The following is a 71,353-nucleotide window of genomic DNA, read 5'->3' as shown; positions in this document are numbered from 1 at the left end:
CCGTATTGAAGGGAAGTACACAGATGCACATGCCGGATGAACCCCTAAAACATAAACAAAAACAAAAATCAAGGAAGTTGGAGAACATGCACATCCCACATTTATTTGTTTATTTCTATCCCCATTCACAGCTCTTTTAGTTTCAAACCAGCCATATACACAAACACACACACAGAGCTTTACAGTTCTCCTGCAAAACATACATTACACTGACAGGCAGACAAGGCAGACTTCAAACGCAAGAAATAAATAAATTAAACAGAAGTATGACAGGGATTAATTAGTAAAACGAGGGGATAGAAGGAGACGCAAAACAGGAAGGAAAGATGGAGTTTGGAGCTGAAAGAGAGGAAGCAGAGAGGGAGCCGCGGTGATCTTTGGAAGGAGGCTGGAGGTGCAGGCAGCGAGACACTTCTAGTTTTACTAAAGCTGATGTGGCACGCAGCAGAAACAGCCAAAAAGAAACTTCTCAGGTGTAAACGTGTGCAGGTTGCTCACTTTCGTGCAGGATGAGCGGGAGCGACATTCTTTTTTTTTTTTTTTTTTTAATACCCTTCCGAATTTCCTGCACCATCTTCTCTTCATTATTTGGGGAAGGGTGTGAGTGTGAACGCAAATATGCAAATGAAACGGTTATTATTGCATTGCTCATCAAGCAGCGCGAAGCAGACATTAATAGGCTGATGAATATGCATGTGAATTTGTTAATTAAGTTAATTATTCTGCTGAAAATGCATTCGTCTTCCAAGGACATCTTCCCCAGGATTCCAACCTGCTCTGCTCATTAGTCATGCGATATTTTACACTGGGCACCGGGACAAGAACGAGGGGAGGGAGGGGCACCGAGGGGCCACCGAGGTTAAGACGTGTGCGATATAAGGGCATTGTGGGTTTTTGAGTCCACTTAAGAACACGGATTTGAGGGCATCTGAGAGAGATACGGTGGCGCGGCGATGACGCCTAATCATTCATCCGCTCTTCAAAAGTGAAAGGTCAGCGGAAGAGACAGAGCACGGCAGTCAGCTACAGAGGGGCGTTCACGTCTCTTGTAGCCAGACGTTCGTTCCATTTCTGCTTTTTCCTCTTTTCCTCTCCAGTAATTCCCCCTCTTCGCTGCTTTTCCTCTAATTGCTTATTAAAACCCTCTTAAATGAACTTTTTGTGCCAACTTTCCAACACATTAATTAATTGTTGTAGCCAATTAAGTGTCGCTGTGCAAATGAGCTTCAGCACAAATGGTCCTGCAGGGCCCGCGCCCCCTCCCCCTCCCCCCTTCCTACACCCCTACCCTCTCTCTCACTGCTTTCCCAGCAGCCCCTCTGCCCTTAAAGAGGCAGCACCGGCATGTGCAGGCACCGAGGGGGAGACGAGGCAGTGATGCTGCCGTGCTGATCGAGCTTTTTGAACCGAATTGATAAGAAGAAGGTGAGACCTTGGGGGGAAAAAATGACTTTGGTTTGCAGAAGTGCAGCATCATGCAGAGAGGATGGTGTGAATTTGACTGAGGTGGCGATATCGCCAAGACAAAAGGTCACAGAATAGGTTTAAAGAAGCCAGCAGTGTCGTCTTTCCGGAGTTTTTCTTTGCATTACAGTCCCTCCGGTTAGCCTCACTGTTGTTGGAGTGTTCGTCTTCATGGTCTATGCTTGGTCATTTTTGCCATCTGTGTTTAGTACCACTTCTCCTACAGTTAAGTAGTGACAAATATGAAATAAAATGGACACCTGACTGAATTTAGTCTATCTCAGTGCTTCATGCATATCTTTATATTCTGTTTGAGTCAGATTTTTCCATGCATTAAGATTTCTTTTTATTCCCTACTATGTTTTTTTGAACTATTACGTCACAGTATTAGCTGTGGAAGTGCTAAACAAGGTCATGAACCAATTTTGCGAATCAGCCATTTTTACTTCCGCAGTGATTTTGTAGTTGAAGTTTAAGGATGTCAAAGATAAAAGTGGAGATTATGCTAAATTGACAACAAACTTTATTTTAGACACAAATGTACTGTGTGTTAATATGACATCTTGGCCAATGTGATCATAGCATTAGCATTGTGAATGCTAGCGCTGTGTGTGCTCACTTTTAGGGACATAACTATACTGCCTGCTTTTGAATAGTATAATTAAACAGTTTGTCATTGTTTTTGTCAGTTTTGTCTTGGGAAACACCATCCAGAGGGATTCAGTGGCTTTCTTAGTGCTAGCGTTAGCTAACTCGTTAACTATTGAGGCCTGGACGTCTATGTGAGGCTGGATGGTCTTCTGTTGATGACATCTTTTAATCAGTTTAGGAATGAAAAGTTTATGTGTTTTTATATAGACAACAATCATTTAAAAGGAAGGATTAAAAGCATCAGCTTCAAAGTTAACTTTTAGTTTTGGCAACATTTTGGAGTGGCCCAGCCAGAGTCCTGATTGAAATCTGATGTTTTCTTTAAATGTATGTTGAGTGTGATTAAAAGCTGCATTTGTATTTGTAAACTGTTTCCTGGGTGAGTTCAAGTTTTCTTTCTGCCTCTTTTCGGTATAAACGTCCTCAAAGTCTGCTTGCAAAGGGCCAGGCCGGACATAACAAGCATGTGTAACATGAAATTTCCTAGAAAAAACTATAAAATAAAGAGAAATGGGGGGGGGGGGTCGTATTATGGCGCCTATAAAACTTGCTGTTTCAGCAGTAAATCGTACATCACAGCTGGGAGGAAGTGGATCTGTTTTCGAAATATTGCATAAACGGAGACGTACTCATAAACAAAATGGCTGACATTAAATTTTATTTGATAGACAAAGAAGAGCTGATGAAGACAAGAATATTTACACGCAAGCTGTCTTAATAATTAAAACGACTTTGATTCACATTTTGTTCAACTAAAGGGGTGTAGGAATCTCAGTTCTACTTTACTTTTATTTTAATGTGTACGTTTGCCAATATTTGGAGTTCTGGGCTGGTATTTGTCTTTTTTGTTTAATTTGGCTTTGTGTGTCTTGGATGTGGAGCTGCGGAAGTCCCTGCCTCTCCTCGACGAGTTCACAAGCTGATCAAACAGCCTCAGTCATCAAACCGGCAAATTGCTCACAAAGACAAAATGCAGACGGCACTGCACACACTCATGTTTTCATTGCTGGGTTATGTTCTATAGAGGTAGTTAAGAACTTTTTAATCGATACCTTTTTATATGTTCAAATTAAGTTTTAAAATGAGAAATAAAAGAATTAGACGAATTAATTAAACATTTCGGAATGTTTAACGCTTTTGCTAGTTCAATTGTCATCTTCTAAAAATCCTGTTAAGCTTATCCAAGAGTTGCATTGATATGCATAACATCCTTTGTTTGGCACGGTGGTTTAAACGGAATCAAACTTCATTTGTTCCTCAGAAATTAAAAAATACAGGGAGTTCTGAGGTTGCTGCCAGATTACAATGTGGTGGTACAATTTAAGAAAATAAATACTCAACCATGTGGCATTTAAGAAACGGTCTGTAGCTTGTAGAAATCTCGAGAAAATGCTTCTATGTCTCTTTATAGTGAATTTTTGCTGTAAAATTGGCATTGTTCCATTCTGTTTCAATTCAGGGCTGCTCAAAGATCCTTTAAATATCACATGGCACCCAAACCAGGTGTTTAATATTGCTCACCACCAGATCTGAGAGGGACTCAGAAAATTCAATCAGTCTTTGAAATAAAAACCCAAACATTCATTAAATCAGGTTAGCACGAATAGACTGAAACAAACCCTCAGCAATTTCACCGTTTGTCTGGAAGTCTCCCAGAATCGCTGCAGCTGACTTAAGTGCCAGCATTCAAAGTGGAGGCTCCATTTTGATCGCCGCAGACTGTCCCCTGCCATGGCGACGGTGAGCTTCAGATTGGCACATTTCTGGGCATTCCCCATAAGGTGCTTCTTTCTGATTGATGGCGCCGCCTCGCTCGCCTCCCTCTCGTCTCTCCTCAGCCCTGATTTATTCGTCTCGTCTTTGTGACTTGGCGCTGGCATTGCCCACTACATCCTCCAGTGGAAAGTCCCCGCGGGCACATTCACTATTATTTGGAGTCCCGGCGGGCGGAGGCATCAGACAGAATGCAGCACCGTCTCATCTCATTCACACTGGGCCTGTGCTAGAGGGCAGGTGAGCCTCCCTCCGCCTCCTCTCTGAATGGATATCCCACCCAAAGGGCTCAGCTGCTCGCCGGGCCAGAGGGGTAAGCGGCTATGTAAGCGTGCCAAGTGAGGAGCTGGTCTCTGTGTGCGTGAAGCCAATCCAGCACACACGCACACACACACACACAATCTGCACCATCCTTGGAAGCCTCTGCGTTTGCCCATCTAAGGTTTATGATCCTTGGCTGCCTGTCGGGATCTTCATAGAGAGATCAAACCAAGTGGGGGAATAACTGATGTATAAATATGATTGATATAGAGGGAGAACCAATCATGGAGACGTCATGTCTCCATCTGACTGGGTTGGAATATAATCCATCCGACTTTAATTGGGTTGGAGACAATATTACAAGTCTGCTCACTTTAAAAAAATGTGTAATTTAGCTGCTTGCGCATTTTTGCTGGATAAGAAATACATCAGTCAGCTAAACAGCCTTGATCTGCTGATTGGAGAAAAATCTCACTTTTATTTAAGTCTATAAATGTAACAACACACAGAATGTTAAGATCTAATAAAGGTTGGGACTATTATATGATGCATAAATAAGGATATTGCTGTAACCCCTTTTCTACTGTAATCAAAACAGCCACTTCTCTCAGGAAGCCTGAAACAACGTATCAATTATTATTTTTAAATATATATAATGGAAACCATAAAAAGGTTGATGCTACAATATTATATGACAGTGGAAGCCTACCATGGTCATGTCCTCAACGTAAAGTATTGAACGAAAATCAAACAACAAAAAAATGTCAATGTCTCAATAATGTCCTGTGTCTTTGAGCATCAATTGCAGATGTTTCCTGCTGTTCATAAGTCGACTTATTGTCTGCTGAGGCATGGCGTCCCACTCTTCTTGAATGGTGGCCCTTCAGGTCACAGCTAACCCCCACCTACCCACACTCCAACACCACCACCATTTCTGGTGACGCATAGCGCTCTCCTTGATGTCTTTAACATCGTTGGCTGCCATAAATTCTTTTCAGAGTGAATCAACTTTGATCAGAGAAAATCTCTGAGGCTCTTTTGTCCAGTGCAAATGCTCCCTGACCCCTGCAAGACAACACCAATACCTGGTGTGCTGGTCGGGCACAGTGCCTTTAAAAGGTATTGATGAATGTTTTAACAATTTTATTGCTTTTAAAATCCCTCCAAAACAACTCTTTAATGACATTGCATAAATATTTGGCTCCTTTAAAGTGACTGACCTGATTCAACAGTTCTGGCTATCTTGTGTTTGTATTCTCAGTGAGTGGAATGGAGATCACCGGAGTGCAGTGAGTGTGTCACAAGTGACTGGAGTATGGAAGACATAAAGACACATAAAGAAACTTCAAGCAAATCAGAGAAAAGGTTATTGACAAGTATAAGTAAGGGGATGGATACAGAAAAATCTAAGGCATTAAACATACTCTGGAGTCCAGCTACATCCATCAAAAAATTATGGATTTATGCCTCTTTTTTGTGGAAGAGAGGCATAAAGAGACATGAAAACTAATAACGCTCATCTTGAGACTAATGGTCAAATGGACGAAAGTTCTTCAGTCTGATGAGACCAAAATGGAGCTTTTTGGTCATCAGATAAGACACAGTTTGATGGACACCAAACACTACACATCACCACAAAAACACAACATCCCCACTTTGAAGCATGGTGGTGGCAGTACGAGTGGACCAGTCAAAGCCCAGACTTTGATCCAAAAGAGAATTTGTAGCTGGAGTGGAAAAGGGATGTTCAAAGCTGACCCCCAAGCAACCTGACAGAGTTTGAACAGTTTTGCAAGGAAGAATGGAGTAAAGTTAACAAGTTCAGATGTGCAAGTCTGATTGAGACCAAAAGACGGTCTGTGCTGTGATTGCAGCCAAAGGTGCGTCTGTGTTAGACATTTTAGTAAAAGATTTTTTTTTACCAAGTTTTCACTTTCACATTAAAGAGTTTTTTGGTAAAATTCCTTCATCAAAAAAAGCCAAGCTTTTCCATCAGAAAACATCCTGTTGCATTTTTTCCCTTCCAGTGGTACTGAGGTGCTGTTGATCAATTGTTAGGCGTCGTCTTGATCAGATTATCTCCATCCAATCTCATTTGAGCTACGCTGCAAGGGACGAATCCCAAATCTACTTTTGTGGACTATATCACATAAAATGCCAAACTTTTACAAGTATGTGGTCTTAACAGGGGGAACGTGGAAATATAAAAACGGTGCATCAGTTTGGGACTATGTGTGCAAAACTGAAAAAGAGAGAACCATTTAAAAATGATGCTAATATCTGAGGTCAAATGAGATTTTCCAGGAATCTTTTACTGCACACCTGAGTGTCCTCTATTCAGTATTTTTGTGCATTTTTTCCTTCAGAGACAGCATGCTGACTCAAAATTAAACAACTCGTAGCACCGTAACCTGGCCAACACTGCAGTTCTCACCTTTTATGAGAAAAGCAAACAGTTGGGATTTGTGGAAATGTCTACCATCTAGTGGTCACTTCACACAGAAACGCTCAGAAATGGTATGTAGTCCATCTGGTGGAATAACCTTTAATAAGCGACCCACAGCCCCAAAAACACAATTACAATTATTTTTGTCGTTTCTTCTGTCTTTTATTTTACAGACATTACTTCTCCCTTTCTTCAAAGCAAAAAACGGAAGCAAAATGGCTGACCGTCACTTTTTAAAGCGTTTTTTTCACTTTATGTAGAAAATAATCTAATCAAAAATTAAGAAAGAAAATGAGGGGGGAGGGGGCTTGCTGCAACAGTTGTCAGAAAGGTGACGCGCTTACGGCCCAGATAAATCCATGTGCATTTATTCAACTTTACGTGAACTAGAGTAGCATGTGCAGAGCAGCAGCGTATAATGTTTTGATATAATCCGTTTATGGGTCAGAAACAGGAGAACTAGAGGCTTGTTAAAGAAATGATTGTTGCACGTCATAGGGTCACAGTTCAGGTAGGACAGTGTGTCCCAATCTGCTGAGGTTTGGGGTTTAAAACAAAAGAAATGCTCTGAAAAACGTACACAGTGGTCACTCAAAGCAGAACTGAAGCCCCACCATACCCGAGATCGCTCAGGAAAAGCTGAAACGTCAGACTGAAAACAGGAGGAGCTCGCCATTTAAAATAAACTGAAAAAAACACATTGTTCTCCGTAACAATGAAACACACTGAAAGGGGGCCACTGCAGTGGAACTGACAATCATTAAGCCTCAGTTGCATAGCACTCAGTTTAGCAGTCCGGCCTCGTCGATGTTTGGAAAAGAGCAAAGACTTGGAGGCGGCGAGTGTTGCAACCTGAACTAATCCTTGACAGCCTGACCCCATGTCCAAACACTCCCACCAAGGCAACAGAACAGCTTGCTCCATTAGGCAAATGCGTTCATTACCTGAAAAAAAAAAAACCTAAATCTCCTCCTTTTAGACATTCACTTTCAAAATCTTTGATTTGACTTTCACTACCTGCTCTTGGTCCAGTGAGTCACTTTCTGTGGCTGCATTCTCCATCTGCCTTTCCTTTCCCTTCAGGCCAGGACTGCTGGAGCTGTCTCATGATACCCAACATTAAGGTCACCGGTGGATTGGGGTTCAGCGGGCGGCTCCATGGGAAAATCGCAGATCCTGGTCCTTGGGGAACTGCGCCGAAGTGGTGGGAGCGGCGGTACCCAGCGCTGCTGGGGCCTCAGCTGGGGCTGAAGGTTTAACGGGAGAGTCCGCAACCCAGGGTGGGGTGGGCTCTTCACGGCCTGCGGCATCTACAGCCGGGGAGGGGTCTTTGCTTTGCTTGGAGGTCACAACCTCCAGGTCCTGCTGGGAGATGAGCTGAAGCAAGGCAGCAGCCACAGCAGGGCTGATGTCCTGGTTGCTAGGCCGAGTTTCTGACTCGGCTTGTTGGGAGTTCACCAGGAGAGGAGCTGCTGGAGGGGACCCGGGTGGAGACGGGGGTCGCTGTTCACCGCTTGGAGGAAACTGGTCAGGCAGAACTTGTTTCCTTTTTGACACGCCACCATCTAATGGACCCAAAGAACAGAAGGAATTAAAAATAGAGGAAAACTGATCAGAAATGTTAAGCTTTTCTTTTTTTTTAACCCCCAGTATGTTCTACACCTCACTTACATAAAAATGTTCCAAGTAAGTCCAACTTGAAAGTTAAGCAAGGCTAAAAATTCCCATATCGACCACAAGGGGGCGCACATGACTAACTACATATAAACATTTCTTTGCTCTCCGCTCACGTGGCCATAAATGCTGTGAAACGGTAAAATTTAGGCAACTTTCCAGGTTTAAAATTGTTAATGAACCCATTTTCATGACTAATCATTTTAATCATTAGTCATTAAACATAAAAAAGTTCAATTTACTGCATGTAAAATATTGGCACTCCTCCCATATAACCAGTTGTGTGTATTGAAAGAAAAAGATGAGATCCAAGCACCAGTGATATTTATAGAACAGTGCAACCAAAACAAGACTAAGATTGTTTCCAGTATAAGTAGTGATTCAGCTTAATATTTATACTAAATACTGAGTGAAAGTTAAAAAAAAAAAAAGTGACAAACCAAATTTAAAAGAAACACATGCAGGTGAGATCTAAAAAGATTCAAAATATTTATTTTCACTTGATAATTTATTAGATTTTCTTCATAAAAATCCTGACATTACAGACTGGTTTTTTTTCCTGCGAAGAAGCCACGACACCTCCTTGATGATGAAAATGAAGTGAAGAAGATAAAACATGTGAAAATGAAACGGACAGAAACAAAGACAGTGAGAAAGAAACAAGAGGGAGATTTCATGGGAACAACACAGCGTGAAACTTTTTTTTATTTTACGCAGCTGAACATCACTCGACTAGGTTTTGGTTTTTACTGAGCACTTCAACCGTGCACTGGTCATGTCCATGTGCACAAACTTTTACCTGTTTACCTGGGTCACACGACAGCCAAATGCACAAGAAATTTTCACAAGTTTCCTTTGCTTTTTTTTTAAAGACAGGTGCTGAAAGGAGATGAATATTTGTCAATAACAGATGGATTGATGTATGATTGGTCTAATAGCCGGATTCATTTGGATTATTGTTCATTTCATCAGGTCATCTAAAATCTAATTTGAGAAAAGTTTATAGGTCTTGTACAGATTTCCTCTGCTTTACACATTTTATGGATTTCCCTCCTGACTGGTTTCCTCTTTGTTCACTCTCTAAAGACTAAACCCAGACTTGCCCTTGGAATCAGTAGTAGAAGCGGACGAACCGCGTGTCAGCGCCTCCTCTGACTTAACGCCATTGCTTTCATCGCTTTGCTCCTCGGTTTGAGGTTTTATGATTTGGCCCAGAATGAGAGCCAGCAGGCTGGCCTGGTCTTCCTGGCTGAGCGGAGGTTCTCCAGATGTGGGTGAGGCCTCCTGGGGTTCCGGGGGCGGCTCGGGAGGCTGCGCTGCGGCAGGAGGCTGAGCCTGGTCCTCTGCAGCCCCCTGGTGGTCAGAGGCCTCACTGAGAGTTGATAGCAACTGGCTGACAGTGTCTGCGTCAGAGAGGTTAAGGAGCTGGGCCACTTGGGGCAGCTTGAGGTCAGTCTGTCCCTGGAGGAGATTAAGCAGCACGGCCAGCTCAGTTTGATTCAGTTGCTCTGCAGCCGCTCCAAGACCTGGAAATACACAGTAATTAGTAAAAACATGAACTGGAAACAGTAAAAAAAAAAAAAAAAAAAAAAGTCAAAAAAATACACCGATAAGAATCTGGCTGCATTGTGACTAAAGGACCACTCCTGACTATGAACAAGTAAATACTCACATTTTTGTACATGTATCATGTATAACAGCATTTTCATTTACTTAACATGTCAGTGGACCAAATTACATATTAAGAAAAAAGGAAATCTAACTGTATGCAAGCTTTTAAAGTTTAAGTGGCTTGACAGCGTCTCCACAAGCATAGCTACATTACAGGTTGATGTAGAAAAGGTCAGACTTTTAGCTGCTTCCATTCATTACCACTGTGTTAAATTAATCATTGCTGATGCTTATACGTAGAAGGGCAACAATGCCAGTCAGAACTGGAGCAGAAGTTACAAAGTCCACCTGAATTTGACTTGGTTTTATTTCACTTTTTCACGGGAAAGACTTTTTTTTCCCAAACCAAATACTTGGAGGTGATCTGTTACCTGACAGCTCACTGTCCAGTTTGGCTGTGGAGGGCGGCTTTCCTGGGGGAGGGGGCGGAGCTCCAGGTGGGCTGCTTTGGGGTCGGCTGTTCTCTCCACTGGAGGTCCCAGCCATATCTTTACGGGGCACTTTGGGCACAGGCACATCCTCAGGCAACCCACTCTGACGTGCACGTCTTTTCTTTTTAATCCACAGCTCGTGACAGTCCTGGTGATGAGGAAGACTGGACAAAGAAAGCGCAGACAGGTCAAAAATTTGAACAGATTTAAATCTTAAACTTAAAAGTCTTTCGACACTAACTCTGGTGGCGACATCCTGCCAGGATCGACATCAGTAAGGAAGTCACTGAGAAGAGCTTGCTCCGATGTGCAGCGACGTGAAGGGTCGAGGGTCAACATGCGGTCCAGCAGGTCCAGAGCAGGAGTAGGCAAACTGCAGAAAGGAACAGAAATATTTACCAAAGCTAACAGGAAACAACAGATTTGACATGAGCGCTTGGCAGGCGACATACAAGGCAAACTCCTCTCGTAGCCGCCGTCTGTACTGCTTCTTGGGTTTCATGGTGTTGAAGAGTGGAAGTTTGATGACATCAGGCCACGCCGCAGGGCAAGGACTTCCACACAGACGGCTGCAGGAAACGAAAGGGAGCTTTTAATCATGTGGTATGATTGAAGAAAACCGCAGTTTGAGATAGAAACAATCTATGAAACTCTCCAACATCTCAGAGGAAAAGCATAGACAATTCTTTTCCTTCTTTATTTCACTTCCTCTATAAAAGGCATGTAACTCTCAGGTAATCTAACGTTTTTTTTTGGAAGGTTGTTTTCCAAGAATGACAGCAAATAACCAACAAAGCAAAAGACACTATTGTACAGTAAACTGTTTTGTTAACTTTGAGTAAAGCTTTGCTGGACTTTGCTTTTATACCTTGGTTCAAGTCGTTCATAACTTTTCTGAGCACAAACACTGCACTAGCAACCTAGTTCTTAATCCAAAGTGAGGAACCTAAAGAAGTTCAAACTCACAAAACGAAACCCATCTGGATATGTCCAGATGTGTCCACATCTGTCGTTTGTGTCCAGATGTGTTTCTAAGCTACAGATGGACGTAGCTGCCACGTATCTATGGAAATACAGCCAGTCCCATGAGTTGCACATACAAGGCATTTTGTATTTGTCCTGAACCGATCATTCTCCTATTTTCTGTCCTAAGCTCCCCTCTAGGATTAGAAACGGTCATAAAAGTTCTAAATGAATTATCAAAACAAGTCATAATTTTCATCAAAAGTTATGTTTTTGTTTTCTGTAGATTGGTTCATCAGTAACTTTTTTTCTCTATTTTTTTTCCATATTGTTTCTGTAAATATTCATTAAAACTACAAGGAATCACTTATTTTTAGAGAGACGTTCTTAAGGACTCAATGGAAAAAAACCTAATTTGTATTTATTTTGACGAGTTATGACACTGACGTAAGTTGTAATGCTGATCCGATTTATTTGAGAGACTAGTCGAGTTCTGGTTTTTAAAGCGGCCGACGGTGGCTAAAACACGTTGGGGCTGTAGAAGTTTCTGTACCTGATGAGTTCCAGTTGTAGAAGTTCTTGGTTTGCCTGAAATATTGGTTTTTTAGTGAAGAGCTCCCCAAGAATACACCTAAACAAAGAAAACAAACACACAAACGAAGTTAGTACGCTCAATGAAAATACATTGTACATGAAGCCCAGCAGCCCCGCTTTATGCAACTTTCTGTGTAAATAGGGAAATAATTGGGTTTCATTTATTAAATGCCCAAAATGTACAAACAAAAGACATTTTTATTCTTAGAATGACATACATTTTCAAGAATACTTTAGAAAAATATATGTATTCTAATCACTCATTTGCCCATTCTTTGAACGTGATAATACATAATTGGTTCAGAAAAATAAGACATGAGATTTTTAACATTATTTGAGAAAAAAAAAAGAAAATACATTTTTGCTTTACAAATATAAATATAGACTTGACCTGTTCTGTGGAGTTCATAGGTAGCTAGAATTGGCCCTAATCATGTTTACACTAACTAAATAACTTTTGTAGACATTTTAAACAGCTTTAAAGAATCTTGGATGACGAGACTAACAGGTACTGCCCAGACTTTTTGCCACAGGGGCCAAAAATATCGAGTTAAAAGTAGCTGATGGCCATAGAAGTTTGATTATTGTTTTTTAATTAAAACTGCAAAATGTATTTTCATTTAACCTGTTCAATAGCAAACTAAAAAAAATATTTGAAAAAAAAAAAAACAACAAAAATGTGGGGATGTGTAAATCATTATAGATCAGAAACATAAACAGAGTTTCAGTATTACTACAACACATAATTATAAGTAGCAGGAAAACCTTCAGTACTTATTAACCGTATAAATTCATGCTGAGCTTAAAATTCATCCGGCTCCCCAAAGAAACAGAAACGATACGCAAACAATTAATCTTGCAAATTGTTGATGTTGTTGCTTACATTGCAGAAGAAATGCTTTGAAAACATCTGGTAGTTAATTAGAACTATTCTAGAAAAATACAAACACTTATAAATCGCAACATTTATTTTGGTACAGTTTATGCAAATGAAACTGGACAACCTGTTTTTAGAAAACAAACCATTCGGCTTTCGTAAAAGTTGTTTCATGGTAAGAGAATTATGTCTAAAGGCTTGTTGTTTTTTTTTAATAACAAAACCAAAGAAAGGGAAATGCTGGATTCTGACTGAACAGGCGTTCCATTACGACAGTTTTAGACTCACCCGCAGCTCCAAACATCAATGGCTGGGGAATACCTCTCCTCCCCAAGCAGTAGTTCAGGGGGACGGTACCATAGTGTGATTACTTTATTAGTGTAAGGTCGACTGCAGGGGAAGGAGGACAAAGAACAATGATGTTGTGAGGCATTCACACGCAACTTGCGCCCCCGTGTGTCCAAAACAGAAATGGTTCAGATGCAAGTAAAAAGATTGTGGCTCCATCTACTGGAGAATTACTCACTTGGGAAAAAAAACACTATTTTAAAAACATTTCATTCATGCAAACCCAAAAAATTTGATATGGACTACAACAGGGGTCTCCAAATTCAGTCCTTAAGAGTTGCTGTCCTGCACCAACAAACCTAAATTAAATGCCTGAGTTACAACATCAACATGTGATTCAGTTCTGCAGCAGTCTGGTAATGAACCAGTCGGTTGATACAGGTACCCATAGAATAAGGAGGCCTCTAAAAGTTGGAGGATAACCACTCTTAAGGACTTGAGTTGAATGTAAACAGACTGTGTGTTTATCTATTATGTTTTTTGTTTTTTTTTAATAAACACACTCTCACCTTTCCTCAGAGTTGTAAAGTCGAGCCAAACCAAAGTCTGCCAGTTTGATCTGGCCTCTGCAAACAGAGAAATATCAACATCTGGCATGAGTAACAAAGCAAACAAGCTTTATCTCCATCAACCAACTTCCTTATTAAAACCATATTTACTTTGTTTCATTCATGCAACAATACAAAGAGTAGACAACGTGTCGGGGGTGGGGGGGGGAGATTGGTCATTAGTCCGATGGGTTGTAGAAATATACAAAAAACAACAACAACAACAAAAGACAGAACTGTAATCACAAACAATCACAATCCAAATAAATGTTGATTGGAGTGAGTTTGTTTTCTGACCTGTTGTTGAGCAGTATGTTGGAGCATTTGATGTCCCTGTGCAGGAAGTTGTTCTTATGGCAGTAGTCCAGGCCCTCCATGAGCTGACGCATGAAGCTGCGGATGTGTTCGTGGGAGAACTGGACCAGGCCTGACTCCAGGAGGCCCATCAGGTCGTGGTCCATGTACTCGAATACTAAATAAAATGCACCTGAGAGCAAATGGAAAAGATTACAGCTTAGAGAGAAGTATAAGCTCAGAAAATCTCAGCTGAGGCTGGTAGGAACATCTGAGCAGAAGGAGCTGGGGTGTTGCTGGGGAAGCGGGCGTCTGGGTTTCCCTGCCAGACATGTTATTCTGGTGGCCCATTCTCAGACAAGCAGAGCACAACACACACTACTATTAAATGTCAGAGAAACAGTGTAAAATACTGTTTGACAGTTTGTGAGTGAATAAGAATTGAAGTAATGAAGTTCACAAACAGCTGCCCAATCCTATGTAATAAGCTGTTAAACACACATGAACTCTTTTTCTCAGTTGGAGTGCTGCCATATGGAGCGTTTAAATGGGAGCAGCTCTACAGACTTCTATGGTAAAGGCGTATCTTGAAAGAAGCAAGAGTAACGATGTTTGTTTTTCTATCCAGCGCTCGATAAGTAAAGCTTTCCAAAGCCTCGAGCTACCCAGACAAACAGAAAAATACAAAGACTAAAAGGGAATCCACACCAAGTTTTCTGTGCTCTTAGACAGTAAACATTTTGCTTAAAGACCATCCACTTTGTCACGTCATAGATTAAAAACAGAAATGTTTTTTTTTTCCTCCATTCACAGCAAAAAAAAAAAAAACATGTCTGACTATCTTTGTAGCCATCGTACCTTTGTCCTTTTTGAAGTCAAGTGCATCCTGCTTGTCGGTAACGATTTCCTTCATGTTGACAACGCTGCGATGTTTGAGCTGCCTCAAGATCTTTATCTCTCTGATGGCGGTGATGGGGAATCCCTCCTTTTCATTGTCCAACCGCACTTTCTTCAAAGCAACAAGTTCCCCTGTAAAGAAAAGTGACGCACACAGGATTTACAGTAGAACGCATTTAGTTCATATTATCTTGGAATAGTCGCAAATGCTTAGCGAGCCTGTACATTACCTGTGTCTTTGTCCTTCGCCTTGTACACTTGGCCATATGTGCCTTCGCCTATGATCCCAATTATGTCAAATTTGTCCACACAGCGTTTCCCCCAGTCACTCAGGTTATGTTTTCTCTCACCATAACGTGGGGAACAAATCCTGGAAATCAAAGAGAAACAGGAAAACAAAGATATGTGGGATCATGCGGGAGTAACGATGCAACAACAGGTAATGGGGGGGATTGACAACAGATTCTGACTTTGGTCTCTTCTTGAGGGGCTGCTGGGGGCCAGGAGGCGGCTGGCGGACAGGCGACTGAGGCGGCGATGAGTCGATTCCAGGCAAAGTGGGGGGCAGAGGGAGATCGATGAGAGACGGCCGGCTGCTGGACGTCTTTTCCTTTCTTGACGGACGCTGGGGAGGCGTGGATTTCTTTGGGCTGACAGAGCAAAGCAAACTAATTCAGAGATTAACCTTAATTTCTCTTATGTTCCAATAAATAAAATGATCCACCAAATTAACGATCCAAGAGCACAACTCTCTTTTATGTGACCATGGTGGTTTACTTTAACAGAGGAATGGCTGAAACGACAAAATGGTAATATAACCTTGCGGGAACAAAAATAGCTTTTGCTTTCAGTTTAGGGAAGAGAAAAAATACTTGTTCAGGTTTAGAAAGTAAATGCAGTGAAAAAAATCTGTAAAACAAAAATCTGTATCCACGTATCTTGACGTTTTGCTTCCTAGCAGTCAATTTTTTATGTTATAATTTAAAGTGGTCTATATAAGCTTCGGGAGCTTTGCTAAAAACTTTGTTGGTTTTGGTTTGGTCTCTTTTTCCAACCCAGACTCAAGTTTTCATGCTAATACAGAAGCACTGGAACAAAAACATAAAGAAAAACATGCTAAAAATCCAGGTTAAACATTTAAGTTCTCAAAACAAAAAAAACAAAAAAAATCCAGAAAACTTTTGATGAAGATTGAAATATAGGACTCCATTAAAGTTCTCCGCTTTGGAAGCAAACCATAACAATAATAGGGATAGTTCTGTATGTGCATATCATATTATAATAAACTATTCATGCTTGGAAACGTGTGAGACGACTCACCTGTCCTGAGTGTTTCCCAGCAGCATCGGGGGCAGAGGGAGGGGTGGCAGAGTGGATGTCTTGTGGAGTGGTGTCTGGCGGACAGGACTGCGTGCAGGAACAAACCCTGGCGATTTAGCCTGGGACATGTGATGCGTGGCGGGCTTATTAGCCGCTTCTGGCTGAGGGGGCGGCGGTGGCGGGGGTGGCACCTGTGTGGCAGGTGAGGGGGGAACAGGAGGGCAAGGCTCAGGAGGAGGAGCAGAGGAATTGGTGGGAGAGGATGGTAAAGGTGCCGTAACTTGATCTTCGGTCCTGGGAGTATCAGAGGTTATTTGTGCTGTTGCTTGAGCCTGGGTTTCCACCTTTGCTACAGGGTCTCTTTCTACCTGTGGCGGCTCAGTTTTAGCGGGCCGTGAAGATGTGGAACTGGGGAGTTTTGGGGTGGATGGAAGAGGGGAAGCGGTGCCGCTGGCGTTGGCGCGAGCGGCCGCCTCGGCGGCCAGGCGCTCTTTCTTTCTGCGGGTGAGCTCTGCACCCAGGCTGGAGTTGAGGGGCAAGCGGGATGCAGGGGGGGAGCGGCTAGCTGGACGACTAATGTGGGAGCTGCCGCCTCCTAAAGCTGAAGACGGATGCCTCTTGTTGCGTGAACGAGACGAGGAGCGGCGAGAGGAGTAGTGCAGCGGGGAACGACTTCTGGAACGACCCGAGCGTCTGAAATAAGACAAACAAACTTTAAGCCACCCTAAAAGATCTTCGAAACACAATTGAAAAGTTATTAAATACAGATGTTCACTGAAATAACCTTAAAAATGTCATCACTATGTAATATAGACAATCATTCAATTTATTAATCTGAAATGTACAAAATGTTTCCATGCATTTCAACTTTTTTTAATAGACTTGATTTTTATTATCCTATTCAGAAAATGAGGCCTGTCACGATAAATTTAGCTGGACATTAAATTGTCCAAGTAATTATCACAAAAAACAACAATAATGACATTGTGAGACCATTTTCAAGTAATCTACTGATAAAGGCATAATAATGCAAGTTTGCCCTTTCAAAGATCAATAAACTTTTATTTTTGTAAACACTTAACACTAGAACTGGAAGATATTAATATCCAAAAAACATGACAGCCAAAAACAATAAATAAAACCCACTTACATCTCAAACTATAAATAAAATGGACGCAAACCAAATTGGCCCTCAAAATAGAAATTGAGCTAATTTTAATTTATCTTGGGGTTAAATGATCGACTGCAACAGACTTACTAACAACATGCAGTTCTATCACCAAAATAACATTAACCAGAAATTATCTGCTTTGGAATTTAGTGGTAATTTATGTTATGTTATCATAGAAATCTATTATTTCTATTCTTAGTTTACTTGCAAGATTAAAATAATAATAAAAAAAGAAATAAATAAAAGAATTTTTTAGTGTAAAGATGGTTGAGCTTAAAGTTTTTACTCTTATTCCAATTATTCAGGTTTGTCAGGGTGAAACTGTTAACAGTTCAACCTGACTTCAAACCAATAAAGCAGGTTTAATACATTCCATGAAGACATTCCTGATTACTTCTCAACTCTCCTCTTGAAATGTTATATAGTTTGCTACACTTAATTATTCAGATGTAGCCAGGTAAACACCTATAAAGTTTAAAGGTTTGCACAAAAACAAAAAAAAAATTAGCTCCGATTTCCTTAATTATGGTGATCAGCTGATTTTATACACCAATCTCATTCACCTCTGCAAAGGTCTAAAAATTAACCCCTGTACTCTTTTACTCTGTGAGAGGTTTGACTGACAGACCCACCCACCAAGTCATGTCTACACATTTTCAGTTAACAATAGTCACCCCACTAAATATAATAGCTTTCTTGCTATATTCAATAACATTTCAGACAAAAAAAATATTAAAAAATCAGTATTGCCCAAAACTGGAATCGGCAGTTCATGGTTTTTAAAGATCGGTAATCGGCGATCGGCTGAAAAACCACAATCGGTGCACCCCTAGTTTCAAGGTTTCCTAGATGTACTCACCGAGACGCTGGGCTTAAGCTGGAGGACCTGCGGGTGGCATAGGGGCTGATGGAGCGCCTCCTGGAATAAGGGCTGCTGTCCCTCTCACAGCTGGAGGACCTGTGCCTGTTGACATAAGGGCTGTCCGACCTTTGCCTGCTGCGGCGGGACAAATCCCTGTAGGGGCTGGGGCTCTTCTGGGCTAACCTCCGCCTGGAGTACCCGTCATCCCCCTGTTGTCCATAGTTGGAGCCCAGTGGACTCTCACTGCCTCTTCTGGGACTGGATGGTACAGCAGAGCTGGCGCCCTTTCTGCGAGGGCTTCCCCTGCCTGACAGCTTCACCTTAGGGCTCGACTTGTGACTCTTGGAGGACTTGCGGTGAGTCCTGTCTGTCCGGCTCCTATGGGAGGAGCTTCGGTTTCCATCTCCTCGGCCTTCTCTCCGTTGTTGCTTTTCTTTATGAGTCTTCCCTGAGCGACCGCTCTCCTTACTGCGAGATGAAGATGTGGAGGATGTGGTGCTACCTACACTGGCTGCAGTCTGTACAGAGAGCGTTGACTCCCCACGCTTGGTGTCACCTTCTGGTTGGAGCTGGCGCTTGGACGAGGAGCCTGATGAAGCCGCTTTCTCCTTGACTTTCCCAAAATTACCTTTTTCACGATCTTTGCTGCTCTTTTTCTTGTACCCATGCTCCCCGTTTCCAGAGTCTCTGACTTTATTAGGGTCCTTAGGCTTTTTCCGAGTGTGTCTTTGACCCTTGCTCTCTCGCTCAGGTTCTATGACGATATCGTCCCCATCGTGTTCGGGAGAAGGCGAGGGATCCAGTCGGTCCACGACCCCCCTCTCAGAAGGCCTGTTGGACGGGGGATCCGAGAAAGTGTCCGAGTCGGAGCTGATGTCGTCGTACTCCACCAGAGGCTTCACCGTGTTGACACCAGGAGGCGCCGTATTACCGGGGGCAAAAACTCCGGGTCGCGGTACCGCCACGGATTCTCGGTTAGGTTTGTTTGATTTATGCCGTTTTCGTTTCGAAGATATCATGGAAGATTTTAACAGCGCCTTACTGTCTTTGCTCGTCATGTTTCCCTCAGAGGTGTGAGCTGGGCCTTGGGTCTGGTGTGGCACGCCGCCGCTCGAAACAGTCTTCCTCTTGGTCCCATGGTGTCGGTCCGACCCTGGCATACCTCACGCCGGCTTCCGTGTTCCGAGAGATTCATCCACAAGAAAACAACGGCTACTTCAAATGTCAAAACAAAGAGTTGCAAAGCAGAAACAGAACAAACACAAGCACAAAATAAACACTCTAGGCCGCTCACGTACAGTCCTCCTCAGCGCCAATTCATTCCATTAGCTCACCGGAGAAGTTTTCCAAAACAAGAACAAAAAAATCCAAGTTGGTTTTCCTATGCAGCAAAGTTAGCACTCCGAGACAGTCACTGAATGAGGAAGGTCCAAACCAAACATAGGAGCATTGTGGTGTCGCCTCCGTCTCAACGTAGCTAGCACAGCTAGCTAATGCTCGACAGCTAGCGAGCAGATTCCTAAAAAAGAAAAAAGTCCCTTTGTGAAAGGTGTCCTTGTCCGGTGCCAAGTTAAGAAAACGTATTATTATTCCACAGAATAACGGTCTTAGCTTTCAGAAACAAGCAGACGCCTTGAGTAAAAGACGCTCGTTTCTCCAACAAAATGAAAACTTGACCCGGTTGGTGCTGTTTACATGTTCCCTTTAATGTACGTTTTATCCCCTATAGATTCAATATTGATTAGAAATTATAGTATTTTCGTGTGTAGTAGATGTTCCTGTTTATTATTAATGGCTCTGGAAATCAACCAGGCCTATATTTAGGGCGATGCTGGTGGATTTTGTATCATCCACAGCCCTATCTGAAGAAGACTACAATCGCCATTGTGGCTCCTGTGACTAGCAACTTCTGCGCACCAGCGAATTAACCGGAAGAGGGGGTGCAGTCAATCTCGAAGGTATTCCAGTAACAGCCTATCGCAAGAAAGAGCCCGCCTACTGCTCTCGCGATGGCGCGACGGGAATGAGAAAGGTGGCAAGTTGCTCAACAACTGTTTTTACCCTGTCAGTTAATATACAATGATCACGTTTTGATTCCTAAAAACAAAGCAGTCCTCATATTGTACTGTTCTTGTGGGTTTAATTTGACACCTACTGACATCATTATATTTCAGTTTCTTCATACAATAAAAACGTTATTGTTTTTAGAACACTTTTTTTACAAACCCGTTTCAAAGAAATCTTAACAATACTGAAAAAATGTAAGTAACACATATAAATAATAAAAGAACCAAACGCTTTTTAGTCGTCAAATTCAATGAAGGTGAATATTATTTAAAAGTAATTTATTCTAGTAACTTGATTCACAAACTGAAACACATTAGACTGATTAATTATGCACAGATTGAAGTTTTAAATTCTTCATTTCTGATTAAAGTATTGGTTTTCAGCCTCTATCTGAAAGCATGATGCCAGGGATTAAAATATTAGCTATATATGTGACTGTATTTGTGTGTGGGTTTTAGATATTTTTGCATTTGCAAACTACAACCTGGCCTTTTATGTTTGTTTTCCAATAAAGCCTTCTTTCTCCCTGAAAGACCTTTCAGCTCATCTACAGAACACATTTCACTTTGGAGAATAACACTGTTTTACCAGATTCACAAGGTTTTCGGCTTTTGTTTTGGGATTAATCTATGTTTTTTGAACAAAAATGCATTAGTCTTCGGAACACAGAACCCACCTCCTTCCTGAGCAGTATATGTTTATATGTACATATAATTGTGTGAACAAATGAATACAGCACTTTCAAGCATCTGGAAATTGTTCCCAAGGATGAATTTTGTGCAGCTCCACAATTCTCTTCCTGATGTCTTGGCTGATTTCTTTTGATTTTTCCTGTTGTGTCACACCAAAAAGCAGTGTGCTTCAGGTGTGGCCTAAAATACATACACATATATGACTCCAATTAACTCAAATGTGTCAATTTACCTGTCAGGAGTTTATGGAAGGAAACCCAAAAGCTTGACTTGCATGTAAACTTCTGAATTCAAAGAAAGACACAAAAAACAATACATATATAAAAAAAGAGTTCTTGCTAGGTTTTCTGGCATTAAGCAAATAGAAATAATTTTGATAATTCTATCTTACCTAAATCTAAATAATCCTTTCATTGATTTAGATATATTCCTGAACTCCCTAAAATGTTAAATCTCTCTTCATTTAAGACAATATCATTATCAATGCCAATTTATTTATATAGCATATAAAAACAACATACATTGACCAAACTGTTTTGTAGCTCAGTTAAATGAGCTGAGCTACGTTTAATTAAAAAAATGTATTATCTTAGAAGAAACATATCAGAACATGATGCATCTACCACCCTGTTTGTCCATGGACATGGTGTTCTTTGGTGACATGTAGTGTTGTTGTTTGTGCTATTACAAGCTATTTTGAAAAATGTCACAAAAGTTAAACTTTGGTTTATTCAGACCACATGCTCACGTTCTTACTTTCGTTTGAATTTCGAAAAAAATGGAAGCTTGCCCATGGAAGGTCATTAAGGTAATGTTATTTTGCAACATTATCTGTCCCACTTTTTTGTTGTATGTATTTTACCATCCACATAGTTGCTACTGAAAAAAATACACCTTCTTCCAAAACATCTAAGACAAGTTTTAGTTGCTCAGTGACATTGGTCAGTGAGGTTTAACTGCACAATTTCCAAACCTCACTAAAATCTAATTTGTTTGGGTTGCAGTTCCATTCACAAAGCTTTACCTAATGATAAGCAAAAACTAAAATAATCTTTTAAATAACTTCCAGATACCACAACATCCTTCAGAGGACTTTGTTGATAACAGGTTTCTTTAGTTCTTTAGTTTTCTTTCTTTTTTTTGTCAGAATTAAAAATTTCAGATCACCAAAGAATTATTATTATGAGACAAAAAATTTATTATTAAATAAATAAAATCATTTTTTCACTTGATAAATGCATTCTGCATGTGGTTCCACCATAAATTGTATAACACAAAATATCCCCCCAAAAAACATTGAGATCGACTTTCTGTGTACACCTTTTTTGTTTGTTTTTTAGTAAAATAACTAAAAAGAAAACAACAACAACTTAATAATTGGAGGAGAATTGCAAACTTTTCATTTGTATGTGACATTTTAGATTAGTCATTTGATTTAAAGGTTTACCCACACATTCATATTTGCCTGATTGTCATGCAATATGTTTTTTTAAGTTAGCAAAACAAAAATAGAAAAAAATATATACTAGGAAAATGAACGGCTCGATATCATAAAAAGTTGATGCAGTGGCATTTTAAATTGGAAATCGTAATGTGAGGATAAAAAGTGTTAGATGACACTGACCTGTTGTCAAGCATGTTTCCAAGTATATAGCATGGCGAACAGCCGTTCTGGATGCTGATTGGCTCCGATGGTCATGTGGGTGTGGTTAATGGAAACGAGGAAGTGGCGATTCTTACTGTAATAACAAAAGTCGTAATGTATGTAAATGTGATAGACTGTGGTATTTAAATGGCCAGCTGAGTCACATTCATACAAAACAATTTAAATGCCCTGTTCGTCTTTCTGTTACGCTATAAAAAGAAATTAAAGATGTAAATCTTATCGTAGACTGTCTATTAAATGTGCGTGGGAAGATGAGGGAGTTTTATATTATATGATAATGCATTTCATCTGTATTTTGTGTTATGAAATTGTTTAGTTTTGTGAGGATTTCATATTTGTGACCGTTTCTATGAGTTCATGAAGCCTGTCGGGCCAGGTATTTGTGCTACGTGTGCGTGTTGAAAGGTTGACACCCCGCATTGATATCTTTACTTCCAGCTCCAGTGAACAAGTAAGTAATCCAAGTAGTCATTTTTCTGCGTGGGAAGTACGTGACTTGAAGCAACAGGATTATATTTAGTTTTTCTGAGAGGTGTAAGCTCAGTTTTAGGCTCCCATGCCTGTTGGGCTATTGTGTGGATGGATATAAAGCTGCACGGGGGGGAGGAGGAGAGGGCGAGTAGATAAGAGGGAGAAGTGGTTTATTGGCTGGCTGCTGCCACTAAACCCTATTTTTTTCAACAAGAAAACAAGAGGACTTGTCGTTTGTGTTACAGGCCGTAAAGCAACAACATCGCAACCCCGGGAACAACGGGAGAGGACATGATAATCGTGGATCGGGCCCGTATTTCTATTCTGCAGCGCCTACGCCGAGCTCATTGAGTCGGTAACCAGCGTCCGACATGGGGAAGGAGGTAAACGGTGTTTCACGGAGCCGGTTTGAGGTGAGTTAACCTCGCATGTTGACTGACAGTCGGCGACACACACACGACCGAGCTGTTAGAAGCATTAGCATGCGGTTCCGAACAATGGCTGTCGCTGTAATTATTTTAAAACGTCGTTGCAGCTTCCGCAGTCGGTGTTTAGGATTAGGTCAAAACACTGTTGTTTTTGTTCGGACAACATACAGCCGAGGCCTGGCGTGTCATCTGGCTGGGGACACAGAACGGCGTTTTTCCGTCCAACCTCGTATTTCTTTCTCTGCTAAAGGCTAAACTTGGTGCTTAAAATGTTCACTTCTTTTACATTTGCGCAGTCAAAACAAAGACAGCGAGGCTAGGGAGCACGCCGAAGCACAACTTTCGTACTTTTAGTCAGAAAATTAGTTTTTATTGTTGTCTTTTAAGCAGCTTTTTCTCTTTATAAACATGTAACACTGTAATATATGTATCGCTTTTGTTTGGGCCAACCCGATATTTGTGTACAACTGGGGTCGCGAAAGGGGGGCCTCTGCTTGTGAGTGCTTCCCTCAAATACAAACAAATGACTACAAACTGCCTCAATATAACCTGCGTGGAAAGCAGGATGGCCACTTGGAGATAGGTGCAGAAAGTAATCGGAAGTATACCTAGAAACTTTGTTAGCTGAATATTTGGGAGAGATTTGGACATATACCACGTATCTCACCGGTGACATTGACCGGTGTAGCCTGAGCAGTTGATGTTGTTTAATCCCCAGCTAGCATGGGATTTGTGTGTGGTTTTATTTATTTTTAACGGCGCAACAGCTGACTGACTACTCAGAAGACTCAGGCCGTTTTACCTTCTGGCCCGACAGCTGCGGCCAATCTGCTAAAGCTAACTGGAATTCGGACAGGAGGAAACCGGAAATGGCTTGTGCAGGCCTTCAATATAAAAGTACTTTTGTGAAGCAAAGTTTGAAGAGGATACGCTGGACAATATTTCTTTTACAGACTTACTTCTCTAACCCTTTCTGGACTTTCGTTGTTGTTGTTGTGTGTGTGTGTGTGTGTGTGTGTGTGTGTGTGTGTGTGTGTGTGTGTGTGTTTTTTTCAAATTGATTGCAAAATGAGTACAATTTAATTTACCAAAATGAACATAAACCTATTCATCCATTGCATACATGCCCCTTATCTTTTCATGGTCTTAAGTGGGAGTAGAACAAGAGGGGAGACACAAGCTGTATAAGTCACTGTCCCTAAATGACCTAAAGACAATTTAGCAATACTAATAAAGCTAACTTTGATGTTTTTGGCCTGTGGGAGGAAGTTGGAATTCCCGAAGAAAACCCATGCATGCACTGAGGGAACAAGCAGACTCCACGCAGAAAGACCCCGGCTCTATTTTTTTCCACACTGTGTTCTGCCCTCATACACAAACCATTGTGTAACTTTTTTGTACTTAAACCAATGCCTATCCATTTGTTTCTAGATTGGTTAAGTCTGAAATTATTGCGATGAAAAGTAAGAAGATCATTGTTTTTGAGGATTAAAGTTACTTTTTTTTGTCAAAGTTGTCCTCTGCATTTATTTTATTGTGATCCCTATTTTGCCTTTTGGCTTAAGTAAAATTTGACAGATTTTGCTACTCGAGCAATCCAAAATGGTAGATACTGTTTATTGGAGTCATGTAGCCACATTTTTAAAAATATAGCCAGAGGAATATATAGAAAGTTACTTGTGTGTCTTGCAGCAGGAAAGCTATAAGTCATACTTGGAAAATATGGGAACAAAACTACAAGGCAACAGAATAATGCCAAAATAGTTGGGTAGCCTTTGATCAATTAACTTTTTAATAATAAGCTTCTTAAGAGACTTTATGCATTAACTAGATGTCTTCAAGCACTTTCTAATAGTTAAGGGTAAACCTTCAAATTATAATGTAAGGTGGAACATTTCTTTCATTTAGTTAATATCTTCAACACTAATAGGCCACGTTCAAAAATGTAGAGGTTTCTCGACTTTTACTTTGAAATGTCTCAACGGAAGTCCACCTAAATTCACATCATCAACATAGCCTTTGTTTGCTGGCTCATAACCACAACAACCTAAACTGTATTTCCAGTCTTGGCCTTCAATACTGAGGCTTCAGTTTTAGGTAAAAATGCCCCAAAAAAGGGACTCGTTTTAACATTGAATTAAAATGAGTCATAAATTTAATTAGAAAACTCAGTGCAGGTCAAATGCTTCCAAAATTATGCCATGAAATAGAAATATGAAGAAATTCAAATACTCTGACAGTATGAGCACAAATTATATTAAGCCTTCTCATTCCTGCATTTTGGGCTTGCAGCTTATTCATTAATAACTTCTAAATTAGTTGGAAAAAATGCATTAATGTAATTCCCCATGGTGTGGAGTGTGTCATTTAAAGCAACGGCAGAATCTGGATACGGTTGGGGAGGTCATCAAAGAATTGACATGGCAACTAAAAGGTGGTCCTCATTTTGTTGATCTATCAACTTGCTGTCAGGATTTTAGACAAAACCCTTCCAATAATCACTTTCTTTTTAAGAGTTTTGTCTTACTTCTACCTGTTTACTTATTTTTGTTTTGGGGTAATGGAAGCTTTAGGACAAACAGGTTTGTTATTGCCGGGATGATTGCAAATAGTTTATAAATCAAAATTGGGTCAACGAGTTATGGGCGAGTTACAGGTATCAGAACATGCGAGTGGTTATGGTGTTTTTAATGCCACAGTTTTCTGATTTTCTCCCCCCAAAACAGATGACACACAAACTACTATGGTAACTGGGGCTGTATGGAGCTTCGAGCAAAGTTGCACTAAGTTTCCCCCACCTGTTGCGAGGCAATGCCAGGCAGGATTTTAAAAAAAAGAAGTGTTTTAAAACTACAGTTGTCAAGGTACAATCGACAAATCTGCCAAGTACTCAACTGCTCAGGTTGGCTACTTGAGCATTTAGACCAATTAGCCAACCAGTACAAGCTTCCTTTACTCACAGTGTAATTAGAGCTGAGCAGTAATAATTTATAATATTCTGCATAATTGACACTTGTGCTACCACTGAACTGAACAGTGGTGTTATACGATTTCTAAAGTGTATGTATCATAACAATACATATTGATAACTTTATAACAAATAGTGGTGTGGGTATATTATTTTTAGCAGGGATTTAAATACTTGTCACTCTTTTGTTTCTGTTTCAAATGTAAGTGACACTTAGCTGTGGTATTTTCTACCCAGTAATGTTAAACCGTCAGAATATCATACTGACCAACGCGTAGGCTCAATGCAGGGTCATCTCTAATTGGTTTGTGTTAAGTGACTTAAAGGGAGCATGCTTCCTTATAAAGGGGTCATAAAGATGAGTCTTCTGAAGACACCCAAGTACAAGAATTTGAATGAAAAATGACTGAAAAAGAAATGCATTGCTGCAAAAAGTCCAAATATTGCTCAGCATTTTTGAAAATTACAGAAAAATCTGGCTTATTTTAAGACAAATGTGTCAAAATGAGAAGTAGATAGAGACTTTGCAAAGTATTATATTTTGATTTCTAATTTAACTACGACAGTGTTGTCCAGAAAATCATTTCTGTTTTAAACCGCAGAGGCAGTTTGGTTTGTGTGTCTTGTCTATATAGATTCCTAAACCTAAATTACTTTATTAAGCCACAAATGTTAAACATGTATAACACATTTTTTCTGTTTGAGCCATTTTCAGCAAATGAATAGTACAATATAATGTCTAATTACGGTTCCATGGCATTTCCTGAACAATTTCAAAGATATTCCACTGTGCTTCACTGGGTTCCTTAACTGGACTTTGGAGCTTTTCAAGCTTTCTCTCAGACTTGCTTTACAGGTTATAGTTGACCAGTGGAGACAGCATAATGCTTGCATTCATGCAGCATTAGGTTCATTTTATGTTAGATCACAAAAGGAGACAGTGTATGCCTGGTAAACAAACATGCACATCTGCCTCCCTGGAAATGGCTCTGGACTATTTGGCCAAAAAAGAAGTACTCTGGAAAAGCGAGCCCTTGCAGCCAGTTTGCCCCAAATCCAAACAGCGAATGTCTGTCCCTTCCTTTTCCCTCAAAATTTTACACGTCTGTGCTGGCAGGCAGCCGCTTGTGTAGACAGCTGTGTGTGTGTGTGTGTGTGTGTGTGCGCAGAGTTTGTGTTTATCAGAAAGACATAGAAAGGCTTTGACCCAAAGGCCCACTGGCTCTCTAACGGTCCAAGCATTAATTTCAGCCGGCAGACATCTCAGTTTGTTTTTATTATTTCTGCAGATGAATGGGTTGAAGTGCCACAATGTTCAAAGCCATTGTGTGGTTTGGGACGCCCATAATAAAAGCAGCCCACTGTTGGGTGTCGTAAATTATTGCTATTGTTTAAAGGCGGTAAATAAACTTTTAATTTAGTTTCAATTGTTGGATGGCTGATTTGTTTAACTGACAAAATGGCAGATCAGCGCTAAGAAAATGCCTTAATTTAATGTCCAAGGGAAGCCCTGAGTGACGCCCCCTTACCACTGGCACTTTGGTTTGGATTTATTGTTCCCCAAGCCTGAGCTGGGAGTAAGGATTGCTTCATCTCTGGGTGCTCCCAAACATCAGTTTTCCATTCTGCAATCTAGCGCAGGCCCGACTTTCTTCCACAAAATCAATAGGGTACCCTTTCTTTTTGAGACAGTGGGTTTGTAATTGCATCTATAATGTTAATTTACAGTCTCTGTATGCGAAGACCGTTTGTGTGCGCGAATTAAAGGGGTTTTATTTGTGGTTTCTCAGCATGCAGTTATTTCTTTGGAAATCCATTAGACGGTTGCAGGGAAAGAGCCGTGAAAGATGCAAGCTGGCTGATTCTGGGGTGAACTCGCAGAACTTGCTGATGTGCAAACTCTTTAGTGTAAACAGAAGAATTAAGATACTGTGCACCAAAAATGATAACATGAAAGCAAAGGCCGCCACAGCTGCTTGTCTGCAAGACAAAGTCCGCTCCTGTTGATTTTCTTAGAGAATCCCAAATATCCGTCCTGCGTTCTGTGTTCTTTCCACAATTACTAAGAATTCCCTCTAGATCAACTTCTGCCAATGAATTTACCCATCAGTGTAGTGGACTTCTTTTTTACGGACTAAGTCACTTTGAGACAAGCCGGCAACACTGATATCCTCTCTTTTTTGTTTCAGATGTTCACAAATAGTGACGAGGCAGTCATCAATAAGAAGTTGCCTAAGGAGCTGTTGCTACGGTGAGTGACATTTCAGAACCTTTGAGTCAGCGTGTCTGCAGGTTTTGTAAGACTGGGGGGGGGGACTGAGACGTAAACTACTTCATACTTCACAGCCTCACTTTGAATCAGCAAAATTAAGCCAATGCTACTAATGCCCCACCTTTTCCTTTCTGCAACCCTTAAGCACCACATTCACAAACACACCCGCACGCTGTGCATTTTGCAATCATATCATGTATGCTCACTGGCCCAACCACCCATTTTCCCTTTTAATACCCAACTTGCTCTGCTCCCCGAATGCTATAAGTGTAATTAAAAACAGATGCTGGTGGCTATAAAACATTTAAATTGATTTCAGACAAAAAACAAAAAACAAAAAAAAAACCTCAAACCCCTTAGTAAACAGAAAATGAACACCATAACTCAACCCTGGTCCATGCCAGACAATCTCACTGCACTGCGACTGCTTGGCCAGGTGCAGAGCTGCAATTTCTGAAGTTGGCAGATGGTGCTGCGACTTGCTGTTTCCCTACTTCGACCCCAATATGCTTTTAGCTGCATTGCAAGGTCCTGTAGATATTTAACTTGGATCCTTTTAGTGTCTTTGTGTTGCTTTTAAGAAAATGAAGCTTTCCCACAGAGAGACTAAGCATCTACTCTGCATACATCCAGTGATGTTGGCTGGTTTACTCTCTGCCTGGTGCTGCGGTTGCAAGCAGCTGTAGCATTGACCTGAGGACAACCTAAAATCATCAGACAGTCAAACAGTTATTGGCAGCGAAACAACTGTGTGTTTAGTGGTTTGGATGAGAAGCAACCCTACATGTGGATTATACAGCGATCGTTCACAACTCGGTCCTTACTGTTTCTTTTCCCGAGAAAGGATTTTTCAACATGCTTTTAACAATCAATGGAATTCATAATTCAAAGTTTTTGAAAAGGTCATGTAATATTTGTGGCTCAATTTTATTTAGGTGGACTCAGGACAAAAAATATCTATTTGGATTGTAAAGGTTTCAGACCCTGCTCTAGGATGCCATTGAAGTGTTTTACTAGAATCGGACCTTTCACTATGTCACTTTAAAGTTTTTAGTGATTTGTATATGCTTTTCATATGACTTTATTATAATAAAACTTGCTGATGAAACATAGTGAAGATTAGGTCTTCCAATGAATTGATGTGTATGTAATCACTCTGCAAAAATAATTTCCCAACATAAATTGAAAACCTCCCGACCCCACTAAGGGACAAAGGTGTAAAGAAAATGGATGGATGGATACATTGAAAACTGGAGCAACAAAATTAGCTAAAGCCAACATTTGTCACTGCCAAAACACTGGCCAGGACTGCAGCCTAAAGAAGCATCTTGCAGCCACGGGGACCAGAGTCTTTAAATCGTCCCCGTCTGTCTTCCAGAATCTTTTCCTTTCTGGATGTGGTGACACTGTGTCGATGTGCCCAGGTCTCACGGGTGAGTCTGTGTTCACCGTTACCATATCTGCATGTTTTCTGCTCGCGTAAGTAGTCGGCAGGCGTAGAAGCGGTGTTGACTCTTAAAATGTCTGCGTCCGTTTCTTCGCCCTCAGTCCTGGAATGTCCTGGCCTTGGACGGCAGCAACTGGCAGCGAATCGACCTCTTTGATTTTCAGAGGGACATTGAGGTGAGAAAATCCTAAGTTGGTTCCTAATTTACTGGTTATGTCACTTAAGATATTACCAAGGAGATAAAATAAGTAATAGAAGTGGCCATATATGATGGAGGTTTTGTGTTTTGTTGCAGGGTCGGGTGGTGGAGAACATTTCAAAGCGATGTGGGGGCTTCCTTAGAAAATTGAGCCTAAGGGGTTGCCTGGGTGTTGGTGACACCGCTTTGAGGTGAGTTTGCCAGAAACCTAAGCTAATCAAATACTCACTTCAATCTAAACATTACACAGGAAGAATCCGTACGGTTTTTACTGCTATTAAATCGATTTCTCTCTGCAGGACTTTTGCACAGAACTGCAGAAATATTGAGCTACTTAGCTTGAATGGCTGCACCAAGATTACTGACAGGTTTGTGTTTAGCTCATCTAGCAGTGCTGTATCACGCTTATTTTTTTTTGAAAATGTTAATTTTTTCCCCCCTCTCTCTCCGCAGCACGTGTAATAGTCTCAGTAAGTTCTGTCCAAAGTTAAAGCACCTGGACCTCGCCTCCTGTACCTCAATCACCAACCTGTCTCTTAAAGCTCTCAGGTATGTTGCATCAGTTCTGGGTCAGAATGTACAGAATTACAAACAGCCCTCTTAAAATGTTAAGCCTTTGTGATGTACTGTGGTAAACCACTTAGAATCTTTACTCACCTTTTAACGTAACCTATATGCTAAAAAACATAACTACACAACAAATTAATATGTTATGGAGGTGAATAAAAATAGCAAAAAGCTGTATTTACCCGTCTTATTACTTTGTTTGAAGCCCCTTTTGATTCAGTTTCAGCTTTAGGTGTTTTATCACCATCCCAGTTCTTGACTTATTTGATCTCTCTATCAAGGAAAAGTTCTCCAGATGAATTGTTTTGTGATAACACCGTCAGATTTAGATCTGAACTCTAGCTGAGCCTTTCCAAGACTTTAATTTTATTCATTGTTTGTTGTATACTTGGACTCATTGTGATGGCATACAGTGAAATCATACATTACCTTTCAGCTGACATCTGAAGGTTTAGCATCTGAACGAACAGATGGTTTATATATTATTGATAATTATCCCCTTAAAACATGAAATTGTCCTCTAAAGAAAAGCAGCCCCTCAACATGATGGTGCCCCCACCATGCTTTATTGTTACTCGGTTTCTTTGGTAACGAAGTGTTGTTGTGTCAAATGAATGTGGGGATTGTAGTTCAAAGGTTTAAGTATGGTTTCTTTAGACCTTAACACAGAACTTCTTGAGAGTTTGGGACATTTTACCCAGGTTGTATATTTTCTTTGAAAGAGAAACTTTTTTTTTCCCCCCCAAGAGAAAAAAAATACATATATAGATGATGTGTTCTGGAATTTTATCCTCTGCTATTTGCTGTCATTGACTTCCATTTGCAACACCTCAACTCACACCTCTGTCCGTCCTTTAGTGAAGGTTGCCCTTTGCTGGAGCAGCTGAACATTTCCTGGTGTGATCAGGTCACAAAGGATGGCATCCAAGCTCTGGTGCGCTCCTGTCCCGGACTCAAAGGCCTCTTCCTAAAGGGCTGCACACAGGTACTGCTGAGTGTACTACTAGTTCCTTGTATCGTTTTCTAATTAAAATAAGCAAACAGAATGAGTGACTTCCTGTTCAGCGGAGGAGGTTTTCAGGTAAAAGAGATGCTGGTTAGTATTTGCACCAACAGAATGTTGCATGCAGCCATTTTATTAACAGTCAACAGCCTTGCATTCAAAGACGGTTCAAGGTGTCACGGATCGCTCTGATCCGTGACACCTTTTAGACGAATTGGACGAATCACTGGGTTCAACGGGATTTGTAAAGAGCGTCATTGAATGACTGAACATCTAAGCATTGATACTTTCTTCCCGTAGCTTGAAGATGAGGCTTTGAAGCATATCGGAGCACACTGTCCAGAGCTGGTTACGCTCAACCTGCAGACATGCTCGGTAAGTGCAATACCAAAGACATGAAGTTTGTACTGAAATACAAGGAAGATTAGGTTGTTGTAACCTAATAGTTAGTGTTTTAAAGAAACGCTGCACCGATGCTACAAAAAGCTGATCTTATTCACTGAAGACATTCCATAACGGCTTATGGAACAAGTAGTTTAGCACTTTGTGTTCTTTGCTGCGCAAATACAGCGGTGAAGTTCGGAACTGCTCAATTGCCCTTAGGGGAAATTGCTTTGTTCAGTGTTGTTAAACGAATAAGCTCATTATCTCAAGGTATTTAATGTTTGTTGTCTCTGAATTAATTGCGGTACCGGTCTGGTGCTCAGAAGAAGCAAAGTGACCAAAGTAGTAAAGCATCGATATTCAAGGAGGATTTCTTTCTCTCCTGCAATTGTAAATCTTCATCCAGGTGCAACTCTCTGTCACATTTGCTGTAAAAGTCCTTCTTCTGCTTCCTCCAAAATTCTTTCCAATCATTTATAACTCTTAAGTTCTGAAAGAGTTTTACTCTGGTATGCAAAGGCATCTTTCCTAAATAAAGGTCACGACTCAAGCAAGAGAACTTGGATGTATTCAAAGTGTTTGGGTGAGAGTGAGGTACCCAGTGTGTTATGTACTTATTAATGTCATTCTAGTTCATAATTAGGATTAGATGGAGGTCAGACTGCTTAATCTTTCAGTGCAAAAAGCATCTATGAAGGGCAACTTTCATAGATGCTTGGATACTTGTCAGGTTTTTGTTTGGTTAGCTTTCGAATATTAAAAATAGGCTTGTCACAATAACTGTCACACACTTTTATTCTGCACAGTGCTCTTAACATTAGCCCTCCTCATAAAAGCCCTCAAAATATGTCCAATGTCAAGCTGAATCAATGCAAGTGATGTTTACAAAAGCTTGCATAAGATATCCTCTGTTTCTGGTGAGCATCTCTCTGTTTGAACCGAGTGTCATATGCTCCAGCAGCTGCCTGATAACACTTTTGTTCCACGCATTATGTGACCACTTATAGCCTTTGGTCCCCAGTGTATACAGGGCAAGCTTATTTCAAATAAATGTGCTAAAATACCCATCTTTAGTCTCTGTATGCAATGATTCAGCCTAATTTTAATGTTTAGTTTTAGTTTGGCTTATTTTGGAAAATTAAAATGCAGATCAAAAGATATTTAGGAAATTATGAAGTACGATCGTATAGAAAAACGTGAAACATAAGGGCACATTTACAGAGTATTAGTGAGAATTTAAATGGAATATGTAACAATGCAAATGTGTCACTAAGCAAATTTTAAGTTGAACCCCCGTAGTTGTACATCTGCTTTTTATTTATAGTGTTAAATAGACCAGAAATCATACTGGGAATAATGAGATTTCATTCCAAGCCAAAAATTCCATGTATTCAACTTTTGAATACACTTGACTTAAGAAAGTGCAGATATATATATATTTTTGCCCATATTTCTAAAAATTCAGTTGACTTTTATTTATTATTCTGGTTAAACACGTCAACCTTTATTTTTTTTTAATCTGGCTTCTGCAAAAAAAATGCAGAAACAAATTAAATGCTGTCCTAAGCTGAGTTTATGGGCGTAGGCAGATTTTACTCTTCACTGCTTGGAAACACAGCAGAGTGTAAAACTGAATGGAAAATTTTTAAAGATTTTTTTTTTTCTTCCTCAAATGAGCAGCAGATCACAGATGATGGCCTCATCACTATTTGTCGGGGTTGCCACCGCCTGCAGTCTCTGTGTGTGTCGGGTTGTGCCAACATTACAGACGCCTTCTTGCACGCCCTGGGGCAGAACTGCCTGCGTCTCAGGTACATCTACGTTCCCAACTTTATTGGAAACTTATCAGTTAAACACTTGCATGATCTCTGTCAAATTATTGCACAATTTCTCTTCATTCTCCCAGAATATTAGAAGTGGCTCGCTGCTCTCAGCTCACAGATGCTGGCTTTACTCCATTAGCAAGGGTGAGTTGTGGTGTTTGCCTTTTGAATGCGTGCCAGCAAGGCTTTTGTATTTTGAAAATTTAAACTTAAACTGACTTTACATTGAAATCGGTAACCATAAAGTACGTCAGATTAATTTGAATGTTTTTTTTTTTTTAGAATTGCCATGAACTTGAGAAGATGGATTTAGAAGAATGTGTACAGGTGCCTACAAATATTTAAAGTATTGATAATGCAGACATTGTGATGTATAATTTAAACAGCAAGATTTTTCTTTTTTTTTTCTTTTCCCACACCAGATCACAGATGTAACTTTGATCCAGCTGTCCATTCACTGTCCTCGTCTGCAAGTCCTGGTGAGTCTGTGCTCTCCTCTCCAGCATGTTTTTTTTGCTGCCGTTACATTTGAAATCGCATCTTTCGTTCTTTTTGACTAACCCGTGGCGCCCCTGCGTTCCCTCAGAGTCTGTCTCACTGTGAGCTGATAACGGACGACGGCATCAGACACCTCGGCAGCGGCCCCTGCGCTCACGACCGCCTGGAGGTGATCGAGCTTGACAACTGCCCCCTCATCACAGACGCCTCGCTGGAGCACCTGAAAAGCTGCCACAGTCTGGATCGCATCGAGCTTTATGACTGCCAGCAGATTACCCGCGCAGGCATTAAAAGACTACGGGTAAGTTGTGTTGGCTGATGATTCACAGGCATAACGTTCTGTAAACGTTTGTTTTTCTCAAGGCAACGTATGTCACTTATAGTGTGAAATTGATTTATATTACAGTGTGCACATATGTGATGTGAGGGAATTCTCTGTTCAAATAGTTTTTTTTGCTTCTCTACTAGAACATACATATTTTGCTGCCCAGGTTTTCTGCTTATAAATGACAAAAAAAATAATTTTTTTTATTGTGACCCTGTTTTTTGTAAGGCAAACTTGAATTCAGTGCCTTGAAAAAGCATCCGCACCTCTTGAACATTTCCACCTTTTTCACTTTATGAACACAGACATTAATATATACAGTATGCACCATTCTTATTTTTGAGGATTATTTTTATTAATCACAAACGACACCGCTTTCGGTCAACCTGTAATGTTTATAAACCTCAAGCATAAACCTGAGATATTCTCAAAACAAAGCCAAAACCTCACATGTACTTTCTATGTGCACAATTATTGCTTATGCAGAATTATTACTTTCACTTTATTATTTAAGTCTGAATGACAAACACCCCAAAACTTTCCAATAAATGCTTCTAACATTTAAAAACCAAAAAAACAACCGAGTGACTGTTGCGGCCACCGTTCTTTTCAGCAAGTGACAAACCGTCTTTTCATGGAGTCTGTCAGTTTCTTGATCTGTCAACGATCAACTTTCTGTGCAGCAGCAACTGCAGTCTCTCAGACACTGTTCAGAGAGGTGGACTGTTTTCTTTCACTGGGAATCTGTTAAAAAAAAAAAAAAAAAAAAAACTTCCATGAGTTCTCAGTTGAGTTCAGGTCAGGTGAGGAAAGTGGCCATTTCATAAGTTCTGTCATCTTCAGTGCTTCTACTGGCTAAACATGAAAAAAAAAAAAAGTCCTGCATAAAAATCATTCTCTTTTTGAAAGATACGGACTTCTTCTTGTTGAAGAAAGTGTTTTATAAAACTGGCAGTAGGCTCTGGAGGTTTTCCTTTTTGTCTTGAACCCGAATAGGTCCAGCTAGTTTATTTTTAGTAACACCAGCCCATACTCGCCTCCACCTTGCTGGTGTTTGAGTTGATGTGGAGTTTTGTGCCCCTTTTTTTCATACCATTACTCTTCTTGATCTATGGAAGAGGAATAGGACCTATGAAAAAAACATTATAATAATTCTGACTCTTTTCTAAAAATTCTTACTAGTCAATTTTTTTTTTTTTTTTTCAGTGACCCTAATCGTCTTCTGTATTGATCAGCAGGAACATTTAATGTTAGCCAAAGTGTATTTTCTTGTAAATGCGTAACATGGTAGATTGGGTCATCTGTCAGCTACAAACTGACAGGTGATGTTTGTAGTAGCAGAGATTTCGAGGATCTGCATGTGTTTTCTATTTAGTTTAGTGATCCGACACTTTAAACTTTTTTTGTCTCTTTCTTCGGAGCCCTTCTTTCCCTCTGTAGCTGCTTGTAGCACTTAGTATCAGTCAGTAGCTCATTGGCGGAAGTGAGAGCATGCGCTAAATAGTAAAACATAGTTTCACAAGGCCTCGAGGCAGATAATTTGACTCCAGGAGTTTTGCCCATGTTGTATCTGCAAAGATTTGAAGCACTGAAATGTACAAATCCAAATGGTTGCAGTGTTTTTGTTTAGGGGTGCCACAGTAAAGTGGGCTGAATACAAATCCACACCAGACTCTTGATTTTTGACATTGAACAAAACCCTGTAATTTAATTATTTCATTGAGATTTATTTGAAATCTCAATGAAATGCATTGAAATTTAGTTGAAACGTGATGAATATAAACATACTCCTCTCTGCCTGGCTCTAGATATCTATAGGAAAGCAGCTCCTAAGAAAAGATCATTTCAGACATGAATTTATCTTGATAATTTTGAAGGGCTTCAGTAATGCATTGAAAGGTCTTGTTTTTGTTTTAATCATAAATTAGACTCCGAAGTCTTAATGTTTGTTCTTTTCATTATGGGTCTTGCATAAAGCGGTTGGAACTAGCTCCAACACTAACATGCTGCTTGCACACTAGTGATTCATGTGATTCAGGTGCATACAGCGAGGCTCCATATTTGGAGCAGCAGACTTGTTGCAGTCGTTCCCCACCAGCAAAGTTTTAAACATGGAAGGTAATCAGAGGACAGAGAGTTTGTTTAATGTTTTTCCAAACTGAATTTTGATTTCTGACTCACTGCACCGCCCACACGGAGCTGGTAATCGCAAGCTGGGCTCGTCATCGTTTGATCTCAGGCCTGCCCGTTTGATTTAGATGCGAATCAATCATAGCAGGACTACGCTGGTAAACAAGAGTTTGTTGCCAGTGGAAGACTGACTCAAGTGATGCTCCAATTTTATTATTTTTTTTCTGAGGCGTTAACAAATTTCCCATTTTTCTTCCTTCCCCTCAGACTCATCTGCCTAACATCAAAGTGCACGCGTACTTCGCTCCTGTCACTCCGCCCCCTTCCGTCGGGGGCAGCCGTCAGAGGTTCTGCCGCTGCTGCATCCTGCTATGATGCAAAGACAAGAACCCCCCCTCTCCTCCCTCAAACCTCCCTACTCGGCGTGTTCCTCCCCCAACCCAATGCCACACCGTCTCGTCTTCTACAGAAAAAGGATACAGGAAACTTCATGCTGGTGTGCCCGCTCTGCTTTCTTCTTTCTCGGAGCTCCAGAGAACGACGGAGAACCAAACGGGATTCAAGATTCTGGATGAACTTCTCTGGAAACGGTTTTGAGTCCCAAATCGTACACGGTTAACACGAACATTGGTGGGCACATCAGTATTATTAAGAGGGGCTGTGCGAATAACAGCTGTGTTCATCAGTGCTACAAGATTTTCCTTTCAATCAGATGAAGTATGGACAATTCCCCCCTAAGAAAAACTGAGGATTTTCACAAAGATCCCCTCCTCCCAGTTTTTTTTTTTTCCCCCTGGTTTCGAAGGTCACTCAAAAGCTACCTCTAAACAGGAACTGCACTTGAGTAAGACCGACGTTTGCTGATTTATTTCAAAATAAAAGCAGCAGTGACGTAGCTGAAAAACTGCCAACACCTCCAACATACACACACACACACAGCAGCAGAGAGCAATTATTTTTGTTCCTTTTAAGAATATCTGCAGCCATTTGCACTTGCAATGAAAAAGAGAAACAATGATCAGACACTTTACTAACACACGCTGGCGCTCACAGCCGTTCTCCTCTCGCCTCTCTCCGTTACAATCAGGCGCTTCAAGATACTGAAGAGAATAGAAACAAAAGTTGAAATATTTTTCTAGAACTCAGACTCACAAGTCGGGACTTAAGAAGATGCCAAATGTTGCATGTGACTCCTGCTAGTTCTTTTTTTTTTTTTTTATTTAAAAAAAAAAAAAAAAAGTGTAAATATATAGGACTGCAAGTCGAAGCCAGCTAAGAAGCAGCAACAGGACAGTGACGTAAGCTGTGGGTGGAGACATCCACCCATCAGAGGAAGCTCCAGCAAAGTCGGAGCACGCTCGTTTACACACTGATCTGCTGGGGAGTTTAAGCCAGATATGTCTGATTTGCTGGCCTGTTACAGCTTATGTTAACAACAACAAACTTTTGTTTTTTTTGTTTTTTTATTTCCCCGAGAAGAAGTGTAAAAATAAGATCCAACATCACTACAGGAATTCAAACTGAAGGACAATGGAAAGATAAAGCCAACTTTAAAAAAAACAAAACAATCGATCCTAGGTTGTTTACTTTCAGTTAGTTTGAGTTCACTGAGTTGCTTTTTCTTTCGCCTGGAGGACTAAGGAAGCGGTCGGGGTCGAGAGCCTCAGCTCCTCGGAGGTCTTGCAGGGATCCCTCCGGCCGTCCGGAACGAGCGACCCTGAAGCCGCTCCGAGAGAAAGCTGACTGAATCTGAGGCCTGCAGCGGCGGAGCTTCTAAAGGACTTCAGCTCCGTGGCCCTTTGAAGTATTGAAGCCTTTTCTTATGAATCGCCCTGTCCTGCTCTCACACCTGCTTCATTCTATCTCTTTATATAAATGTTTTTTTGTTTCCCCCCCACCCCCTCCTGGCTGTAATTTCCTCTGAGTCTTTCACTCTCTTTGTTTTGCTGTGGTTTGGATTCTGTCTCCGTTGTGTTTGAAGCCATGAGTCCCGTTTCTACGGAATGAGTTTAAGCCCAATTTCCAATCCCGGTTTTGATCTGATGGAGTTTGTTTTCATTAAGTTTGTTACTAAATGTGTTGGCATCAGTGCAATTGTACTTTTAAAACAAAAATGTTTTAAGCTACATTTAAGTTGAGGTTAATGGCGATTATTGCTGAATGTTTTAAGCGAGGAGAAGGATCTTATCGCAGCAGAATGATTCTCATTTCCACCCACAAGCATTTTTTATTTGCCTTGTTTTAAGAAAAAGAAATCCTTTTCTCAATGTTCTCTGCCTAAATGCTTCAAGCAAAGCGATAAATAAGGATATTTGTCACCAATTTAATGTGCATTGCAACAAATTGGCATTTGCCAAATCCAAAATTATGATTCTATTCAGTGTACATTTTTTATCTTATTTTTGGAAGGGGCTTTACGAAAGAATTTATAAAGAGAGGAGTGTGAAAAGTTTGGAAAAGGTGACAGACTCTGTCTTTGAGCTCCAGAAGACAAGATTTTAATCCGGGATGTAATACCTGCTTGTCCTCAAGTTCACCAGTGCAGCTAATAGCGACGTGCTTTCAACCTGCTCCTGAACGTTTCATGTGTATTAAAGAATATGTCATTTGATGCTTCAAAAAAATGAAAAGAGAAAAACACTACAAGTTCCACCTTGAACTTATTTTTCCAGAGCAGTATCAAACTCTTATCTTTATATCAGCGCTCTATATCCCCTTGTTTACATGGAAGTTGGAGCCATCACGCTCCGGTTCTGTTCGTCTAATGCACGTTTTGTCCTAAACACTGGAGTCAGGTTAAGGAGAAAGGCAGAAGAAGCTGAATCAACAGTGTCTGTGTCGGAGGCAGAAGATTTGACACCTGAGAAATATAAAAAATAAATAAAACAAACAGGAGTTTTGGAAGTGACTGTAGTTCATATATTTACTGTAAATCTTTTCCTTTTTTCTTTCTTTTTTTTTATAATTAACCAATATAAAGAAATATGTACGTATGAATAAATATATACCTATATTATTAAGACTTGTGTTTTTATTTTAGGTTTGTCATTGTTGACAGTAGATGGCAGCAGAGATCAGGTTATGCTGATTCCATCATTGCACAGTTAACATGAACATCGGAGTCATTATGCTGTCTGCAAAGTGCCAAACATCTAATGATTCAGGGGTGGGGGTAGGGGGGGGTTTAGCCCTCAGTTCAGTAAATTGACCTGGGATCAATTCTGGTATTAACTTGATTCAAAATATTTGCTTGTTTGGTTTACCACAACCTGCTTACTAAAAACTATTTAAGAACTCTTGAGTAATTTGAATGGAAAATATTTTTTTCTTGCATAAATATCCCACATGTGGGTGCCTCAGGTTATATCTGAGTAAGATGAGATCTATAACTCTTCGCAATATGCATATTGTCAGCAAAATACACTGGCTGTCAGAATTATGACGAGATGTATGGACATGGAGGTACCAATTTAAGTCTTAATCAGCATCTTTTTCTTATTAAAAATGCTGATTTCTAATTTCTAAATGCATAAATTTGTAAACATTTTTAATCCACCTTTTTTCTTTGCAATCATCCCTTCATCTTGGAAGGCTTTCCACAATATTTAGAAGTGTGTATGGGAATTTTTTTTGGGTTTTTTTTGCCATTCTTCCAAGAGTTCATTTGTGAGGGTCTAAAATGTTATAGTTGATATATATGTCATATCCAATCATTTTAAAAATGGGATTTAAAAAACAAGTTGCCTATAATCTCTTGAGGACAGGCCACCGCTGATGTAAGCTAAATTTCAGAGTTTAATTTTTATGCCCGCATTCTTCTACATGTTGTCACAGTAGTTACATGTTTAATCAACAATTTAAAGTTCCAACAAATAACTGTTTAACAATATTAAGCCAACTAAGCGAAGTGCCAGATATCTAAGAACCAATAAAACAACCTGCCAAATCAAACTTTTGAGTAGAAAACTGATGTGAATTGTGTGAGGGTTTTTATATTTGTGTGTGTGTGTGTGTGTTTGTTTTGTTTTGTTCTGATTCGAAGGAGCCAACAGTTTCAGCACAGTTTAGCCGTCCATGGAGTTTGTTCCAGATCTGAACCAAAAATGTTTAATCCTGCCTCCCTTTTTAGTTCCAGTCCATAAAACACTAAATAAAACTGTTCTCTGATGGAACCGAGATGATTCAAACCCGTCGAGCAAGTGTGAAGATGAGTGAAAGCTCAAGGAAAAACAGAACCTGGTTTTACATGCTCCATTTTTGTGGTGTTGGTAAAGACTATGGCAGCAGCATTTTTGGTGTGATCTGTGTTGTTCTATGTCCTGCTTTGACATCAACTCATTCTCACTTCACTAATGGACTTTATGCTGATTTTATAACTAATGAGAGAGGCAGGATGCAACTTTCCAGTCCATCACAGAGCAACACAGAGAAGCACACACACACACACAAACACACACAAACACTAATACCATGGGGCCAATTTAGAGAGACCAATTACCCTAACAGTCATGTTTTTGGACAGTGGGAAGAAACTGGAGTACCTGGAGAGAAAGCAGACAGAAAGATTTCTGATCAAGATAAAAACCCTGACCTTCCTGCTGCAAGGCAACAGAGCTAATCACTGCTCCTCCTGGCAGCCCTGATCTGAAAATATGAGACCTTAAACAATTTTACTGATTTAAAAACCTAGGTATAAAATCACCCTATCTTTTGGAGGAGTCATTTCTTTTTTTTTTTAAAGACTCCTTTTAAGATTTGAGATTCACACCAGGAGACTGAGCTGATCTGAATCTTTTTTTGGCACCTGGAGAACGGAATTTATGGTAAGAGGATATCTCCCTTGCAGAAATAAAACTAACAAGAGCTCAGACTGATGGCTGCAGACTTGGAGTGTCTCTCTTGGATATTTCTGTCTTTTTGCTTAGATTATTGTGTCTGAGGTGGAAGCACAGATGAACAATTGGTGCCAATTTATCCCAGAGGGCTCCCAAAGTGCAGCAGCTCTGGTCCTGCGGCTGCACCATGGCGACCGCTGTCACGGCTGGGATCTGTCTTCCGCCACATGAAGCTCATTTTGTTCCTCCAGTCTTCCTGTATCTCTCCCCTGTTTTCAAATCACCAAAGCTGAAAGTGTGTGTTCCACTCCTGTGTTTAGGGTTCGTTTTTTTTAAACGGAGTTATCGTGGCACCTGGGGTATCACACATAGAGATGAAAGGAAGGTGGCTCAGTGGAAGAAATGTAAATCTACCCCCCACCCCCCTCTCATTGAGTTGTCTCTGTTGTTCTGTTTTTCTGAGTTTGTACACAGATGGTTTGGAGCACAAATCATCGCACGCCAACATATTGTGTTCCTGTTTATTTTTAACAGCAAAGGCACTGCTATAGAAAAAAGTCTGCCATTTTTTTGTTTTATTTTTCCTCATTGTGCTCATTGTTTCTCACTCTGCCACATGCTGTCTCCTGACTCCGTGTGAAGATATAATTAATACTATAACTGAACCGTCTTCTTCACACACACACATACACACACACACACACAAAGACTTTCTGGCTGCTAGAAGCCAACTTTGCTGTCAGGCTTTGGTGAAATAATGCAAAGAAAATGCAAAAATAATGAAAGTAAGAGATGATTCTTACATTTAAAAGTGTCAGTCATCGTTTATTTCCTACTTTCATGAGAATAATAGCAGCTGCTACTTGCCACAAGAAAATGCACTATAAGAAAGTGGCCATTTTTTACTTTTACCTCAGATTTAGAGCCGACAATGACCCATTTTGCAAGTTTAATTATTCCGATGTGAGGGTGCACAAGCACAAGCTGTGTTTACCGCGAAACAGAAATGGTGGCAGATGAATCTCTGTGTTGCAAAACATTTCAAAAATAGTCCAGCAACATGGATATTTTTTATTTGACTGAGTCAAGTAGAAATTGATGCTTTTCATACTTATCTGTGTGACTGATGCAATCGTTGCAAACATATAAACCGCTTGAGCTTACAGTAAGACACTAATGATCAGTATGTGACAAGATCAACACAAAATATGTGGTTCACAAAAAATGTCACAAAAAAAGATCTGAAAAGTTTACTGTAAATTGGAGTTTTTTTTCCCCCTTTACTCTGATGCTCCTGAATAAAATCCAGGGTGAATGAATAGTTGTCTTGAGAAGTCACTGACTCAGTAAATAGAGTAGGATTAGGGATGAGGATGAGAAGTGTAAGGGAAGATAAGATTATAAACCAAATTTTGAACAAAGTGCTTCAAAATATAATATGAAAATGGAAAGAGAATTGCACAGGTGTAACACTGCAATCAGCCCTAATTAAAATACTAGGCAAGGAGAGCATTAATTAAAGATGCACCTAGGCCCATGGAAACACCGGAGGGGCTGCAGACATCCACAGCTCAGTGCACCTCACAAATGTGGCCAAAAACAAGTCCAGTTTGCTTCACAGAAAACATGCAGACGAAGAGGCGCGGGGAAGATGAGAACAAAACTGAACTTTTTTGCCCACATGTGAAACGGCAAATTGAAAACCATCCTGAACACATCATTCCCACACAGTGAGACATGATGGTGGCAGCGACCTTTCATCAGCACTGACAGAGACACTGATCAGAGATGGATGTAGCCAAGCACAGGGCAATCCTGTATGGAACGCTGTTGGAATAAAATAAAACTGCACAGAGTAGTTTTCAGATTTTATTGGTAAAAATGAGGTATAAAATTATAGACGATTTTGTTTTGGGCTGCCACATATAAAACACATGGAGTTAGTGGAGTGTAAATTGCACTATGTGTTGTTCGGTGTTAGTCTTCGAATATGGCATGTAGTATTAATGGAGGACCCAAAGCAAATTTGGTTTAACATAACTAAAATGACCATGGACGTTTTAATTAAAAAAAATTCTGCCTATAGTACAAGACATTCAAGACTCTACAAGCCAATTTGCCAATGTGCTGTTGGCAAATTGGCTTAAAATTTGTATGTCGTTTCAAAATAAATGATCTCTCTATGAAATGAGCCCTGATGGAGGGTTGAAATCCGCCAATCGTGCGCCTCAGACGCATGGAAAGGCGTGTCTCGGATTGCGCTTAAAATTATGTCTGTGTGTGAACTGCAGAGTTCGCTTTGAATCTTCAGCCAGTTGATCGCCTTAAATCTTTCGGAGGAGTCTTTTCTTTTTTTTATGTGTGTGTTGTTTGTTTTTTTTTAAAGAATGTTTTGAGATTTGAGATTCACACCGCAAGACTGCGCTGATTTTTGGCACCTGGAGAACGGAATTGGTGCCACACTGGAGCTTTCTGGTGCGCGCCGGAGGACGATCCACGGGGCAATGCAGAGAGGAGACAGAGCCTTTTGCTGAACGCATGTCCCCGCATGGCTTGAATACAAATAAAGCATAAGCAGCTGGTGTATAAGCTGCACCAGTCTCCAATTTACCCAATAAGCGTGTGATTGGTGTGGAGAGTCACCTCGCAGCAGCAGCAGCAGCAGCAGCAGTGCGCACTCTCCATTTGACGTGGATCTGCTCTCTGCCGGTGTTTCTCATATAGCAGTAGTACCCCGCCGACTGAAACCAGTTTGAGGAGCTAAAAGTTTGTTTTTTTTCATTATTATTTTTTTGTATTCTTGCTTGCATCGACCTCCTCCGGCTCGGTACCAATGATGACTGAGAACAGTGAGATGGAGAGCGACTCGCAGCTCCAGCGCTCCCCAAACAACATGCCCATCCAGCCGATGACATCCAAGGCAAGTGGCGCAAATTCCTCAGTCGTTTACTATTCAGATGATGTATGTGATCTCTCGAAACGTGGAAAAAAGGACAAACACTTAAATTCAGTCAAAACTTTGCAAACTGTTCCCCCCATCCGATGGGAATTGGCTGAATAGTGACATTTGTTTGATCATGCTTTTTTTTTTGTAGCGTCTTTTATTTGATTTTATTTTTTCAGAGCTGTTATAATTGATTATGAAATGGGGATGACAACATTTCACAAATGCAGTTGTATTCTTATGCCTGCGTCATTAGGCGTAATCTCCCACGTAACGTCTGATGTCACTTTCTCTCTTGTACGTTTCTTCAACACACACGCGGTTCAATTTTTATTTATTTATTTATTTTTATAGGTATTTTAATTTTATATTCTTGGTAAAAATAGCTAAAGATAAATGATAACCTTGAAAGCTTCAACATGTGCATGACTACGTCTTTTTTTTCTTTTTTTTTTTTTTGCTGAATAATTATCCAGTCTCTCACTTCTCACACAGGAATATGCACAAAGTGAAAGCTTTAAAAGTGCAGATTTTGACTTGAATATGCAGCTGGAGATCATTTTTTCCCCTCTACATAGGCCTACCTGTCAGGAGCCTGGACTCATTATAAAGTGCCTGTGATGCCATTTGAGTTGTTGACTCAACTGTTTAAACAAAGACGTGGAGCTGTGAAAGCTTTCCCTTGCCTGCTTTTTAATGGCAGAACACTGGCTCATTAGTTTGCTTCATGGACACAACTTTCCCTTGAGTGGAGTCTTTGTCTCCACCTCATGCCTCTTCCCGATGCCCACGCACAAACACTGCAGGCTGCACTTTTGAAGCAAAGTGACACTCCGAAGCAATGCAGTCAGACACTCCACTGGATGCTCTGTGCTGCATCTAAATATTTGATGTCCTCCGTGAGAAGCTGACATTGCTGCCAGCTAACTGTGCTCACTCCGGGGCGATCCGCTCTATATCCAACCTCCTCGCCAGCTGAGACCAAAGGAAATCATCGGTGATTCGACTCCAGGCAGAACCGATTGGTGTTCAGATGAGCTCAATGCCGGCTTTGGCTTAACTACGTTATATCTTTAATGACAAAGTCGTGGATTTTGTTAAGTGCATCCATTCTTCACATTGATTAATGAGGCCTTGCCTGAATTCCACTGCTTTATTTGAAATTCACTTTAATTCAGTGTAAAGTGGGAGATGAGTATTTATCCTCTGCAGACTTGTTCTGGTTTTGCATTTTGTCACACTTTAGCAAATTTTTAGTGTCAAATAAAGATAACCTGAATGAATAAAATAGCATTTTAAAAAGCGTATATCCAAGTTAATTTGGACCTAATTGAAAAAGTAATCACCCCATGAAATAACTGGTTGAAAACATTATTTTAATTTCTGTAACCAGCCACACCCAGGCCTGAGTATCAGCCTTGTGGCACCAGGAAATCACAGAATTAAGCCTGTCTGACAGCAGGTTTTGAAATGGCCTAGTTAAAGTTTGGACTTAAACTCATTGGAGGCACTGTTGCGTGATCTTAAGAAGGCAGGTGATGCTCAAAAACCCACCAATATGGCTGAATTAAAACAATCCTGCAAAGAATTGTGGGTCAAAATTCTTTCATACTGATGTAAAATATTTCTTTCTACTCATTTATTTCTGCATAATAAATAAAGCCATAATTTAAAAACTGCATTTTGCATTTACTATATTATCTTTGTCTGCTGTTAAATTTGCATGATAATCTGAACCTGCAAATTTAACCAAAAAAACAGCAAAAATGGAAGGAATCTTTGCAGAGGCAAATGCTTTTTTTTTTTTTTTTTTACAGCTCTGCTTATAATAGCGAATGTCATCTCAAGGCACTAGTTGAAATTATTTCATCCTAATTTCATCCAGTTACGTAGACAAATTAAATTTGAATTATAATATAGTATATTCAGATTCATGCCAGCTATTAAAAAGTTATCTAAACGAGACCAACAGATTGACGAGTCATTCATGCTGCCGCAATCCCTCATCCTGACAAAATATGAAGTGACAGTGGGAGAGGGCAACTCCCTTTTCACAGAAAAAATGTCCAACAGAAACTGTCTCATTATTGAAGTTTTTCCTGCCAGTTCCAGTTTTTCCAAACCAGTTCCAGTGCTGATCTGGTGCTAGTGCGTGTTTTACACCAGCTCTTTCGGTTTCTACCGCCAAAAACTCTGGCACGAGAACTGATAACCCTGGTGCTAGCTATCTTGGCTCCAACTTTGAGTAGGACCAGAGAGAAGAACCGCTATCATCAGCGGCTGAGGGCAGAGTCATGGACACCAAAAATTAAAATGTTATGAGCATCATATTTTAAAGTCCTGAGTAAGTTAAGACAAAAAACTAACAAAAAAAGTCCAAAACAAAAGCAGAAGATCGACTCTTGAGTAAACATAAATAACCTAGCAGAGTTTAGATTGCAGTATTTATTCTTTTGTAACCTCATTTGAAGTGGATTGGCACTTCAGTTTAAATCTGTACCTACAAAATGGAGTTTATTGTGGAAAACTTGCAAATTATCTGTCAGGGTTGAAATAATATGCGTTGTTAAAGTCCCAGTCCCATGTCTATTTAAAACACCTAATCAGGAGCATTTCTGAAATATAAATCTCATCCACAGGAGGTAATTTTGAAGTAATCTAATCAGACTCAGACATGTGTCCGTGTCTTAATTGGACAGGAAAAGACTGGCAGAGAGAGGCTCCACTAGCAGATGCTCTGAGAAATCCACCAGCAGCAAATTCCAACATAGATGGATATCAAAAAAGACAAGAAAAAGAAAAAAAAAATCAAGGACAGCTGTGTATGCTGCCAAAACGATTCAGAGGACAGTCAGAAAGTGTGGACTTTCTCTGCAGCATCCAACAATGTGCTGCCAACGTTGGCAGGATTGTGAGCACAGCAGCCAGTGATGTTGGTCCGTGTTGAGAGCTGTTTGGTCTCTCAGGGTACTTGATGCCGTTTGAGCGTTTCATGAGAGGAGTGTGAGAACAGGTAAACCACTTTTCTCCTCATGTAAATAATACGCCTGGGAGTTTTTGACCACTGTCAACAACAATAGCAAATGTGTTTGCCCATTTCTCCAGTTGATTGGCCCATTGTTTTATTCTCAGCTTGCTCGCCAAATGACGATAATTTCACAAATTATCTAGTGTGCACTCTAGAATATTTATTCATTTTTTTAAAAAAAAATTCACACTGAGCACAGCCTTTCAGCACAGCTGGCTCGGTGGTAGAATATGGAGGACATTCACCATGTGTGTGACTATTGGTTACAATTCCAAATCTAAATTACATGAAATTGTAATTACAATCATTAAAATTAGACTTCTCTCTAGTGGCATTCAAAGTCTGTAGAAGATCACTTTACTCATAAGAAAATACATTACTGGCACTGTATGTTTTTGTAAGGCTAACGAAGTTTTACATCATCTAGAAATGGTGAAAGATGAAATATTTATTAAAGCACTTTGACTGTGACAAATCCCCTCCCAAAAATATTTAAACAACCCCAAATCGATATTAAACTACTTGAATTCATTTTCCATTAACTAAATTTTGTGAATAAATTGTATAATTTGCACAAATTGTTAATTGAAGTTAAGTTAGCAATCTTTTTACACACAAACTGCAATTTCATCTCACACACTTTCCATCTCTGTGTGTGCATGAAAAAATGTTGCAGCATCGCTAACCCTTACATTCCTCCTGAGGGCTACCTTAAAGTTTGTTGCAAATTTCACAGCAACCCATCCAGTAGCTGCTGAGACATGACACTAAAGACCACAAACTTCTCTGTGCTGCCGGTGGAATTAAATTGGATTTTCTGGAAGCTCTAGGGACCAAAAACGCCTGCAGAACTCTGTTGGCTCCAAGGGAATCCAGAGACCTCATGAAGGTCTAGTTTTATTCTTAAAAAAAAAAAAAAGGGGAAGGAAACTTACCCTACAACAGTGCAGTATTCAGTCATTCAGCTGAGGTGTTGCTAATGATCTACCTGCATCACACAGATGACTTCAGTTTCTGATCTCCAGAGTTTGCCACCGAATCAAACGGCTCTTTGAAAGGACGCTCTTTTAAGTTCACTTCAGATCTCGTTAACGAACACTTCGATTCCTCCCCGAATGAAGTGGCTACGACACTGAGTTTGACTGATGCAGGTGGTGAGTCAGGGAGGGCTGCAGCGTGATATCGCTGTGTCATGTGCCGACCTCGACCGTGCTTTACATGTCACGTCGGCACATTTTCAATTTTCCGCATGCGTCATTCAACCTGGGGAATGTTTAGATAAAAAGAAAAAAAAAAGAAAGTGCATCGACTGAGCAGGTTAAGGTTAACTCAGCAGAGACAACTTGATGTGAAAGCTCAAAAACAGCACTGTGATCACATTTTCATAATCCTCTTTGGCAGCTGAAGGAGGCCAAGGTCTTTCTTAATTAATGATCGCACCTTCACTGCTGTGGTCGTTATTGATTTGACACTACAATAAAGGTGTGAGCCTCTGAAATATTGGAGTCTAGGTCAGAAGGGCAGAAAAGATACTTGGCGCTATCAGTTTCTCCTCCATTAAACATTCCTTGAAACGTCGATGGAGAGAGATTGCATGTGTGTGTGTGTGTGTGTGTGTGTGTGTGTGTGTGTGTGTGTGTGTGCGTGTGCGTGCGTGTGCGTGTGTGTGTGGTTCTGCGTGAATGAGCTTGATTGATCGCATGTGTACAAGCGTTTGTGATAGGAGAAGAACACTGGAGGCAGCCAGTGATTATGCATTGCTTATCTCATATTCATAGCAGGAATCTGCCATCTAGTCATGCATAATAACCAATTTTAGGACACGGAATGAGTCCACACACTGTTTTCTTCTGAAGGAAGCTTTTTTTTTTTTCTTTTTTCTTTTTTATAATAGGTGAACGTTTGTAGAAACGCTGGTATGTTTTGGGTCTTGTGTTCACAGGGTGAAGTTAAAATTCTTTGTGTCCTACTTTAGAGATATAATTCCCTTTAATCTACATATTCTTCCACTGACCTAGAATTGGTGTGAGCCAGGAGACTGTCTTTCACAGCACATTTACACCAGAGTTGGTTTCTTAAGGCTGAAATATCCCCACTTAGAACAAGGTCGGACACGGTGATGTTGATCACGTATTTGACTGTGGCTGGTTAAAGGGAACTTTACTGCCTGTATACACTGATAAGTGGACTTTCTTATAAAAAGCACTTTGGACGTTATGCTGTTCTAATTGGATTAGGTGGAGGAGTATATCCGCTCCAGTGGTTCTTCTTTTCCCCCCTAATATATTCTGAACCACCACTTTTCTTCCAACGGCACAGAGAGGGATATTTCCACATTTTATAAGTGGAGATTGATATTTCGAAATATGAAATGAAGAAATTTGAAAAGCGGGGGGTGAGAGCTTCAACATTCTCTAAAAGACGTTCAACCAGGCAACAAAAATTGACCGGTACGTCAACAGGGAAAGCATTTGTTTGTGCGCATTTAACGTTGCAGTTGCACATGAAAACTGTGTGAGAGTTAGTCGATTCAACATTCAATGAATAAAATGTGCCGGAGTCCAGAGATCTCTGAAAGCCGTCAGCATGTTGTGGAGAAAGGCTGTTTACGTCGGCACCTTCCTGATAGAATCAACACTTTATTGTTCAGTTGTGACCTCTAGACACATCCAGACATTCCATAAATATCTCGGTCTGAGCTCATTAAATTTTAACGGACGCTCATGTCTGTGTTCGGCAAAAGTCTTATTATTGATTTATGGATGTTCAGACTCTGCTGTCTTCTTGCAGAGCCTTGATTTTTGACATTTAGACTGAAAACATGTGAGTACTGTATGTGATTGGTGGTGGACTCATGCAGTTCTTGCAAGATGAGAACTTAGATTCCCTTCAGCATCAAGACTTTTTGTGACAGAAGAATAAAATAAAGGTATTTTTGTGGTGATTTTTATGCTTTTAGAAGCAACTACTGGACCACAAAATTATCTTACTGCTGGGTTCGGCTCCACCACCGTAGGACCCTAAACCAGATGAAATGGCTATTAACGCATTGATTAATGATTTACTAATAAGAAGACCTGCCCCTAATGTTTTTTCCCCTTTCTTTTGGGAGCTATACACTGTCCAAACTCAGACTTTCTGTTTTTGAATTAGACATTCTGGATTCATTTATGTTAAAATTGCCTGCTTTCATTCATATTTATGTAAATTACACTGATTGCCAAGGGCAGGATTCTCAAACAAATCAGACATGTATATGTATTTTTTTTTTTGTATTTGGAAATTTACTGAATGTAATTTCTCCCAGATCCATTGTGAGGCACGTCGCATACTGCAAATAGTTAACATCTCCACTTGTTCAGTTCGTTTGCACCACTAAATGTGGTCCTCAGATAAAAAATTGTACCAGGTGGAAAAGATGTGCAAAAAGTGGAACTAAATCCAGAAGCGGAGCAGTCCAAGTAAATCTGGGCTTTTGTTTCGTACAACAAAAGACTGGTTGATGCAGGAATTGTTGCTTTACAGATAAAAGTGCAGGAAACATTACTTTGTCATTTGTGGCTCTTTGACTTTGGCCACTGATTGTGTAAAAGATGGATGCGGTGTCTAAAAGTACTTTAAGGGGAAACATGCACCTTCCTAATGGCTCCAGCTCTAAATGGCATGCATTTGAAACCTCAGTTTCTCTTCTAAAATAAGACAAATTTGATGAGTTCCCCCCTCCGGTATCATCAGCAAGAATCACCCTCTCTGGTTTCTGTGCCTGAAAATGTTTCTATTACTGGCTACATTCAAAAAGCTGACTTGATTTGTATGAAATCGAGTTACACGGCTTTGCCACAGCGACTTTATTCACGTGTTAAATGCCTCCTCTGAACCCGTCTCTCTTCTTACCATGTGAGCTTCTCACCTGTCACAGAGATTCATGCGAGATGGTGCAGCGATGCCTCTCTTTGGAGCGTGAGGTCACTCTGGCTCGGACTCCATAGTAGGATCCGCTCACATAATGCTCAAATGAAGGGTAACGGGAAGGCTTTTTAGAGCTGCACACTGACAGTAATTGAGACATGTGCTTCAGCCGGAGCTGTTATGCTACCACTCGACTGCTCTGATTATGAGCTTGGCTCCAGCTGGAAATAGACAGAGTCAGGGAAAAAAAAAGTGCAATAAATAAAAATATTAAAGACTTAAAAAAAACATTGACTGATGGCTGGAAGGGAGTGATAAAACTGAATTTATTTACACCCACAGATTCTCTGTGGATTTTTGTGTATATAAATTAGATCCATTTGTCTGACAAAGTGCCTTGAGACGACTTTTATTGTGAATTAGCCCTTTATAGATCAACTGAATTGAATTAATTGTTTAAGCATCAATAATAAGGCTGGGGCAACAACGAGAGCAATCAGTAACAACCACTTTGAACAGACTTTGTTGCTGTTTTCTTTCAGTTGTTTGCATGAAAATCAAATTATAACCAACAATGCACTGTAAGGGGGAAAAATCTGCAGTTTTTAATCACAAAGTGAAAAGAAATAAATTGAGATTGAAAGAGATTGTTGTTTTTTTTTTAACAGACTTGGATAAATATTCAGATGGAAACATACACACAAATTAATGGACAGACATGAATAAATGAGTACCGTATTTTTTGGACTATAAGCCTCTACTTTTTTCCCACGCTTTGAACCATGCGGCCCGGTGCGGCTTTTCTGTGGACATTTCTTCAACCGCCAGGGGGCTCTTTAGCAGGAAGTGAATCATTGGAAGTTAAAAGTGAAAATCAAAGAAGAAAGTGCTGATTTTCATTTAGAACAAGCACATGCTAGCAGCAGGCACATATGTACAAATGAATATGACACATCAAACGCATGCAATTCAAATGTATTTAGTCAAGAACAGCACATTAAACAATGTTTCATGATAAAAACAGAGCAACCATTGTAATGTACGTAGGTTTTCTAGTCACGGGCTAATTTGCAAACCCAGTCCTTGGTTGGACATTTGTTAAAAGACAGCGAAAATAAAATTAAGATTCATGTTACCTGAGTTACATGATGGTAACGAGGAGAAATCTTATTTTCCTATGAATTCACATTAAAAATACCTGGGTTAAATTTCAAAGTTTGAGCCACAAAGGGCCGCCAAGAGCAGCAAACCCCTAAGTGCAAACAGAGCTGTAGCGGTTCACGGCAAGCAGAGTATTCATCGGTTTAATCTAATGAGGTTATATTATCCAAATGAAATTATGCAGGAAACATATGGAGAGAGCAAATGCACTCACTCTTTAGTCTCTGTGCGTTTGCCTCCATGTGTCCCACACAGATGCATACTCTTAAATAGACAAACTGTCTTCATATCTCATTACCAGACACACCGAGCTGCAAACAACATGTCCCCGTAAAGTGATTAAGTTTGGCACCGAGCAGAACGAGCGCAAACAGACGGCGCATCTGCGCACATAGCGTCTGCATTGCTCTGATTGCTCTGCTCTGTCTGTGTGTCCGTCTGTCTGTTTGAGTGTGTGTGGGTGCAACGCCACTCTTCCTCTTCAAGAGGACAGCTTCCTCGCTGACTGAAGCGGCATGTCAGTGCGCATCATGAGCATATGCGTGCAAAGCTGCGGGCAAATTCCTAGAAACGTCCATCCATCAATCAATGCCAAGCAGCTGCAGCTCATGTAGGATTTGTCTGTTTCTGTGGCTTTTGAAATACAGCAACAGCTAGTTATGTCTTTTTGTTCTGTTAGACCTTGTGCAAAGTTTTATATGGCATATTTCTTTTAAAATTACTTCAAAGGAGCAAGGGTTTGTTCTATTGTAAAATGGTATTAATCAATGGTTCTCCTTGGAGGTTCTTCATAGATGTTTTATTTAATATTTCTTTAGAACAATGAGGAAAGTGGAGGACAAAAGAAGATTGATTATTTGTTTTTAAATTATGTGGTTTAGGAACCAGAATCAAAAGACTGAAAAAAAAACAACTTAATAATCTATCAACTGAGGCAGGTCTTTTCAACTTTTAGTGAATTACTGTAAATGTTAGTAAAAGATGTAAAAGAAAAAATAATGTAATCAGAATGTATTTATGACAAGCTGGTTGGAACAAAGTGCCAAAAGATGTGACTTAAAACTGGTTCTTTTTAATTTTTTTTCTTAAAACAAGTGAAGGAAGCGGTGAAAGTCCTAAAAAAAACAACCCATTTGGCACCAATTCAAAACTTTTTAGGAATATTTTGCTAAGTGAGGGTTTAGGAAAGACTTTTACACAACACAGTTTTACGGTAATGTTTTGATTTAGCCTCAGTGCAAACCTTTTATGTCATCAGTTGTACCAGCGGCATCACTTGGACATGCTGTTAACACATGATAACACTGCGTAAACCCATTTCGTTTAATGACGGCGCCTCCCTTTGACCACTACTGAAGAAAAACCATTTACATGCAGCAGAGTTCAATATATAACAGCAGGTGGTCATAAAGAGAATTGGCTTATCTTGTTTAACCATGAACCAATCGTATGAGGAACACTTTGTCTCACTTAGGAGAACTTTGAAACTTCGCTATTAATATTTTATTCACATGAGGTAATATTGCGCGCTATGAGTCACCCCATTTCCCCAATGAGAACTGGTGCGAGCGCGGCGTTTTGTTTATGGATGCTGGGATATTGCTTGTGCTGTCCTGAGGGTGTATTCAGCATGTGTTATTGCCTCCTGCTCAGCTCGTGTTTTACCCTCTGTTTTCCTTCCTGTCTTCGTCAATGTGTGCAGCTCCAGAGATTGAAACGCTCGCTGTCCTTCAAGACCATGATGCGCAGCAAGAGCGTGGAGAACTTCTTTCAGAGGTCCTACAGCGACGCTCGCCTGCCCGCCGACTTTATCACTGACCCACCACCGCCTTCTCCCCCACTGCCACCACGCTCCCCTCTCGTTGGCGAACGCTCACCCTCCATTTCACCGTCTCTTAGCCCCAACCCCTCCATCTGTTCCCACTCACCGTCTCTCAGCCTTTCTCCATCACTGCCTGCAAAGCCTCCCCGAGCTCAGATTAACCACTGTTTTCAGGACCACATCTTTCGGAAGCCCACCAACTGCCAGCACTGCAAGCACATGATAGTGGGTAAGGTGCAAAAGCTGTTCCCACAAGATTACACGATTCCATGTCGCTATATTTGGCACAGACTGATGATCATTTGGGGCAGGGGATGTAGGAATGTATGTTCAACAGTTCACTTTGAGGTTAAAATGAACATTGAGAAACGAAACTGGTCTTTCTGCTTTGTGTATTCAGGTCAGTGGCATCACAAGAGGTAAAAGGGAAGTTGATCAGCAGGCATTAGCAAACAATTTTGAAAAAAAATTCATATGTTTTGTGCAGCTTTTGAGTTACATTCCAGTTTGACCTGAACCTCTTTCGCAAACCTCATCCATGAGTTCTGTTGTTGCCAAATTTTACACACACACACATATATATATATATATATATATATATATATATATATATATATATATATATATATATATATATATATATATATATGTGTGTGACCACAACATCAGGAAAAAGGAGCACGAGAAACTGGAGAAATACCAGGACCTCAGAGAGGAACTGGAAAAGACCTGGAAGGTGAAGACCACAGCCTGTGGTCATCGGGGCCCTCGGGGCAGTCACCCCCAAACTGGAGCAGTGGCTCAAACAGATCCCAGGAACAACATCAGACATCTCAGTCCAGAAATGTGCAGTTCTAGGCACAGCCAAGATACTGTGCAGAACCCTCAAGCTCCCAGGCCTCTGGTAGAGGACCCGAGCTCAGAGGATGAAAGAGACCACCCTCGGAGGGTGAGAGGGGAATTTTTTATATATTGCTCCACAGAATATTAGGAAACACTGGTGAAGGACAACCTCGATTTCAAAACGGGGAACTAAAGAAAAAATGATTAAAGAACCTGTTTTGATTGCATTATACCTCATGCAATGTCATCAGAGACCCAGACTGTTACTTTTGGGGTGGTAGACTCTAATGTTTTACAACTAAATAGCAAGAAAACATAAAGCGGATCATAACATGCTGTTCTAGATGTCGAAAGTCAGTTTGACTTGTCTTACAAAAAGTCTAGCTTGTAGTTTTAAAACCTCGGGTAAGTTGTACAGAGATAACCTTAAACAGAAGGTTAAAGAATGCATGCAACACATCAAACTGTTTTCTTACAAGCTGACAAATTTTCAAACAACCAGATTTGTTTTGGCTCCAGTTAGTGGACATTTAATTAAAACTGACTCATTTTCTTCAGTGCAGCTTGAGTGCAGTTTTCTTTTATCTCTGCCTTGCTGCTCCTATGAGCTAACAGCTACTAGTATTTCTCCTAAATGCGTTTCCTGTCAGTATGACTGATTACAGCCTCCTACCTGCTCCCCTGTGTTTGCGTCCAGGCTGTTGTTTTGCATGCATTGTGGGGTTTATTTATGTAATGCATCACTTCGCCCTGGCTGCACTCATCAGCAGTCCTCAAATAAAGTCTAGCCTCCTTTCTCCTTGTTAAGCTCATTAAGTAGAATCAATTTTCCTCTTTAAAGTAAAAACTGTGCTTTCTTAAAGCCCTCGATTTTTTCCCCCTTCTTTCTTAAGTAGCTTGGTGATGTTGTCCTCATCTGCAGCAAATTCAGAAATCACTCTTCTTTGGTTCTAAAATAAAAAAAAGGTTTTGGCCTCTTTATGCGTATAAACATTATAAATAGTGATTATCTCATCAGGAAACAAATTAGGAAGAAAACATCTGGAGACTGTTTTAATCATTCCAACACTTTAAGTGAAAATGAAAACACTTGATGAATCATTCCTAAATCGATTATGTCTGAAATATCTCCAGCTGCTTTTCAATCTCGCCATATTTTAAGAGCTGTTGATTATTATAATTATAATTATATATATATATATATATATATATATATATATATATATATATATATATATATATATATATATATATATATATATATATATATATATATATATATATATATATATATATATATATATATAATTATAATTAGTATTTGCAGATGCAACAGAACAGAGCTTGATAACCTGAGAAGACACAGATCTGCTGCTGTGATCTGTAGGCCACTTTGTTCTTTTCACACTTTTTATGCACCCTGCTGCTTCAGCGTTTTTCTTTTTTCTTTTGTTTTTAGTTTATCTTTCATTGTGGCAACATCAATGTCTGTCTTCCGTGTCTTTAATTCGTTGTCTAACCCTCTCTGTAGGAAACTCCAAACAAGCTCTGCGGTGTAAAACATGCAAGATGGCTGCTCACCTGTGGTGCACATCAGAACTCTCGCAGCAGCAATGCCATGGGAAGGTATATGCAATTTTATGCTGCATTATTATTTATGTATATATATATATATTTACAGTTTCTCCCATACTATTCCTTGTCACAAGTGTGGGGAAAATATGACCAAATTTTGCAAGACTAAAAACAAAAAGCTCCACATTAAAAAGCCTGAAAAACATTAAAAATGAAACATGAGTCGAGGTGTTAACTACTCAATCTACCTTGAGAACATACATTTGGCCTTGCATTGCAAAACCAACGCAAAAATACAAATTAGACTTTAAACCCTCAGGTTATTTAGAATAATTACCAATTGATGACCAAAACCCCGAAGAAGAAATGTGAAGCAATGTGAAAAAGCAACACAACTACTTTTTCAATTAATACATCCAAACGCTTCTTATGCTCATCGTAACGAGTGAATTATCTTGAGAAAAAGCTATTTGAACAGAACCAGAGCCATCTGGGTTTTGCAGCAGTAAATGAAAATATGGAAGGTCTAGTTAAAACCCGGAAAGGCTGTTGTGGGTTTGTGGAGAGCCTGAGTAAAACTCTAACTCAAACAAGTAAGGTTGAAACCTTTGCACCTTCTGCTCTCCCTCTGTCTGATCTTCATCTGAAGTGTCTGTCAGGGAAAAAGCCCAAGTCTGGATGAAAGTGCTTCACAATCTCTGTAGGATATCTGCAAAATTCCCTTGCTGCTCCCTTTCAAACCTCACCATGTCCTGTCGAATTTCGCTGCCTCGTGTCACATTATCGACCTGAATCATTTATTTTTCCTGCGATGGAGGTCTGTACTGCTTTACCACAGGGTTTTTGTGATTTTATTTTTCTTGCAGTTGTTAAAAATAAATGCATCACTCCAGTCCGAAGTCATAATCAGTTTAGTCATCAAATCTGGGTACTACTATCAAGCAGGTTTTTCACTTTTTTTAACCACATTTAATCTAACTGCTGACATATTCATATAATATTTATTCAGATGTCACAAGCCGTGACTTATATTGGTTGACTTTTGTCAAAAACATTGACGTTTCAAATTATTTTAGACCAAACCATTATCAATTGCAATGATAAATAGATTTGGTTGTCAAAAAAAAAAAAAAAAAAACTTACTATGCAAGGGAATTACAAATTTTCTCTCCAGTAATTTCAAAGTTTGATATCTAGAAACTTTTCTTGTGGATAGGTGAAAACATTAGCATGCAGCAGGAGACGAGACCTTCTGAGAGCAACTGTGAACATTTTAAAGAGCACTTTGTTCAAGACGCCTCACTGCAGTTTGACAGCTTTCTACAAGCAGGAGGAGATGCAGGGTAGTGAAAAGGGCACGGAGAGGTAAAATACATCCTATAATAAGGAGAAACATTTTGTTTTCTTTCTCAACGTGGCAAAGAGACTCAGCGCGTCTAGATTTGCAAGTAAAGACAGAGACAAACTGGTCTCAGCTGAGACACTTACTGTGCTTAATTCAGTGTGAAATTGCAATCACAGGGACTCACAAACACAGGCTTCCTTGTCCATGCTTGTATCTAAGCAATGCATATACAAAAGTCGTCGAGTAAATTTATTGTTCACCATTGAAGGCAGCAGATAAGCACAGAAATAATTTCTTCTTCCCGCAGCAGGTGCTCGGCTCTGGCAGCGCTCTCATGCTCACCAGTTTGCCTTTTTGTGTTTTTGATCCAGCTATTTTCATATGACTTTATTGGGGTCCTAAAATCGCTTCGCAGTCTAGTCCATTTTCCCATGGTCCAGATCCGTACACAGGAAGTAATGGAAGCTGAAAAAGTCATTCTGCTTTCTTCTCCCCTCCATTAGTCCGGAGCGTTCAAGCGAAACTTCAGCTCGCCGATGCTCGTCAATGAACAATTGGCTGTCGTCAAGGAAGTTCAGCCAAGCCAGGGTGAGCATTCGGAGAGTGCACGTGTGTGTGTGTGTGTGTGTGTATGTGTGTGTGTGTGTGTGTGTGTGTGTTTGTGACAGTGGGTGCACAGGTTTGTTTGCGTCTCTGTGCTTTTGTTTGTGACTTTGCTCTGTCTAGTGATTTGGGGTATTTTTAGATTTTTTTGTGCGCTTCCATTTGTACCGTAACAAACCCAGAGCCACCTCCCTCTCACCTTACAACCACGGAAACATGAAGTGGGAAAAAGATAAAGGAGAAGAACAACTTCAGCCTTTCTGGGAGGCTGGTGGATGCTCTGCACTCTGAAAGTATGTGAATAAATATTTACAAGCTGTGATGTTTATGTTTTTTTAATCTGTTTATGATTTGCGTCGTATAACCCCGGACTGTTGAAGCTTAAAGACAGGCACTGCAGTTTGCATGTTTGAAATCTCCATAAACATTGAAATGCTTCCTAATTTATGATCAGCATGAGCTCTTTCCAATTCTCTCCTGAGATGTGGTTGCACCTCATAAATTAGGTTTTGAACACACGTTGAATTTCCAAAGCTCTGCTTTTACACCATTGCCTAACAGGACTCCAAAATATTCCTTTTTTTCTTTATCTTTTGATGAGCCGCTGTTTTCCTTGGAGAAGAAAAGAGAGGTAGCGAGGAAGGGTGTAACGATATATCCAGCTCATGAAGTGATACAATACCGAGTTTACAAGAATGATTAAAGATAAAATTTCACTAATTTAATTGGAAAAAAAACAAAACAACTAATGCTCCTGTTACACTTCAGCAGATCTGCCTTGCATTTCAACGCCATATGCGCTGAACTTTAGTTGTTGCATGAAGTTATGCTACACGATGCAGACACTCTGTCCGCACTGAAGATAAACTTCTTTCACATCCTAAACTGCTGAACTGACAACAGCAAGACTTACATTTAAGATAAAGTCTGCTGAAAATTCAGCCAGTAGTTTTTTTGGCCATTGTGGAAAGACTCAAATAATTGAACTTTAGATTTCAGGTGTTCACTTCAGTCATAAAAATGAAATATTATACAACACTTTACCTTTATTTTCACACCTTTAGCTGGCTTTCCTAATGAGCTCATTTAACTGCTTTGTCTCAGCACTTGATGATTTGGTTTCATGAAACCTCATTGTTCTCAGAAGATAGTCCACTCTGTAAAGACCATCATGGTTGTGGCTCCAATCAAGTTTATTGCTTAGGTAAACACCAAGGTACTTATGTGAGTCCAATGTCTCCTGTCAGTTCCCTGGCTTTTCACCAAAGTCGCACACTGACAGCAATTGGCCAGGGGCTTCGCGAGACACTTCAGTCTGAGACGACGTTTTGTGGCGTTTTAATATCACAAGTTTTCATATCAGTGTATGTTGTTACACCCCTGGCAGGTACTGTAGCGCCTCACCTTGTGTGAAGTACACAGTGCTGACTAAGTCGCAGCATCTCATGCTGCTGGGACTTTTTGTACGACTCATGCATCAGGATACGATCGACCGGCAGCTCCATCACCTCAAAGAATGGGTCTCTGCCAGGGCCTGCTGAGTCTGCAATCTGTCAAACTCACAATGTCCTGCTACTTACGAAAATACAGGAGCAATGTTACTCTTGATTACTATGATATTGTTAAGACTGTAACAACATCCTATGGTATTAAAATGTCAAAATGGTTCTCTTGAAAACAAAGTCCGTCCCACAAACAGCTATCCAGCTGCTCTTAGCGTATGATTTGGTTGGATGATAAAAGTTTTCTGTGGACGACTATCTACTCCACTCTGTTCTCATTGATGGCTCAGGTGGTAGGAGAGGAAGTAGTACTGATGGTCAACGAATAAAGACTTCTTGTCATGCAAGCTAATAACTGTAAGTCATAAAACAATTTAGCCTCCATTTCTTTTTAATCTTTTTATGTGACAGAGTGAGAGATAAAGTACAAATGGCTTGTAAACACTACCAGAATATCACAACTAGTCTAATTCACAGTTTTCATCAGTGTTAAAGAGCGATTTCATTTTATTATTTCCTAAAATTTATATTGTATATTTGAAAACATACGTTTTGGCATTAAAATATGATGTAACGTCGACTTGTCAGACATGGGCTGATGTATACTACACTAATTAGCACTCTGAAACACAGTTTGTAATTTGTGAAACCTTTTCTTAGCTTTATTAAGAACATTACTTTTTTTTCGTGTCCCGTCTGGCAGTGTACCAATTATAATTTTTGTCTGAGCGCCAAGGAGAAACCCACCAGATTTACTTTGACAAGTGGAGAACAGTATGGTGAAGGACAGTTGGCGCTTTAGGTCGCAGTCTTGTTTTGACAGTACAATGAGAGACATGCTAAAACAAGAATCAACTTTTATGTTTAGATGCTACAGAAAGAAAAGACAGCCAGATACGTGTTCAGAAAGATAAAATAAAAAAAAAACTCAAGGTCTTCTCCCTGCTATAAGAGTCTGAAGCTGAAAGTCTGTGAGTGAGGTTCATTTAGTTCTCTGTGATTACTTCACTTCCTCCAGGGAAGTTCACCCCTAAATACTCGTCTGATTTCAGTCTTGTGTCAGAATTTCAATTTTTCGGATTCCCGGTGAATTTTTCTGACGACAGCACAGTGATATTTCATTCGGTATGAAATTGCAAATTGTTGCTGCTTTATCCTGCAAGACGTACACACTTGCACACAAACATGTGCAACTATAGCAAAAAAAAAAAAATCCCTCTGCCTTCCATTCCACTTACGTCGAGGTGGATGGAAATAGGAGCAGAAAATCTCATTCCTAACCTAGAATATGCTGCGGTAGCACTGAGCATTGCAGTCTACATGAAACGCAGAGATGAAGACTTTGAGGGGATTTCCATATTTTAAATATCTTATCTTATTCTCTTTGTACTCGCTACAGCTCCAGATATATCACAGCCCTTAAACTAAGACTCAGTAGAGTTATTAGACTGTTTTGATGTCTTCTTAACTTTTGGCTGCTGCACACTTTCAGATGTTAAGTGGGTCACTTTGGCCCAGGACTGAATGCATTACTGCTGTTATATTTAGCCCGCTTCCTCCAGATTCTCACAGGCACAATATCTGTGATGTACAGCATTATCTCAGCGTGTCATCCTAATTGTGGCGTGTCTGCAGCAGAAGCTTGGAGTTAATTAATAATTTATGGGTGTGATTTTTACTCAGGCGTAAATGTGTGTTTGTGTGGTGTGTGTGGTTTCAGAGGCTGCGCGGATGCGTGTAGACCCTGTGTATGCCGCCTTACGCTACGGGACGTCCTTGGCACAGATGAGCCGTTCCAGTTTTGGCAGTTTATCAGAATCGCCAACACGCAGCCTGGTACGGCATCAACTCCCCTGTCAGTGAGGGTAGAGGACAGTTGAATGTGTGTCTTAGCCATAAAACTGGGTTTGATGGCTCCGGTCCCATTGAATCACTGACCAGGTGCTGAGGTCATACGTACAAATTCATAGTACAGAACATTTACTAGGTTGTAAATTTCTACAGAATAATTTTATGCTTTTTTTTAAAGGTGTAAATGTGAAGCATGATGTAATATTCAGCCAAAACAATTCAAAATGTCAAATAAAGAGGTTTAGGACCCTGTAGAAATGGACATATAAGGAGGGAAACTGGTCACTACTGCACTGTAAAACGTCTGAAAGTGAAAGTCCACCTGCTGCCTTGAAAATGCAACTTAAGTAAACAAAAAAATTGCATTGGTTTTAACTCAGAAATTGAAGTTCATTAAGTTGATTTAACAACAAGAGACAAGTTGTCTAACATTGTTTTTCTCACCTAGTTAAAGAGTATACATTTTTCTATCACTTTTACTCACAGTGTCAAATTAAAATAACTACTTATTCTGCTCAGAAACATTTAGTGTGAACATAACATTATCCACTAGCTTTGCAAACTCGGTTGAATTAAAATAAACATTTACCTTAATAAAACGCAAGAGTCAGATCAACATAACACACTTCCCTCTCAGGATACAAAAACAAGCCGCTAAGCACGCTGGGAAATAGTTCCCACTCCTGGCTTTTTCTTCTTTCAATTTTATTAACTGGCTAACCCAAAATCTCTAGTTAATTCAACCCTTGGAGCTTTGACAAAATTAATAAAAAGCTAACACAACTTACTACTGTATGTTTATCTTTCAGAAACTCACACATTTAGGTAAAAAATCTAAAACTTGCTACATTTATTTGAGTTAGAGAGTAGAAGATATACACAAGTAAATGCAATTCATCTGTTTTACAGTGTATTCTTTTATGTTTTGATTTGTTGAATATCTATCCCTTATTCCTTTTTATGTTAATGTTGCTTTTCATGTTTATAGTTATTTGATTCACTCAATTTTTTCTCTTTTTTTCACACTGATTGCATTCCACCATTAAGAAGTTTACACATTTTAATGTTTTATTTTTGTTCTAATTTGTGCCATGTGCACTAGATGTCTGCACTATTTCTTTTGCTCTCCTTCACTGTTGCGTCTTTTTGTACCATCACCCATTACAGTCCACACTTCACTTAAATGCTCCATCAAACAAGTTTTAGTTTGTAACATGGGGAAAAAAAACACAAAAAGAAGTTTTTACTAATGATTTCATTTAATAAGGGAGCAAATCTATCCAAATCAACCCACGACGAAGTGAAATAGTAATTGCCCACTAAACCTAACAACTGCTTGTTTCAGATTGACGGTGAAGACTGCCATTAAGCACTTACAATAAGACATATTTTGGTAACACTTTATTTGAAGGGGGTTGAATAAGACTGACATGACACTCTCATAAACACCTGTCATGAACATGAATAAAGCCTTCATGAATATTTATGACTGTCGTCATAAAGCGTCATTCGGTAAATAATGACACTTTTAATACAAAGTAGACATTATTCAAAATGTCTTTGTTATGACAACTTGACATTAACCAAGAAATCATTACTGATATCAATTTGTTATAAAAGTATTACTGATTGCACTTTAAAAATTAGGTAAATTTATGTTATTAAAGGTAAATTTTAAACAGTAATGATTTCCCGGTTAATGTCAAGTTGTCATAACAAAGACATTTTGAATAATGTCAACTTTTTATTAAAAGTGTCATTATTTACCGAATGACGCTTTATGACAACAGTCATAAATATTCATGAAGGCTTATTCATGTTCATGACATGTTATGTCATGTTTATGAAAGTGTCATGACAGTCTTATTCAACCCCCTTCAAATAAAGTGTTACCCATATTTTTATGTATAATTATGATTTCAATGTTCCCTGCCAAAATTTAAACCCCTAGTTTCTCTACCATCATCATCTCTGGCAAAGTCAGCTACGATGATTCAGAAAATAGTATTCTTAACGGAGGACAACAAACTGACTAGACATCTGTTGAGCAAATGTACGTTGTCTTTGGCAGCTGGGTGCTAACATTTTATTGTTTCCTCTTTATTTCAAGGGGGAGGGAGGTGAGGAGAGGCAGGAGAGACAGTGCAGCATGGAGGAGGAGATAACTCAGGAGACAGGGGGTAAACGCTGCTATGTGTATGTGAAATGTGCTGTGTGTGTGTGTGTGTGGGTCAATGTCTCTGCTGCGTTTACCTGTGCATGACTGCCTGCATGAGAGAGATATTTCATTTGTTTGCTTGTTAAAAAAAAAAAAAAATTCAACTGCATAATAAAAAACAGGGTCTTTTTACTTTTGGCTACTTTCGCAGAAATCCTCACGCCGCTTCCAGACGCCACCGATCCAGAGAAAGAGATGGAGGAGGTGGTGGAGCAGAGCTGCGAGCAAGCAGAGATTCTTGCAGAGGACGGCAGTTCAAAGGTAGAGCTCTGTTCAGTCAGCCACTCTGTGAAGGTCAGCCTTTGTTGTTTCATTTCTGGCGTTTGCGTTTCTGTCTTGCATCCCGAATAACCCCGTAGGTGCCCAAGCGCATTGAAGTCCACTCCATCCACACCTATGTAGCACTCTACAGGTTCCTGCCTCAGGAGCTGAATGACCTGGAACTACAGTGAGTAAAAGCCAGACGAAAAGGTTTTTTTTTTTTTTTTTTTTTTTTTTTTTTTCTGTGACTACATGACCACAAGTGTGTCATGTGCTTGTGTGTCAGCATGTTTTGCTGCTCTCTGTGTTTATAGTTTATCCCTATGATTTGCCCTGGTGGTTATTCCTGCAGGATAAAATGTCCCCATCAGTTTTAGAGGACAATTTCAGGGCGCCCCGAAGGACAATTAATTATAAATTTGGATCCCTTTGTTGTTCCCATGTAGAAGTAGCGTAGATTAGCTTTGCTCCAAGCAAGGGAGAGGATGGAGACGATGAGCTACTGAGAAAGGAAAGAGAGACGAGGCAGGAAATCGCATAGAATAGTGAAAGTAAGAAATAGCCACTACAACCAAAGGGCAAAAATCAAAGTAGAAGTTCTGAGAGATGAAGGACAAGAAAAGAGGATTGTGGGCAGACCTTGTGATGTGAGGGTATTCTGAGAGTGTATTGATGGTTAGAGGACAGCTCTCACAAAAGCAGAGCACCGAGACTGTTAAGAGCCATCTGTGATCCGGCTCCGAGTGTATGAGTTCAGAATTTCAAGAAAGGGGGATGTGCTTCTCCCAGGCCGGGCGGAGATGAAAAACTTTACAACCGGCTTGGACAGCAGTCCGGTTTTATTTCAGTTGCCATGATTCACTCAGAAAACGGAGGAAGCACAAAATCCATGAATTAAAAATCAGACTTAATTTAAATGAGGTGAAATAAACACTGTTAACTCTGACTCTTCTGTTATTTTCTAATCTGAAGTGACTGTGTCTTTACTTAATTAGCAAACAATCTTGTACTTTAGATGGAGATGAGTAGAATTTACAAATCAAAAATATATGAAAAATATATTTAAGAAACACAACATTGATACTCCAATTAAAACAGAATTACTATACTAGATCTTGTCATTAATAAGAATTGAGAATAAATTTCAACATCCATCCATCCATCCATCCATCCATCCATCCATCCATCCATCCATCCATCCATCCATCCATCCATCCATCCATCCATCCATCCATCCATCCATCCATCCATCCATCCATCCATCCATCCATCCATCCATCCATCTTCTTGCCATCCAGCATAGCTGGTGTTTTCACAGTCATGGCTTAAAGTAGGTTAATCCCACAGTTACCTTAAAGTTATAGCAATAAACTTAAAAAAAAAAAAAAAAAAATTCTCAGCGTTTGGAAAAGTGGCTCCAAAATGTATTCAATAACTGTTTTAGCAACAATTACCAGAACAATATTTCTACATATATTTCTAGAGTTGAGATTATGACTGTATGATATATGATATCATCTCACCGTATAACACACTGTTCAGTCCTGACACTCAGGAGAGCTGATGTGCAGACAAGCAATTGGAGCATAATTTCTCCCTGTGTATCTGGGACGGTGGCGGCTGCACAAAAGGGTCTCATCAAAACCCGGCAGCACAATAAAACTGCAGGCCAGGTTGGGTCGGCTGCAGACGGAGCCGTGTTTTCATCAGCGCTGCGGCAGGAACTGCACAGCCCAACACGTACAACTTACGACTCCCGTGTCTTTGTCACCTTTGTAAAAAGAGACACAAAGACTCGGCCGCATTTTAACTGCTGTGGCTTTGTAACCATGGGCTCTACAGCTTTTTGTCAGTTAGATAATGTTATCTTTTGTGCTTCAGCTAAGCCCACTTTCTGTGCTCTTGCAGTGCCTTATCTGTCTGCCATGTATCCCCCCATCTCGTCTCCTTTTCCCCCTTTTATTTTCCCCATTCCAATTGTGCATCTTTTTAAAAATTCTCATGTTTTTTCCTCCAATAGTCCTGGCGATCGGGTGCAGGTCACAGACGACTCTAATGAGGAGTGGTGGAAGGTGGGTGTGTGTATGTGTGCATCTTTGTGCCACTTTGGGTGTCCAAAAAGGTGTGTGAGTGCACATTTATTGTGCACATGTGCTAATTCAAGTCTTCAAATCAAACCTTTAGTGCGTAACACCTGCTCCATTTTTCATAAACATGCAGGCAGCCACTTTCTGAAATAGAACATAATTTCCTCTGAAAATTACCAAAAGAGTTTAGCATAATGAACATGACTAGTGTTTCAGCCTCAATAAGGTGTTTATTGAGTCGGTAATGAGCTTCACACACTCCCAATGGAAAAATGTTAATGTGTGAGAGTGTGTGTGTCTGTGTGTGTGTGTGTGTGTGTGTGTGTGTGTGTGTGTTTCAGCTCCAGACTAAAAGCAAGACTCACTTACACTAAATAATGTGCAAAGTCTGCGTATCTTTCATCAGCAGACCTTGTATTTGCTTCACATATAACTTCTGTTGCCACGTATAAAACTGCAGCCTCAAAACACTGTCAACAGATTCTTGAGCAAGGAATCTTTAAATTATGCATCGCCTGTGAATCATCTGTTCATTACTAATGCGCAGGCTGCGAATCGCTTCTGCAAACATGGATACACCTATGGCATTCAGCAATAAACATTGAAATGTTGTCACTTGCATCTCGACACTTACCGTCACTTTGCATCAGACCGGTTAGAAAATAATCGATTGTTCTTATTTTTGCTTGAATACATGGACAATAACTCCGCGCATAACTTTGCCGCCCTTGTGATTTATCACCGAGTTCCAAAAGGATTTGATTGAAATGAAAAACAAAGGCGCCTTCTTGATTCACCCACTAAATAATTAGGCAGAAGATGACAGTCACTCTGAATTGCAGAAATTAAAAAAGGGACTAATCATCTTTTCTTTCAACAAACAAAAAGATTTCCCCGAACTGTTCAGAGTCCCCATATATCTTCAGAGAACGAGTTAGGATTCCTTATTTGCTGTCAGATATTTGAGAAAAATATTTTCAGCTTGATGCAAATCTTCAAAACTTTCTGGAAAGAAACTGAAAGCTTAAGTATAAATTTCTAAAGGTGGATTATCGTGGAAAGAAAAACAAAACAAAAGACGGTTGATCAAAATCTAATTCAAATATGAAGCTTTAATTCGCCTCAATAGAGCTTTCAGAACAACGCTGCTCTTTTTATCTGCAGAGAATTAGCTTAATGAGCTCCCATTCTTTTATTTTTCAAAGATATTTTGGATAAATAAATCAAAACATTTTAATGTTGCGGATTTGTTACAGAATAGAGCTGAACACTCACTTCCGACACTTACACATTCAATTTGCCACGTCTGTATTTTTGTTGTTTGTCATAATCGTGTGTAATAAAAGGTCAGACTCCAGTCAAGCTCAGGTTAAACTCTGTACAACTGGTTTCTGTGAATCCATTTTGACCCATTGGCCTTGTCTATGTAGTTACAAAACTAAAATGGTAATGAAAGTAACTCTTTCTTCCCCCAATAAACAGGAAATTTGCATGCGAGTTTTCATACTGGAGCTAGCAAGATTTTTCCTTCCTTGAAATACTGTTTATTTTCCCAACTGCAAAAAAAAGGAAACATTTAGGACTTGCAGAAAAACAACTTTAGTTGTTTATAATGAAATGATTTTCTGATTTTATTTGTGTATCATGTTGAGCAGTTAGGGTCACATTTCTAATACTAATGACTAATGAGAACGCTCTTCTTAATTAATCATTCCTTCTAATACAGACATAACACCTTTGTGTCGTTGAAGTTGTGTTCTTTTGTGTTCTCCAGGGTAAAAGTGGTGACAGAGTCGGCTTCTTCCCTGCCAACTTTGTGCAAAGGGTCCGACCAGGCGAGCGGGTCTGGCGGGTCGTGCAGAGCGTTCCCGGAAACAGAGAAAAGGGACACATGGCAGTGAGAGAGTCGCAGGTAACCCAATAATGCTAATGCATTGCTAACATTCTTCTTTGCAAACCTAGCTCTCCTGAGGAAAACAAAAATACTCTAATTAGCTGCAATCTTAGAGCGAGAGAGAGAGAGAAAAAAAAACATTAACCAGAGGTGATGCTATTTTAGGAAAGAAAAAAACTTTTTTTCCCCCCACAGTTTCCCTCTGTTGTAATCTGAGAACAGGGTTGTCCAACATGCGACCCAGGGGCCATTTGTGGCCTTTGAAATAATTTAGTGTGGCCTCAGACTACAATTTAAAAATGGCACAAATCAAATTTTACCGACAAACACAGGTAGTCAAATTAGTGAACTTAAAGAAGGCATTTTTGAATAAAGACAGAGAGAGTAGCCTTTCAAAATTGACCCAAAATTTCAATGAGGCAAAAAAGTGAGACCCTTTTTTATATTTTGGATCTAATTACAGATTAAATATCTCTCAGGAATGCTTCAGACAAACAGGTGATGTTGACTGAATCATTTTTCAAAGCGGTCTCACTGGGCCCAGAAAATGAGACTGGGCATCATTGTTGGTAGTACAGCTTCACATACATCTAACATTTGCCTCTTTTCAGTAGATTTTGGTCAGAGATGCTGCTTTAACCACATGGAGAAGAGGGAAAGTTCTGAAAAACTTTGCAAAATATTATTTAAGATCCTCCAATTAACCACTAACCGGCAACAATTACTTATTAAGGATGTCCTTAAACCATAGTAATAATTGGTAAACCCAAAAATTATGAATAATAAAACTTAAAATATATTTCTAAGATGACCCAACTTCGTAGTTTTTTTTTTTTTTTTGATAGAACACAAAGATGACACAGAAGCTCTAGATGGAAGCTCAAGGTCTTCCGGTCTGTGAACAGTAAATGATCAGAACATTACCTTCGAACCAGAATAATGGATATGACATTCTGTCCTCGACCTGAGGAGAGAATGAGTAATAACGTCACGTGTGTTGCAGCCATAGATGCACTAAATTATCCTCATAAAAAGTGATTCCAAAAATTCACAGAGAGTCTCCCCGTATTTGTGTTCTCCTCATTTTCCTTTCCTCTCATCGTTTTAGATTTGTGTTGGGAAGAGAGAAGATGGGGAAACTTTTCTGAAGCTGAGTAGTGGAAAGAAGAGAGGCCTGGTCCCTGCCGACTCCATAGAGGAGATCTGAACATTATTTCACTTTTACACTCCGACTCAAACTGTCAGCACCGCTCTCTGGAGAAATGACCATCCAAGCCTCTGCAACCGCATAGAAACATACGCACTCCTGCCAAGATCCGACGCCACCGTCTCTGACAAACGGTTGTTTTCTCAGAGCATTTATTGGACTGCTGTCCTGCACCCGAGGACGGCGACTGACTCAACATCTTAGACAAAGGGAAGCAGAGGTAAATGTGGCTTTAAATATTTGGATCGCGTTCAGTTTTGCCCCGTCAAAAACACTTTTCCCCGACTGTGGGAGGACGTTGAATCCTGTTATGGGAACATCATGCTTGTGTCAGTGTCCTTTTTCTTGCTTCTACCCACTCGGTGTGTCTCATCACTATCTGCTCATTTCAGGGCTTTTTTCCCTTGGGGCTGTTATCACATATTGCTGCTGCAACTGCAGACTTTTTTGCACGGAACAACCACTGCCATCCACTGAGAGCTACACTGCCACTAGAGAAACTTCCGGATGAGATGGAAGGAGGTCATGCAAATTTAAAGCCTGCATCCGACAGTGCTTTAACTGATAAATGTAAAAATGCAGAAAATGAATCAATTTTTTTAAGAAAAATTGAAGGCTCCAGCAATCTTGTCACAGATGTTTAAACCTGTATTTTCCTGTATATAGAAATATTTAAAGTCAAAGGAAGTTAAAAAGAATCGGACCGCGTGAACAGGGGTGTCCAAAGTGCGGCTCGGGGGCCATTTGTGACCCTTGGGTTGATTTGTTTGTGGTCCTCAACTGTAGTTCAAGAATGATACAAATTAATTTATTAAACTTCCTCTTCTAAATCAGGGTATGGTTTTCTTGCAATGGGAAATGCTGAGTATAACACAAAGTACTTTGCAACCAAAATTTTATAAGTGCAACCAGGTGTATCCAGAGGCTTTTACCGAGAAGCTGAGTTTACCTTTACCAAACTCGGCTTTTATTTCAGACGTTAATCTTGGCTAAGTATAGCAATCGTTTTGAAAGAGTGTGACCCAAATCATTATATTATAACAAAGATAACATTTGTTCAACTGAGCCTAAAAGAAATTGTGC

At 40.0% G+C, this 71,353-nt stretch overlaps 3 protein-coding genes across 5 annotated transcripts in view; 2 read left to right on the top strand and 1 right to left on the bottom strand.

The window, feature by feature from the left end:
• The window catches only part of cdk12 (cyclin dependent kinase 12), a 22,913-nt gene extending 2,729 nt beyond the window's left edge, over positions 1-20,184 (bottom strand). The window contains exons 1-14 of one of the 3 annotated variants that reach the window (XR_015763904.1): positions 18,243-20,184; positions 16,213-16,905; positions 15,363-15,542; positions 15,123-15,262; positions 14,854-15,024; positions 13,999-14,188; positions 13,663-13,719; positions 13,094-13,195; positions 11,888-11,965; positions 10,824-10,940; positions 10,613-10,744; positions 10,312-10,535; positions 9,403-9,795; positions 7,613-8,160 (exon numbers count right to left, since the gene is read on the bottom strand). Coding sequence is in view for 2 of the 3 variants with exons in the window: in XM_014993312.2 (XP_014848798.2) it covers positions 7,739-8,160; positions 9,373-9,795; positions 10,312-10,535; positions 10,613-10,744; positions 10,824-10,940; positions 11,888-11,965; positions 13,094-13,195; positions 13,663-13,719; positions 13,999-14,188; positions 14,854-15,024; positions 15,123-15,262; positions 15,363-15,542; positions 16,213-16,905; positions 18,243-19,405 (4,092 nt within the window). In the remaining variant the exon portion in view is untranslated. Of the gene's footprint in view, positions 1-6,669; positions 8,161-9,372; positions 9,796-10,311; positions 10,536-10,612; positions 10,745-10,823; positions 10,941-11,887; positions 11,966-13,093; positions 13,196-13,662; positions 13,720-13,998; positions 14,189-14,853; positions 15,025-15,122; positions 15,263-15,362; positions 15,543-16,212; positions 16,906-18,242 lie in introns of those variants that run through there. The other 2 variants (XM_014993312.2, XM_014993313.2) reach the window with 2 other exon arrangements.
• A 2,971-nt stretch (positions 20,185-23,155) lies between these two features.
• Positions 23,156-40,205, top strand: fbxl20 (F-box and leucine-rich repeat protein 20). Its single transcript, XM_014993314.2, has 15 exons — positions 23,156-23,554; positions 28,727-28,788; positions 30,188-30,242; positions 30,358-30,432; positions 30,552-30,646; positions 30,755-30,823; positions 30,909-31,004; positions 31,881-32,007; positions 32,326-32,400; positions 34,090-34,220; positions 34,316-34,376; positions 34,515-34,559; positions 34,655-34,711; positions 34,819-35,031; positions 37,453-40,205. The coding sequence occupies exons 1-15, from the start codon at positions 23,513-23,515 to the stop codon at positions 37,558-37,560; spliced, it is 1,311 nt and encodes a 436-aa protein (XP_014848800.1). The 5' UTR covers positions 23,156-23,512; the 3' UTR covers positions 37,561-40,205.
• Positions 40,206-44,002: 3,797 nt separating this feature from the next.
• Positions 44,003-70,999, top strand: LOC106921554 (SH3 and cysteine-rich domain-containing protein 2). Its single transcript, XM_088007686.1, has 11 exons — positions 44,003-44,940; positions 54,765-55,113; positions 57,259-57,353; positions 59,151-59,233; positions 62,465-62,588; positions 64,714-64,783; positions 64,973-65,082; positions 65,181-65,269; positions 67,103-67,154; positions 68,944-69,081; positions 70,172-70,999. The coding sequence occupies exons 1-11, from the start codon at positions 44,854-44,856 to the stop codon at positions 70,268-70,270; spliced, it is 1,296 nt and encodes a 431-aa protein (XP_087863812.1). The 5' UTR covers positions 44,003-44,853; the 3' UTR covers positions 70,271-70,999.
• The last annotated feature ends 354 nt before the right edge of the window (positions 71,000-71,353 follow it).

Source organism: Poecilia mexicana, unplaced genomic scaffold (genome assembly GCF_051168715.1).
Source record: "Poecilia mexicana isolate PSO_F unplaced genomic scaffold, ASM5116871v1 scaffold_8, whole genome shotgun sequence".
Classification (NCBI taxonomy): Eukaryota; Metazoa; Chordata; class Actinopteri; order Cyprinodontiformes; family Poeciliidae; genus Poecilia; species Poecilia mexicana.
The sequence above is the reverse complement of the archived record's forward strand: the minus strand, read 5'-3'. Positions and strand labels throughout refer to the sequence as shown.

What these genes read in the sequence shown, in the direction of transcription:
- fbxl20 (XM_014993314.2), top strand. Translation starts at nt 23,513, where the DNA reads ATGGGGAAGGAGGTAAACGGTGTTTCACGGAGCCGGTTTGAG. An exon ending in TCCTAAAGGGCTGCACACAG is followed by an intron (nt 32,008 to 32,325) that starts GTACTGCTGAGT and finishes TTCTTCCCGTAG; the next exon opens with CTTGAAGATGAGGCTTTGAA. An exon ending in GTCCTCGTCTGCAAGTCCTG is followed by an intron (nt 34,712 to 34,818) that starts GTGAGTCTGTGC and finishes GCGTTCCCTCAG; the next exon opens with AGTCTGTCTCACTGTGAGCT.
- LOC106921554 (XM_088007686.1), top strand. Translation starts at nt 44,854, where the DNA reads ATGATGACTGAGAACAGTGAGATGGAGAGCGACTCGCAGCTCCAGCGC. An exon ending in AGCAGCAATGCCATGGGAAG is followed by an intron (nt 57,354 to 59,150) that starts GTATATGCAATT and finishes CCCCTCCATTAG; the next exon opens with TCCGGAGCGTTCAAGCGAAA. An exon ending in CTGAATGACCTGGAACTACA is followed by an intron (nt 65,270 to 67,102) that starts GTGAGTAAAAGC and finishes TTCCTCCAATAG; the next exon opens with TCCTGGCGATCGGGTGCAGG.